This window comes from Pinus tabuliformis, chromosome 1_2 (genome assembly GCF_031772625.1).
Source record: "Pinus tabuliformis cultivar Carrire ecotype Pingquan chromosome 1_2, CPIR1, whole genome shotgun sequence".
NCBI classification, from domain to species: domain Eukaryota; kingdom Viridiplantae; phylum Streptophyta; class Pinopsida; order Pinales; family Pinaceae; genus Pinus; species Pinus tabuliformis.
The window spans coordinates 364,676,218-364,748,306 of NC_142298.1; the positions used below are offsets into that span (position 1 = coordinate 364,676,218).

Genomic DNA, 72,089 nt, shown 5'->3' on the forward strand with positions numbered 1-72,089 from the left:
GAAATACACAACACATTACACCGTTATTTTTGGACAAATGTCCCTGGAAAAACTCAATGTGGGGAAATCGATGCAGCAGCTGAAGGTTTTATTATTATGCAAGAGTTTTTCTAAATACAATCTTTGGATGCCTTGTTGGCTATCCAATACAAAGAATATCACAGTCATAATATTAGTTAGAAATACCTCACACTATCAGTGGCAATCCTGACTGATCCAACAACAAAATGGCTTGTCCCTTGATGCCTATGCGCAGTCACTGCGTCAACCCAGCATCACCCCTTCTGCTAATCGATTTGCCTCTCTAAAGCTTTGATTTTGTCCTCCCGATCTCACACCCCGGTTTATGGCTCCAGAAATCGATATATCCAGCAAAAATATGGATCTCCTCAAGGTTGTGTGCTGCCCATCGTAGCCTCTCAGTTGCTTCTCCCAGATATCTCTTTGCCTCCTCTGATGAATATTCCTGGATCAGGAAAAATCTCCAGCCGAAACTATCACTACCCCTCACTACAAGAAATCACTTTGAATCTCTTTGGCAATTGTTGCGCTACTCTCTTCAAAAATTCGATCTCTGATCTCCCACTCGATGTGTCTTCCAAATGCCCATCGATGTCCTTATAATCCTATAGTTGAGAACCAACACCCCAGATTAGATTCTAATCAATGGCTCGGAGCATTTGGACTCTATCTTCGTCTTCTTCTAGAAGTTTCACCCACAGTTAGATTAATACCCTTTAATTATTTTAATTTTCTAAGCACCCAATAAAAATAATTAATTATTTTAATAAAACTGTCTCCGGGTGGAATTTCCTAAAACGATTTATGGGTATTGTGGAATGCGGTCTAAGCCTCCCTGCAAAATTTGAGACTTAGAGCACATCCGATGCTACCAGAAATCAACACCCCTAGCATGATGAGGCAACTTCTAGGAGGAAGTACAATGTTGGAAACACAGTGTAAGTCTGGCTCCATTTTTAGGCATTTGCTTCGTAGCAACACAACAAGGTTCAATTTGGAGTTTAATATTAGATTTGTGCAAGGTTTTAATGAAATCTCTGTGTATTTGACCACATTAATGGAATTCACTATTACAACGCTACATGTTACAATAGTGTAGACAAGCTCCGCTTCATGTCTATGAATGTCGATAAATCTCGCCTACTAGCATTGTATGTTATGTTTGTCGAGTCTAATGAAATCATTAAAGTACAATCTCCCACCTAATATGATGTTAAGTTGTATTATGGTGGTTGTACGTTCTATATGACAACTCATAATTATGGTTGGTTCACTTACAACCAACCGATGAACTATGTAAATGCAATTGCAGAGCCCCTACAATGGAGTTAACAGTGATGACGGAGGAAAACACCTTAGTGCAGAAGTAGTTGTGCAGACGAGGGGTATGTGCAAGAGAGCATTTACTCCACACACAACCCCACCTTCATACACCTATTGTTCCGCACAACTATTTCCACAATTGGATAATGTTTTACCTATCATGCATTTTGTTCAGGGCCCAATATTTTCAGCGCCCTTCCCCCTCCCTCCCCTTCGCTTACGTAACGAACCTAGCACCCCATCAATTCTGGGATCACTGGGCAGAGCAGTGGCAGTGTCAAACATAACAGTGTCAATGCCAAAGCACTCACCGACGAAATGATCACTCACAAAATTAGCCTTTTTTCATTTTAAAATGATTTGTCAAGCACTGACAAATAGGGGAAAAAGAATGCACTCCACCATGGCTATTATGTCCCATTGAAGTGATCTAGGCCAATCAAAAAATGAGATATGCATTTTTCCAAAAATATAAAGTTGTTTTAACAATTTAAGAAAAATCATAAATAAAAATAAATCTCGAAAAATTTGGTTATGCACCTAAAAATGGTTGAAATTAATAGAAAGGTCAAAGGACTTTGACTACGAGGCAATTGTTATAGTCCTTGGTAGAGGCGGGGACTAATAAAAAATTATAAAACATGTCAAAGAAAATTGATTATGAGTATATGCATGTAGCTATATGTATTATGAGAGTTTTAATAGAATTAAAAATAAGAATATGTTTATATATGGAAATGTAAAATTAATATAAATATAAATAATATTATAAAGTATAGACATAGATCAATCTCAACTCCAAATCTATAAGTGTCGAGAAATATGAAATTTCTCGAGGTGCAAAATTTGAGAACCCATACAAAAGTTTGCATCTTGAGAGATTTATCTCTCTCGGGACTTGGTAGATCTAAAGTTAAGATGAATCTATGTTGGTTGTAAATAAAAATGAATTTCCCTCTCCACATAAAAAAAGAGTTTCTTTCCATTTCATGTGGGAAAAAGAGCATATGGAAAATTGTGAAGAAATAGAGGAAATTGTAGAAGCTTAAAGGTGATGTTCAACTTCTTGTGTATCAATTTGAAGACTAATGAAGCATTGAGGTACTGATCAACTTTATTGTATGGTTATATAAATATTTATTTTGGAATAAGCAATGTGAGAAGATTCTCCCTCACTTATTTGTTGTTTTATTTCTACACTTGTTTTCGAATCTTCTATCAAACTAATTTGCAGATTAGAAAGTGTGTTTCAGCCATTAAACAGCCCCTTTACATTTGCATTGATGAGTGGCACCCTTAGCACTCCAACCCTTGATTCTATAGCTTATTTTCAGCAAACACCCTCGGGAAAATCACATCAAACTAGTTCTTTTTACCTTTAGTGTAACTTATTTTCAGCAAACACCCTAAGGAAAATTGCATCAAACTAGTTCTTTTTACCTTTAGTACACACCCAGATGATTAATATATCAACAAGTTCTTTCACCCCAAAAGGTTGAATGTAGTAAATTAGCCCTTTTTACCATATAACTATACAAAGTAGTTGATTGTGACATGCTAGTTCATTCATGCAATATTTCAACACTCCATTAGCCCATAGATTGATAGGAACAAGTTCCATATCACCCCATTTCCGTGTTCCCTCTTCTTCCTTTCCTTTCATTCCCTTGTCATTTTGTCCATTCCCATTTTTATCTATATGCTACAATTTATGTTTTGTTAATGCTTACTCTTCATACATCACCTAAAGCCTCGACTCCATCGCCTTTGCAATCCTGCTTAGAAATACCTCCTTATGTTAGAGAAGAGTCAATCTAGAGAGAAGAAGAATTACTGAGGTGACGTTTGGTAGCTTTCTTGAGATATACAATGCTAACACCCTGGTGCTTGGGTCTTTACACTTTTGTGGCTGCTAGATTTTGTTATAACACTACCCTTGAAAGCTTCTCTACTATAATCTGTACTGGTTTTGTTGGTCATCTTTCTCCTCTTAATTTGCTTTATCTCAATAGCCTTCTCTATCGTTTATGTTGAATGTTGAAGCTACAGTTTGGTGCAGTTTAGTATTCCAGGACCTAACAAACAAAATTCTATGAATGTCAGTTAGGAAGTTGCTATTTTTACATGAGCTAGAGATGAAAACTTTGCAAGACCTAACACAAAACTGCAAGCATAAGAAAGTTTCTTCATGCACGTTGGTCATGAAATGATGACAAAAATATACAATTATTTACTAATTCCTGAAACCAAAAAGTTTTAGTATTAAAGTTGGCATTCAAGTAATGATGTATGCGGATTCTTGAGAGGCAAGTCATAGAACACCCACTTGGAATATTAGGTCACATACTCAGCAACTTAAACAGCCACTGGACACACTGAATTTATATAATGCACAAGACCTGCAACACATTCATATGCACATCTGGCAAGGAAACAAGCCAAAACAATACAAAATTGCTCACCATAAATTCAGAACCAGAACACCTAGAGGCAATCTTTAAGTGTAATAAAATAAACGATTTGCAGATACACAACGGATTAAAGCAAACAATTTTGGAAAGAACTAATAAAACTGCAAGCAATACATGCATCAGATCTTACACACATTAGTCAGTACAGGCTAAGGAAGGAAACCAAACACAATCAACAACCCAAATACAGATTTTGAACATGGAAGAGAATGAAGGGCTATTACTTTTATGCACTAAAAGGAATGCCGGTCATCAAAAGAAAACTCCAAAAGAATCAGAGCAAGAATTGATGATCTTTGAATCAGAGCCATAACGTAATAGTGGAAATAAAACAAAACTTTTTCATGAACATGATACAGATCTTGCAACACATCCATGCACAATTAAATACACAGATTAATCGATCCAATGTCCACTGCTGGTTGGTAAGTTGGTTTGAACTTTGCAAAGGGTAGTGTGATTACCAATAGCCCATCAAATAGATTCTAATACCATAGGCAGTTTGCAGGTGCACTAAGAACAGGGGATACTAACCCCACAATAAAAAATCTTGAACTTCAATGCATGTGTGTCCATAGTGTGTCTCAGGTATGCTAGCAGGAATGTCATGTTCATGACTTTCATAGAGATAATAATTATAAGATTTATAATGTACACAAATATTAGGTGAGAATGTGTACAGAATCTGGAATAATTATGACTGGAAGGTTAAGAAAGTCCAATGATAAGGAAAACAAATTTAACCCATCATCTAAGAACCCATGCTTCCATGTTGAAGGAACGAGATATCATTTGCGAGGCAAGTCTACCTAATTTGTATGATTAGAATTTTATTGATCGCATCGGAATAAAGTTAGAAACCCTTCTTTCATCCAGATGTTTAAAATGACCGTAGTTCATCATGACAGTTAGGAAAGGAGCCATTAGTAAACAGTTTAAAAGATTGACCATAGAACTTACAAACCTCAAGAAAGCAGTGTAAATAATTTGCAAGCCATCATGTGGCTACAGCTTTCAAATCACTAATGACTGACATTTACAGGCACAAATGATATCAACTTCCCAACCAATAATATGTGGAGGAATATTTGCAAACATGCAGTTATCTTTGTATGTTCCATCAGAAAAACTTGGCACAGCAGCAACCAGTTCTGTGAACCCTTCTTTTTTTCTGGTCAACTTTCCCTCTGACCCTTATGGAAAAGAGGTTAAATGACCATCTTCAAATGTTCCAAACTTCCAGTTCAAGACGATAATCAGCTGACGCAAAACATACATTGCAAATCACCAAAAGGTCTTGGCTGAGTAAAGAAGGTATAGAGCCGGGGGCTAGAACAATGGACATCTTTAGTTATAACAGGTTAGGGTTTATTCATTAAACCCGGAGAAAGCAGCTTCACAACAGGGATTTTATGATGTCTTGGAAATCACTAAAACAACATGGTACAATCTCCCAGGTGCAAAAGGCAAAGCCGTCATTATGCTTCGATAACACAAGCAGTCAATGATCAATATGAAGCTATTTTTTCATCCTGGGTATCATTTCTTCTGGGGATGGTTTGTCCCTCCTATGGTTTGTTAACCAGAGTAAAATCACATCCATGCATGCAAAAGTATATACATATAAATACATATCCAAGTCTCTGCCCCTGTATAGAGGCAGAAAAAGAAATGCAACAGAAGGTAGATTGTTTAAATTACCAATGGAATAATTATAAACTAAACCAGCACAATACCAAATAGTGGATGTTATAATATCGTAAAAAAAACCAGAATTAGAGATCAACAATATTCAAAACAAATATCGCACAAGACTCAACTCTTTAAATAGAAAGTTTCCAATGGCTCAGGTATATGGAGATCTAAAACTTGAAAGATTTAAGCCTTGAGTCTTACAAGAAAATCAAACAACCAGCCAGCCCAATATTCGTACAGATACTGCATACAAAACTGACCGCCTCCAACAGGTCTCAGCTTGCGACAGCCTAGAGCTTAATTGGAAGCCTTCCGAGTGCAAGGAAGTTAGGAACAAACCACAAGGGCTGAAGACACTTCTGCATCCGAAACCACTAGGTAGAAACATCAGAGATAGTCATCACCTGTTAAGTTGAATTAAAGTTCCCCTCGGCCATCCATTAAACTCGGGGCCTTTTGTTGCTACAAGTTGGACATTTATAATGCTTAATGTGTTCAGCTCTCGCAGGAGTAATCTTAACACATTTGCCATGGAACCATTTCTCACACATATCACAACAGATCCAAAACTCATCAGAGGCATAATTGTCACCACAAGCTCCACAAAGTGTGTCACCATGTTCATCGTCTTCCTCTTCATCCAACGTATCATCCTCATCTTTAGGTGGTATTAACTTTGATGGCTTTGTTTGAGATTCAGATGCTCGGGGCTGAACAGAAAAATGTTATTTTTGTTCGAATAAGCAACTCATGAAAAAGATTGAACATAAATTATAAATCACCATTCACATCTCAAGGATAACAAAATCTGAATTGAACAATTAATCTTCATTCTTAGCAGCCTGCTCACAAATTTACTGTTACGCGTTTTATTTATTTTTTGTTTAAGAGAGAGCAAAACAGGGCAACTCCGTGATCAACAAATTCCCCACCTTTATACCACCAGACTTGTTCTTGCTGCTACTGTTGTTGGTTACAGTAGTTTTTTCTTTTGATTGCTTTTTTGCGGCTCCAGTAACAACCTCAAAAATAGTTGGAAGTTCATTGATCATGATAAAAAGTCTTTTCCTGCCATTAGCTCATTTTAGTCAGCTCAAAGCGAAAAACAAATGGTAAGAAATAATGAAGAAAACTTACTTCTTTACAGAACTCAACAGATAAAACAAATCTCTCAAGCTCGATTGATACAACAGACTCCGATACATAAAAACTACATCAATTATGACTACTGATTGAAAGAAAATCTAAATAACATACGTTACAGTACCTATATCTACTGTTTCCAGCTTGGAAGAAACACCAATGCCTTGCTTAACAGCGAAAAAAAAATGAGTTTAAATGCCCTGTTTTGTGTGGTATGTTACACACTAGCAAGCAGTGCACAGGGTGTGCCCACATTAGTAAGTGGAAGAGTACAACAGAGAAAAGACGCTTGGCATATAGGGCAGCCCTTGGAAGGAGTTTCCAAGGGAAACCTAGGCCAAGTTTACATGCTCATCCAAAAGCTGGTGGCCTTGGTCAATGGTGATTAGAGATGATCTGGCAAGCCATTGTATCATGCAATTGGCCATGTCCTCATGTGGTAGGTGAAATTAACCTTATCTCTTGGGTGGAGGTTCTTGGAGTTCTATCCATTCATTGGCCTATATGTTGTGGACACATACTTATGGAGTAACTAAATCACCACTTGGAATAGGGTGGAGGAGAAGCATAAAAGGATGCCTTGGCAATTCGGAAAGATATCCAGAATTGAGTTTTGGTTTCTTGCAGCTAGTTAATAAGAGACTAGACTGGTCCAAAAGCAGCATCCATACTACTAGGATATTCTGGGATGAGTTGGTGAGCTTAACTTCTTAGGAAAGTTGTTTTTCTGTGGTTGGAGATCAAGACTAATTCTGTTATGGCTAAGACTCATTGTAACAGCCCTGGTGAGAATCCCATGTAATAAAAGTAAATAAACGCAAAATAATAACCACGGATGATGGAACACTTATTCCAAGTTGAACGTTGGGCAGAATCCTAGTGATGGGGGATCACTTGTGATGGTTTATGGCTAAGGAAATTGGCAAACGCAATGGCAATGGCTAAGGCTTTGGAAAGGCAAAATGGCACTTTTGGCACATTTATTTATGAAAATAACGGAAATTAGGAGAAAATGGAGGTAAAAGGTCACAGGTTGCATTTGAAGAGGAAAATGAAAAAAAATAGAGGCCTCAATCATAAAAAGGCTTCTGAGGATCAGTTGGTAACCTTTTGTCAATTCAGTTTTGGAGCTCTCATTATTCTCTCTCTCTCATACTCTTGGAGCCTTAGAGTTTTCTTGAAGCACTCTTGGTGGGTGTCGCATACGTGGATTCTTGGAGCAAGAAGGCAAAGGAAGAGCAAGAAAGCGCAAGAAGGCATCGGGACCAGCAGCTACAACAAATTTGCTTGCAAGTACCGAGTTGCATTTATGATTTCTTCACTAGTATTGGCATGCATGGCATATGCATGTGGATTCTTGGTCATGATCTCTCATTGGCATTGGAGGATTGCCTGGATTGACAATGGATTTGCCTAGCCTTGCGATTTCCTGGTTAGCCATGGGGTTTGTGGGTTTATTTTGTTGTTTTGTTTTGGTTGGTTCTCATGTTTCGTTAGCTTGGGTTGCGTTATTAGTTCCTAGAAGCCCTGGTTGGACAAATGCTCTAGAAGCCCTATAGCAGCTTGGATTGAGTTACTAGTCCTCGAAGTCTTGGTTGAACAAACGCTCTGGAAGCCCGGCGGTAGTTGTGGGTTGAGTTACTAGTCCTGGAAGCCTTGGTTGGAAAAAAACGCTTTGCAACGCTTGGATGCAGACCAATCTGATGATGGTTTACTGATGTCCAACCATGAGGTGGAATCACTATTTGATGGGTTGAGGTGGATGGCCTCTGGAAGCCCTCGATGAGTTTTGATTGATGTGTTTTATGAAATCCCACATTCATGCTTGGAATATGGCACGAGGGTGAATGGCTGAAGAGAGATTTGGCTCAGCCATTCTATGGTCGAGTGGAACGTGGAAGTCCCATCTCGGGTTTGGATCTTGCATCATTAATGAAAGGTTATTTCTATAAGTATTATGCTAGATTATATGTGGTTTATATGGCTGTGATTTCATGATAATTTTGTCCCTATTATGTTGGTTATGTATGTGTTTTATGACAGCAACCATGTGTGGCTCTCGTCATGTTTTTACTTGTAATTGAATGATCAATGTATTTATGACCTAATGGATGGAATAGCAGTTGATGTGTTGAGACATCAATGGTTCTTAGCGATTCTCAACTAAGCATGAGACCCCTCTGCTTAGAACTGTTAATCACACCTGTAGATAACACATTTGTAATATGTCTGACGAAATGCCTATCATGGCTAGTAGGGGTCCAGTCAAGGTCTTGAACAAGTATTTGCTTTAGTACTGTCATTTCCATGTTGTTTAACTAATTTGCCAAGAGTTAAATTATGGGCAATGACCTAGGCTCTGGGCCTGAAAATGTGGCTCAAATCCCAGAGTCACTGGCATAGCACTGACAATTTGGGTCTCTGGTCGCTCTGGCAGGCAACCCTGTGGGAGCGACTTTGGGTTTCTAGTCGCCCTCATGCCTATAGCATGGGAGTGAATGAGCCTTAAATTGTCCAAAATCTCAGTGGGACCCCAAGGCAAGTTGTCTAAACTATTGGATTGGTTCCTGAGGGTCTTGTAGTTGATGTTTAATGTCTGTATGGTGTGTTTCCGTCGGTTCCACTTCCTTAACGTGACTTAGGAGGTCGAATCATATCATAATAGTCTCTCGTCACATCTTTACCCCGGCTGGCCAGTTGCTTGGGTAGATGTGGGAAGAGGGTGTTACACTCATTTCTGATGTTCAAATGTTGTTCTAAAGTTTGACAGTGTCGTAATTCAGAATATATATCTATTGTGTTTAATTACTTTTGTTGATTTTCATTATTATACTGGAATCTGCTATGCTACGAATTGTTGAATCTATTGTTGAAGACTTGGCTGCATTTATTCAGTTGTTTTTCAGTAAGATCAATTTGTCATTAGGTAATTTATGTGATCATTGCGCCGAGAGACGCTTTATAGCCCAGTATAGGGTAGATGTGTAGGTGTAATGTGAGTATGTAAACAATTTTAAATGTCGGCTCAATTAAAAAAAAAAGTGATACTGTGGATGAATGTAAACATTTAAATGTTGGCTTAAAGTAATAAAAATAATAAGTTTCAATTTGTTTTACTTTTATAGATGTGTAGGTGTAATGTAAGTATGTAAACAATTTTAAATGTCAGCGCAATTAAAAAAGAAAAAAAAAACAAAAAAAAAAAAAAGTGATACTGTGGATGAGTGTAAACATTTAAATGTTGGCTCACTTAATAATAAAAATTTAAAGTAATAAAAATAATAAGTTTCGATTTGTTATACTTTTATGTTGTTATTAACTTGTGAATAGGTTTTGCTACAATACCATGGCTTATCAATACCTCATGCCAAAAACCATAACTTATTTCACAACCAAATATTTTATAACAATATGACAAGATTATTAACAACAGATATTCACCCCTACTTTACGGTGGACATTATTAACTTGTTAAAAATTTGTTTTGTTACAATACCATGGCTTTTCAATACTACATGCCCAAAAAAACATAACATATTTCACAATCAAAATATTTTATAGCAATATGACAAGATTCTTAACCATGGATATTCACCTCCACTTTGCCATTGATATTATGAACTTGTGAATAGACTTTGTTACAATACCATGGCTTTTACCACATGCCCAAAATTCAAAATTTATTTCACGATCAAAATATTTTATAACAATATGGCAAGATTCTTAACCATGATATTCACCTCCACTTTACCATGGACATTATTAACTTGTAAATAAGCTCTGTTACAATACCATGTTTTATCAATACCGCATGCCCAAAAACCATAATTTTTCACAATAAAATCATTTTATTTTAATTTAATTTTATAATATTTTTTTAATTGAATCTAAAAGGAAAAAGTTTATAATTACTTTTTAGATATATCTAAACCCTCTATTCTCACTACTACTAAAAATATTCCCATAGAAATTAAATTAAGGTTTTAATAAAATTAAAAATGAGAATAATTTTATACATAAAAATGTAAAATGTATATAATATAAATATTATTATTAAAAATCAACATAGATCTAGCTTAACTAAGGATAGCAATAGAGGAAAGATAATGCATTATTCTTTTAATTTTTTCATTATTGTACTTTCTTTCACATGATTAATCCAAAATATAGGTTTAATATTTTATAACTAATTGAGTTTTTTTTAATTTAGATACTTTCTTAAACACAATACAATGGGATCAAATTTAAGAGGGGGGAGATACTGACAAAGCTGGAGGGCGGAGAGAGAAAGAGAGAGGAAAGTGAGATGAAGTTCGAAGGAGTGAGAGAGGGAAGGAGGGAAGAAGAAAGGTGGAGAGAGAGCGGAAGTGACAAGAGAGAGAGGGAGAGAGGGGGAGGGAGAGCAGACAGCTGGAGGGAAGAGAGAGAGAAGGAGGGAGACACGGAGAAAAGGGGGAGAGAGAGAGAAGGGGAAGAGAAAAAGAGGTAGAAGAAGAGCCAGGAAGAGAGAGAGATAGATATGGAGATAAGATAATTATATTTATGTCCAACTAATAACCACAAAGTAGGTCAAAGGGACTCTTGAGTACAATGATGTCCATACAAAGCGAGAGAACCAAACAGTGTCCTATAAAAGATACAATGCATGAAGTAAATCAACATCTTGCCCTAGCAGAGAAGATCCAGGAGCTAATAGGTTTGAGAATCAAACCCATCTCTCCTAACATCTGAGGCTGAATGAATAACACTGAAGAAACTCAACAAAGTTTATTGGCCCGATGAAGAGTCGATGGCAAGTGCAGACTATCCACTAAATCGTTTCCTGGGGGGTTCGCACGCTGTTGAATAATGAAGGACCTAGTATGTCTCCCAGGAACGGATCTAAGACGGATTTGCTGTTGGATCTCGTGTGGCAGGGTGAGGTCCCACAGATCCTCACTGATCTAGAGTTTGGATACGTACTGGTATCAATTGATCTCTTGGTGCCCATGTCTGAAGGTAGTACCCTGAAAAATGTCGGGTTCCTCTATGTGGGGTCGGGTCTGATGGGAGGCTAAAGAATATAAGCTTGGAACCTGAGAGCCTCCTGCATATATAGGGCCAAACATCTCGGATCGGGATACCTAAAAAAAGTCGACGAGGGTTCGAGAATCTTTGAACAAGCAATGAAACCTTCCTCTAATCTCGTACTAGACAGGGCATCCAAGAATGAAGTGCACCCGGTCTCCACTTCTTGTAAATGACATATCTGGCAGAGTCTGTCTAGTCTATTCACATGGTGGTCCGTCTCTACCTGAAGTCTATGAGAACCTACTCTGAACTGACCTAGAGGAATGCGAAGAGCATGCATCCAGTGGTGAAACATATATTGGGGTCAAACAATGAGCCTGTCTCTCAACTCCAAGAAGTGCTCAACGTAGAAGGCCATCTTTGGGCACAACCCTCTCTGAGGATTGACCCAGTTGACCTAAACGAATTGCCTGTAGATGTCCTCCCTGGTGATCTTGTTTAGTTCCTGCCTAGTAGGTAAAACGTGACCAGGAGCATCTAAGGAATATCGAAAGGAGGGAGTCGATCCAACTTAATTCCCACTGACTCTAAGAGATTTGAAACTCTTATAAACCAACAGCTGGCTCGGCATGAGGGAGTGGAATGAGCAATAGTCTCAAAAGAGCAATATGCCAAGAAAGGATATCAGTCCCTACTCTTTATCGACTTTGCAAAGCCCTAAACACAATGCAAGAATGAAACCAATCTGAAGACCGTCTCAAGCCGAAAGGGCTGAGCTCCAAATTCTACAAGGATGATGTGTTGTGGTACTGTCAGTTTGCACCTAATGATGGGACGGAGAAGAAGAATCTAGACTCTCTCAGCTGAAGCCCAATCTGACTCAAGTAAAGATGGTCCCCAAATCTCTGAGCCATATAGAACAGTGGGATTGATCAAGGTGTCCATGAGGTTCATCTTAGGAATATCAGAAAGGAGGGAGACGATCCAACTTAATTCCCACTAACTCGAGATTTGAAACTCTTATAAACCAACAGTTGGATCGGCATGAGGGAGTAGAACGAGAAATAGTCTCAAAAGAGCAATATGCCAAGCAAGGATATCAGTCCCTACTCTATCAACTTTGCAAAGCCCTAAACACGATGCAAGAATGAAACCAATCTGAAGACCGCCTCAAACCGAAAGGGCTGAGCTCCAAACTCTACAAGAATGATGTGTTGTGGTACTGTCAATTTGCACCTAATGATGGGATGGAGAAGAAGAATCTGGACTCTCTCAGTTGAAGCCCAATCTGACTCAAGTAAAGATGGTCCCCAAATCTCTGAGCCATATAGAACAGTGGGATGGATCAAGGTGTCCATGAGGCTCATCTTAGACGAGATGTCCTGGAAGTGATGTCAAAAGCATTGTCTCTCGAGAAGGGCTAAGGATCCATATCCTTTGTTGATCTGAGGCTAAAGCGTTGGTTGCAAACTAAAGCAGGGACCTGAGAATTGCACCCCCAAGTAAGTATACGTGTTGGTGATCTCAATCTCCTCCCCTTTGAATAGAAAGTGAAGGTCTGAGGTTTTCTTCACCCCATTGAACATCATAACCTTGGTTTTACCCAGGTTGACCATCAACTATTGATGATCACAAAACAGAGCTAAAGCATCCAGTTGCCTCTGTAATCCTTCTAGGGATGAGGAGAGGAGGACCACGGCGTCAGCAAAGAGAAGAATAGATATCAGAACCTGGTGAAGAAGGCAGCCATCGGTGTCCTAGATATGCTCGTGTAGAAATGCTTCCAACTCATCACTATAGATCCCAAACAGGGTAGGGGACACTGGACAACCATGTTTAACCCCAATAGGGATTCAGATGAAATCAAACATCCCATGGGCCGCGTGAAGACAACCGAGAACGGACTCATATAGGCGCGTAATAGCGATCAATGCGGTTGCAAAGATGCCAATATCTCTGAGTCTCTGGAGCAAGACCTCCCTCGGAACAGAGTCAAAAGCTTTCCGAAAATCTACGAAATAACAATAGACTTTCGAAGAGCGGTGTCGTGCCTCCTCAATTACGGCGCAAAGGGTTATGATGTGGACAATGGTCTGATAAGTCGGTCGAAAACCTGCATGTCCCCTAGCTCTGAGTTGTCTCTACTCAAGGTCACTGGAGAGCTTCCTATGTAGAACAGTAGCATACAACTTCGAGAACGTGTGGCCCACCATGATCGTTCTGTAGTTATTGGGATTTGAGCTGGAACATTATGTGTGGATCGGATGGATGATGTGGTGTGACCATGTCAGTGGAAAACCTTCACGAACTACATGGTTGAAGAGATCAGCCAAGTAGCTAACCAAACCATGGAAACCATGCTTAAAGAACTCTACTCGGTAGCCTTCCTCATCGGCTGCTTTGTTGTTGTTCATCACCTAAACGACCTCTCTAACTCTTTGGGGGGTGAGATAGAGAGAGGGAATAAGAAAGAGACACATAAATACAAATATTGATATTATATAGAGTATTGTATAACCAGCCTAGATCCATCTTAACCCCTGATCTATCAAGCACAGAGAGGGATCAAATCCCTTGAAGTGCAAACATTTCCTCAAGAAATTATGGACAGAAAATTTGGAGACCAAACATTCACGCAAGCCATTCAAGAATCAAAATAGCGAACAAAAAGCATTGATAATTGCCTTAATGAAAATTATAACAAATTCGAGGCATTGAAGATATGAATATTTAAGTTTTTATCAAGTCTTGCAAATATGCTTTTTATTTTGCAAGTCCTCAATACACTGCAATTGTGCAGTGATACACCATCCAAACCCAATCAAACACGACCTTGCAATTAGGACAATGCATCCCGCATGCACAAGCATTGGTCCTCAACCGGCACCGAGAACTCATTCAGCAGATTGATCAAGCCAACCGTCCAATCAGACATGAAATTATCCAATAATCAACATTTCATCGTGGCGCCGGGCAAGTCTGGAGGCCCAATAGGATTGCAGCTGTTGATTTAAAATTCCACAAACAACCAGATTTTAACATCGGCAATTTTGTTTTGGCAGAGGTCCCCGTCAGGGAGGAGGGCCACAAGGAAGTTTAAGACATCCAACAGCCCACGCTCCATCGGGGGTCGCTTGTCAATTGTTTTGGCCGACGAGTTACCACTATCCGATTTCCCTCCTGTGATCCAATGGCTGACATTTGTTTGGGATAGTCTTCATGCAACAAAGGTGTAAGTCCAATAATTAGGGCCCCTAAACCAACCCTGCTTTTAAAGGGCCATACAAATATTAAATGGTCTTTGATTTGATTAAGAGGTAAGTAGAATAGGGACGTTTGGCAGACTTTTAGTGCCAAGTTTAATTTTATCAATTAAGACTACTACCATTTTGAACTGGGAGACAACCTTTGGTCAGGGGGCGAGGGGCGAGGGGTTTGAAGAATTATTACGATGCCGAGAGAAGGGAGAGAAAGGCAGGAAAATTAAAGGAAAGAAATACAGCAGAGGAGAACAAAGAAATATGAAGAAGAGAAAAAAAAAAATGAAGTAGAAGAAGAAGAAAAGCAGGAAAAAAGAAGGCAATCCAGCTGTGCAGATTAGAAGAGAAAGCTAGTGCAGAGGCTCAGTGAAAGAAGACCCAATTCTAGCCAGCTTTGCTAAATGGGAAAAAGAAGAAAGGAGATAACAAAAGGGAGAAGAGTTGACGAAAATTCTGAGATTGGTAAAAGAAGCCTAAGCAGCAAAAAGGTAACATATCTGTGTGTGTTTAATGTTCATGAGCACTGTAAGCTCCGCTAACCAGTGGGCCTGTAAAAGTTGAGAATTGGAAATCCCACTGTAAATGTAACTTTCACAGATTAAAAAATAAGAAAATCAAAAAAAAAATGTGACTTTCACAAATAAAATTATAAAATTATATCTATATATATATATATATATATATATATATATATACCAAAAAAAAAACTAAAGAGTTCAACTGAAAGGCGTATTAAGCCAGTTTCATGAAGTAAATCTTCTTGTCTGTGTTTTTGATGTTTTAATTGCTGCGCGTTTGATTTTATACACTCTAGAGCTGTTCTCTCTGATGATCTGAGAACCTGTTAGCTCGTGGTTGTGTTGGTGGAGAAAGAAATATGCATGGGACTGAAGTCCCCTTTGCATTAAACCCTATTAACTGCTACTTCATCAGAATACTCTAGTAACCTTCTTCAATCCAATGATTTTACGAACAAGCCAAGTCGAACAAATGTGTGCTGTGAATTAGTCAATGTTTTATCCATAACCGACCCCGCTAAATGTATTTTCACTGTAACTGAAGTTTGCTATATCATATATTTTTGGCTGTCTAACAAAGCAAAAGACAGGCATTAATCTCAATTTCCTTTAGTCAAAACCTCCATAGAACTATAAATAAAGCAACAGATTCCTATTTATATTATCTTTATAACCTGTTTATAGAAGCAATTTACCGAAATATTCAATCCACTGAAAACAATGACCCTATCTTTTCTCTTGTTTTCCCAGCCATACCATGTATGCTCATTGACAGGCCAGAAAGCAGGTTTCTTTCTTGAAAATTGATGGCCCTCTGGGGTACCAAGATTTGTATTGAAAGCTGCATCAGTTTATTTTTAATTTTTTTTGTTATTTGTCAATTTGAAAACCAGAGTCCCACATTTCCTTGAGAAACTAAAAATGGCCCTCTCCAGTACTCACTTCTGCATTATGTCACGTCATCTGAGCCAACGTGACTAGTTCTGGCAACCAAGAACAAAAATTTCCGAACAATGCAATGTCAGTTACAGATATCTGAACTAAATATGGATAGTTGTTTTCAAGACTTAGCTTCTCTGAGCGTCTATTAGCCTTCACGTCAGTTCCCTACAGATCCTAATTATTCCAAGCTATAGCACATTTTGCTCAATTACCTTTTGGGGCAAACCAGCTGAGAGGCAGGCTCCACCTCTATCACTGTGAAATTTTTGCACAATTGCCTTTGGGGGCAAACCAGCTAAGAGGCAGGCTCCACCTCTATCATTGTGAGATTTTTGCACAATAAAGAAGGATAGAGGGGGTTTGGTACTGACCAACACACACAGCCAAGGTACAGAGTTAGCTACTAAAAGGATTGTAAAGCCTTTTCAGAGAAATGTATACTGAGAAGTATTTTTAGACAGATCTAGTCCAGCATCCCACACCCGTGTTTCTCATGACTCAGAACTAGTACTGTATCCTATATATTTAGATTAACGAGCAGACTGTCTTACAGATATGGCTTAAAATACTTCCGACGTTTTGATTCAAGGCTGTTCTATGTTAAAAACTGATCTGGAAATTATGGCAAGTTGTCTCCAGCACCCCTACACTTGGAACTTTGAGAGAATTCAATGGGTTCTCGTAGCTCACTCTTACGAACTGGGAAAAGTGCTTACCAAGAATTTGTAATCTTGGGTTGACCTCCTGGGCCTTATTATAGGAGATCGGTATTCTTTGACAGATCTATCCAGAAAATTGCCACTTCACGGAAAAGAGAGGGTCCTTATCATGGTTATCACTTCTATTTTATATCCAGGAAACAGTTTCAAAGAGGCCTTTGATTGTAGTGAACCAAGTTGGAAGGAGAGAATGAGGACCTATTTAAATTTTCAGATATAACACCTGCACTCTTTATAGGTGCAATAGAGTAATATCTTCAGCGATTGGTAACTTAACGAAAGACAGAAAAGCAGTGATCCAGATGAAGAATGGTTCAAAAGAATTGATGCCTTATGGAGATACCCACGAGCATTCGTGTTCAGAGTAAGTGGTTGGCTCATCCTTTATCAAGGGCTAGCCAAAAGGCACATTTTGCCTAGGGCAGGCCCTACCGATGGCAGAAAAGACATCAAACATATATTTTGGAATTGTGGTTTTGTAAGATCCTTATGAGAAAAATTTCAACACATCTCCCAGTTTTTCCTTCTAAGTCACTGAAGGGTGGCTCTGTTCAAGGATCTCGCTCTGTAATCAATAGTTGCACAACCTTTTTACTCGGTTCTCAGGAAAATGATCCATTCATTGCTAAGGTGAATAAGATGTAATCCACCTTTGAGTGTAACAAATTTACCAACTGTAGGATTGTATTTCACAGAATTTTGGATAAACTGACCAGTGACAATACAAATCTCTCCTAACATCCATATTCCTCGAAACTATATGAGAGATACTGTTATGACGCTGTCATATATGCTTGCCCTCCTGACCTAGGTTGGCAGTGGGAGTAAGTTTCTTTATTGTACTTGATATAGCTTCTTCTAATTTTATATTACAAGACTCATGTTTCCACAGAGAACGAGAAAAAATTGGAAACAACTTAATGTAGTGTTCTATGGTACCTACATCTCTTGGATTGACATGATGTCTATTTTCCCATATACCAAGTATCACTAGTCATGATCGAAGTAACCGGACTAACCAATTACTCAGGAATCTCACCAATTTCACTCATCTCGCTGGAATGCTGTGAAGCTTTTTCCAAACTTGCATGACTTGGTCAAATTCCATCAAACTCACTAGTCTTCTGAAACTTGCCAGACATAGACAAGCTTGCTCAAGAATCAGTAAAACCCGCAGTGACTTTCCTATTTGTAATTTCGATCCTCTTATGTATTATGTAGTTTGTGCTTTGAGCTTATACTGCATAAGGACAATTTAAGAATATGGCTATAATTTCAAAAATTGATAACAAATAAAATACAAAATGAATATTACCAAAATTAAAAGATTTACATAATAGATAAAAATACCAGCACTAAAAATCTTTTGGTGCCATATGTAGGATAAAAATTTCATGCATCGTGAGAAAATACAAACACTGTTGAGCTGGGATATGGCTATAATTTCAAAAATTGATAACAAATAAAATACAAAATGAATATTACCAAAATTAAAAGATTTACATAATAGATAAAAATACCAGCACTAAAAATCTTTTGGTGCCATATGTAGGATAAAAATTTCATGCATCGTGAGAAAATACAAACACTGTTGAGCTGGGATACACAATGAAGATGGAAATTTTATTCTCATGGGATACACAATGAAGATGGAAATTTTATTCTCATGGGATACACCACAAATATGGAAACTTTGCTTCCGTGTGATACATCATGAATATAGAAACTTTAATATAATACAATACACTGACAAGAGGCAAGCTTCTTCCGAAAGCAAAAAAACTAGGGAGGGGGCTGGAGCTTATGTGAATTTGGTCACCATGATTTTCAACGACACTGCTCATGTTATGCATTCAATCCATATTCTCTGATTTATGTGCTCTTCAATTGATCCTTAGATTACTGTAGAGTGCTTTCCATTCCTTTTAACGTTAATTTTTAAGGTTTTGATTTTAAATATCCCTGAGATGGTGGAAACTAACAAGTGAGTTAAGGAGGCAGGATAAATAAATATATCCAAAGTCTTATAATAATAAAAACAATTTTAAAATTACTCACAAGTTGTAGCATAGAGTTGAAGAAGCAATGTTGAGCCAGGAGGAAGCCCTAAAACTGCTTCTGCTTGGCTAAGAGCTCGTCTTCCTCAGACACACAACACAGGTTTATGGCCTGAGACCCAAAGGCATCTGGCAAGAGTGAAAGCCTGCCCCCTTATGGACCACCAGCGGGTAATTACAGGTGGCTTGGTTTTCCTTGAATAACAGTGATGAGTCAACCTGCATTTGCAGATAGCAATCAATGATGGTTATCCCCACTGCTGGTTTGACAACTGAGTTATGATAGGTTCTCCCACCATGCAAAAGAACAGTTGAAGATGTAATGTTCTATTAAGGTACTCCTTGTGTGAAGGTCACCAATTCGGAACCCTGTGGGTACAAAAAATCCAGCCATGTTACAGGTTGGTGTGGCCCGGGCTGGGTATGATTCCTGAGTGATTTTGATGGCTCAGACACCCCTGGGTTGCACTAGCATAAATAGATAAATAAAATTATACCCTGTAGCCCCGCCTACCACATTTAGAAGTAATAATTACAAATTGTCGCAGTGCAATAAATCACAAAGAGGGAAACTTTGTTGCAGTGTGATATACTGCAAATAGAAATTTTGTCACCATGCAATAGACCACAAATATATAAACTTCATCATCATGTGATACACTGCGAAGATAGAAAATTTGTTGTCATGAATACACCACAAAGATAGAAACTCCGTTGCAATGCAATACACTGTCAAGATAGAAACTTTTGTTGATTCGTGACAAAAGTAAGTTTAAGTGCAATACGTTGCAAGGAGCAAGTTTTTTGAAAATGCCAAAGAACTAGGGAGGGAATTGGAGCTTATGTTTTAGACCAAGACACTACCTACACTCCTGTCGTTGAATTTGGTACCAAGATTTCCAATCACACGGCTCATTTTATGAGCTCAATCCACAATTTCTGAATTATGAGCTCTTCAATTGCTCCCTAGATTATGGTAGTCTTTGCCATGCGTGTAATATAAATCTTTAAGGTCTCAATTTTAAATATCCCTAAGATGGTGGAAAATGACAAGTGAGTTAAGGGAAGCTGGACAAGCAAATATGTCCAAAGACATTATAAAATAAAAAACAATTTTAAAAATAATCCACACAATCAGCCACCAACATTTAGTAGTAATAACTGCAAATTATCCCTTTTGCCATAAGTTGCTTTCAAGTTTCAACTCAACTCAATGTAAAGAACATAATTTATGAAATCATTAGATATCCCTAGGATGGTGTAAATTTTTGAAATTATGAAATATCCTTAAGATGTTGTGAATTGAGTTTATGAAATCATGAAATATCCTCAACCATAGTTAAATTTGACAGGTATTTATGGGCTTTTCACTTATTTAACTGTTATTTACTGGCATTTTTAAACTCTACACGTTATTAATGACAAACGTCAACTTGACAAGTATATTTAAAATCTACCCATACATATATATATAACTCCAAATATGGATTAGAAAGTTTATAGTATAAATTTTAAGTTAGCATATTCTTGTATATATAAAAAATTTAACATAAAGTTTTGATTTCTCTACAAGATAATAAGTAGTTTTACAAGATAACATGTATTTTTAATAATGATTTTTCATATATATATGGATTAGAAAGTTTGAAAGTTTAACATATCTTTAAGATAATAAAAAATTCAACATAAAGTTTTGATTTTTCTATAAGATAATTTTAACATAAAATTTTAATTTTTCTATAAGATAACAGGTACTTTTACAAGATAACAAGTAGTTTTAATAATAATTTTTCCATAATTAATAATAGAAAGTTTGTATTTTTCTTAACTAATTATGCATTCAAACTTCTTCATTGAAAATTGTAAATCCCAGTGCTCATCATCCGGTTCATTTTTACTCGTTTATGTATATTAATCTGGTCAAGCACAACACACTGACTTGATGCTAAATATATAAGTTTTAAACTTTTGAGCTGGTTTAGATTTCTTTATTACAATTGTGTTTTCTTAAATTATTTTCATATATTTTTTCAAGGATTCATCTAGTTTGATGAGAATAAACCAATGTTGCGATAACTGCGATTGCGATTAAATCGGCGAGGGTCTGGAAAAAGAAAAAATCAGGGTAAAATCAGTGAAAATAGACAACAACAAAAAAGCAAAAAAAAAACCAAAATTAAGATCGTGATTTAATCGCGATTTTTTCAAAATTAAAAAAATAAATAAAATAAAAATAAAAATAAAAAAATCGCTTAAATCATCGAAGCGAACAAAAAAAAAAAAAAAATATATATATATATATACCAAAATTAAGATCATTATATATATATATATATACCAAAATTAAGATCATGCTTTAATCGCGATTTTTTCAAAATGAAAAAATCGCTTGGGATGATTTAATCGTTTCAGGGGAAAAATCGTGATTTTTTGAATTTTCACAGCACTAGAATAAACTATAGTTACTATGTGCAGAATGTTCATGACTATGGAGCTACCAAGTTATTCAATGGGAGAGTTGTAGCGAGAGGAGAGGAGGAGCATTGTAATTGTGAGCTTTATTTTGAATTTCTTTATTTGTAACAATTGTGTATATAAGACAATCTAGCTATACGAGGTTGAAGTTTGATTTTGATCTCCACCTATTCTTTCCATCTAGAAACCCGCTATCATTGAACAGTGCATGCGTAAGCCTGCTTCATCAATGCCCTCTACAAAACTACACAAGATGAAATGCTACTAATTGGATTGTATTATGCCCTTTCAGATGGCTGGTTGTCCCTGTTGAGAATTCAATAGGACAATGTATATGTTAATTCTCTTAACTTGATAATTGCTTGCGTTTTTTTTACTTATTAGCTTTGATCTTTCTTATTCCAATGTGCAATACATCAAACAGTGACCAAAACAATAAGAACAACGACACAGTATGTAGGCTGCCAACCAGGGCCAAAACCCCTCCTCTTGAGGGGAAAACTCGTAAAATCTCTTCTTATCTTTCAATTGATGAATACCATGACCCAGACTTAGACAAATACCCTCCAAGATCAAGTCTTCCTTAGCCTCCTTCGGAAATATCTTCGACCTCCTAGTAGAACCGAAATTCTGCTTCCCAGCAACTGTTGTTGATTCTCTAAGAGACTTCAATCTCCCTCTAACCGCTCTTCCCTTGACCTCGCTTACCTTTATTTGAGTCCTAGGGCTAGTAGGAAACCCTTAGAGGCCTTCGCTTCACTGCTTGCTCTTCTTGCTTCCAAAATCGAACCTTAGACTTGCCCAATGCAGAAACTCTAACTTCGCACTTCCAGAAGAATGTAGAGAGACCCAAACACTTCGAATTTCCTTGTCCTTCTCTTCTTCACACTTCCTTTTTCGACCTTTTACTACTTCCTTCTTCGTATAAGAGATGAGAGAGTGAATGATCCAAATGGAGGACGAGTTTCTCTTATATATAGGATTCCTTCAAGGGTGGACGTGGCTCTTCATGTAGGCCGACTTGACAGCTTATGTAGGTCGACTTGATCTTGCAGGTAATTTGACATTTTAAAGACAAAATATTTTTCCTTTTACAATTTACAATGTGCCCATAGGGTCTTCCATATATGACAATGACTCTTATATCTAGGACAAACCCTAGAAGCACGCAATGGGTGCTTGACCTATAAAATAAAAGAACTTGAGCATGAAACCCATGCTCCAATAATAACAATGTTTTAAAACTCTGACTCAGCTGAGAGTCGACTCCGACTCCGACTCGATATCGACTCGGCCGGCTCGTTTTCAATGACTCGATCGTTGTAAAAAATACATTAAATATTTATTTTTGTTTATAAAAAAAACATAATTTTAAAGATTTTCATTCATGTTTCCAAACACACAGCCTTAGAATATAGATAGAAGCAGTGTTGCACTAATCGGGAAAAAATCGCGATTAAATCATTTAATCGCGATTTTTTCAAAATAACGATTAAATCAGGCGATATAATCGGAAATTTTTTTTAGCCGATTTTTTCGAAAAAATGTGATTTTTACCGAAAAATTGCGGGCTCGTCTGGCAACGCGTGTTTAAAGGGAAAAACGCGATTTTTTTTGGTCATTTGGACAACAGAAGGCGCGATGGGGTTTGGAGACTTGGAGATTTTGGAGCTAAATCAACTAACTGGAGGAGAAAATCGAAGAGTGAGCTAAGGAGGAGACACATTATCTCCATAAAACCAGTATGGGCACCAACGTTTTGTGTTTTCATTGTTTTGTAACTTTGTTTTTGTTTTTTTTCTATGTTTTTGATTAGGTTTGGAATGGGGTTTTTGACATTTGTCCAACGTAATTTTTTTTTTTAGTTTTTTTGGTTGGGTTTGGAATGGGGTTTTTGACATTTGTCCAATGTATTTTTTTTTTAGTTTTCTTGGTTGGGTTTGGAATGGAGTTTCTTAAATTGTATGTAATTTTTTTTTAGTTTTTATACAATGTAAATAGTAAAATACTAAATTGTAAGTTTGTAACTTGTAAATACTAAACAGTAATCCTTATTTTCCCATAAGTTCACCGAAACACCATTCAAGTTTTCAACTTCAAAGTTCAAAATCAAACATGCCAAGGAAATTGGACCCTTCCTAGGAATTTGGTGCACCTGATGCTCTGAATAATAGAATGAACTTGTCTTGCAAGTTGTGTGGGCACCATATATCCGGGGGGGTGTACAAATTGAAGTATCACCCTGCACAAATCCCTGGATTTGATGTAGGGCCTTGCACAGAGACAAATCCTGAACTCATCCGAAGACCCATGAAAGCATTGGAAACTTTAGACCACAATAGAGAGGCCAAAGCAGAAATGAAGAGGCAACTAAAAAAGTCAGTTGAACAAGGAAGTGGCAGTGGTTCTACTGCAGCATCAACCAACCCAGTAGCTGCCTCATCATTTTTTGTTCCTCGAACCACATCTAGTTCACAGCCATCTATCAGTTCAATGCTAAAAAAAACTGAGAAAGAACAAGCTGACAAGTTACTGGCAAAATTTCTCCTTTGAAGTGATATTCCTTTCAACATTGTAAGGAATAATTCATTTTTCCAGCCTGTTGTTGATGTTATTGCAATTGTTGGCCCAAGGTACAAAATCCCTTCTTATCATGACATGAGAGGCCAGATTCTTCAAAATGAAAAGCTTGACTGCACCAAAAGATTGGAGGATTTTAGGGGATCATGGGCACAAATTGGATGCACTATAATGTCAGATGGTTGGACTGACCAAAAGGGGAGAACCCTTATAAACTTCTTGGTTAGTTGTCCCAAGGGGACTATGTTTATCAAATCTGTTGATGCATCTGCACAAATCAAAGATGCAAGAACTTTATGTGATTTGTTGGATGTGTTTATTTTGGAGGTGGGTGCAGAAAAATGTTATCCAAGTCATAACGGACAATGCTGCAAATTATGTTGTTGCTGGCAGGATGCTTATGGACAGGCATCCTACTTTATTTTGGACACCTTGTGCTGCACACTGTATTGATTTGATGTTGGAGGACATAGGGAAAATTCCCTTTGTCAAAGATATTGTTGAGTCATCCAAAAGCATTACAAAATTTATATATAATCATACATCTGTGCTTAGCTTGATGAGAAGATTCACCAACAACAAAGAGTCGGTACGCCCTGCCATTACACGGTTTGCCATCAGTTTCATATCTCTTCAATCCCTCTTGAATTCTATGTGGGATGTGAAGAGAATGTTTCTTTCAGAGGAGTGGCGTGCTTTCCCAATGAGCCGCAAACCAAAGGGAGAGGCCATATGCAGACTAGTTTCATACCAGGAAAACTTCTGGGCGGGAGTGCAGGAGGTGTGCGCCGTTACTAAACCTTTGGTAAAGGTTCTTCGGTTAGTTGATGGTGAGAAGCCCGCAATGGACTATTTGTATGAGGCCATGGACAGGGCCAAAGAATCCATTCGGGCCTACTATGATGATAAGGGAGATGAGGGGTTTCAGAGACAACTCCTCCTATGGGGAGTGATTGATGAACGATGGAACAACACACTCCATCGTCCCATTTATGCTGCTAGGATTTTCCCGAACCCCGCATTTTCTTATGCATGTGGGTTTGTATTTGATGCTGAGATCATGGATGGATTCTTAACCTGTGTCCAGAGGATGGTGTGGTCTCCAGCAAAACATACAAAAATCTCTAAAGAAATTGAGACATATAGGATGGCAGGTGGCACATTTGGCTTTGACATGGTTGTGACTGATAGGAAGATTAAAATGCTAGGTATTTTTTAGTTTGTTTCAAATTTCATTGTCTCTTCGAATGCCATTTTTTTCTTATGTTTATTTAAAATTTTATTTGTAATTTTGTTGTAGTTGCATGGTGGAGAATGTATGGTGCCAGGGTACCCCTTCTACAAAAGCTTGCCATTCGAATCTTCAGCCAAACATGTAGCTCCTCAAGATGTGAGCGCAACTGGAGTGTATTTGAAAAAATACACAACAAGAAGCACAACAGGTTAACACTTAAAAATTTAAAATATTGCAAATTTCCAAATAAATTTTTGAATTCATTAAACAATATTTTTTTATAATTATTATTTCATGATATAGGTTGTTGTCTCAGTGACTTAATAACATGGTCTACGTCTACTACAATCTTCCATTGTGGGTGAGGCAACTTGAGAGGGCACATGATATGGAGGCCATCTCATGGGATGGGATTGACACCACTGCTGCATGGAGGGTTGAGGCCGAGAGGCCTCTCATGGAGTTTGTTGATGATTGGTTAGTGCAGGATGTAGTGGAGGGGGAGGAGGAGGAGGAGTTGGAGCAACAAGAGGAGGAGGTGACACCACCTGCCCGGGCTACCCCTGCCACCAGTAGAGGACGTGGTCTACCTCCTATAGCTCCTACTCCTAGTTCTTCAGCTTCTAGAGCACAGCAGACTCCACTGCCAACTCCACCAGCACCAACATCTACATCTAGAGGGAAAGGGAAAGCTATGGCATTTTCTCGCAAGAGGGGCAGAGGAAATCAATAGTATTAGACTTTAGTTATTTTGTTCATTTCATTGTATATGACATTATGACTCATGAGATACATTATTATATTTTTTTGTTGATATTTTGAGGCTGAGTTGGGACTCAGGAGTCGGGACTTACTATTCAGGACATGATTCACTGTTATGTGTGATTTTAGCACTATAAATGATATTAAACATCTTATTTATTAGTTCTTTTATCATATTTATGTGTCAATGTATTTATTTTATGTTGTATATGGTTTAGATATTAAAAAAATGAATATTTTGTATCAAACAATTTTTTCCCGATTATTACCAATTTTTTCCCGATTATTACGATTTTTTCCGATTTTTTCCCCGCGCTGAATTAATCCCGATAAAGATTTAGTGCAACAATGGATAGAAGAAAACATATGATCAAAGTAGGCTCATGAATATATCCATTATATCAAAATGGCACCCAATGCATTGTCAAATACATACATGATGATGAGATAGAGATCAAAACAAAAACACATAATCAAGGAGGCTAGAAATGGCCTCTACAACAAAAGTAAACTGTGACTAGTACTACTGGCTACTGCTAGAGGAGCTAAGATCATTTGGCTCAACCTCTGGATCATAGTTAGACAGGCCAACCCATGGCTCCTCCTCATCATCATCTCCAACTACAATTGTAGAAGTGGTAGCACTAGCAGGCTGAGCAACAGCAGCACACTGAGATAGACGAGATATGCGCTTTGGTCATTGCTGAGCAGAGGAAGCGCCTACAATTGGAGGACTTGGGGCTGGCCCTGAGGCTGGTACAAGTGGATCAGGATCTGCATTCAAGTGAACATTATGTTCGAGTGATGTCTCCACCTGTAAATCCAAATCAAGATCCTCATCAGAATCAAACTTTGTTGGATTGCTCTCCACTACCCAATCTGATGTTGGATCAATGTCTTCCAACACAATAGGATCTGAATCAAGTCTTTTGTTCAACAATTGGTTGCGTCTGAGCCGGAGGTTCTATTGGACATAGACTAGATCATTTAAACATTTTTTATCCAAATGGTTTCTCTTCTTCGTGTGAATCCTCTCAAAGACAGACCAATTGTGCTCACACCCAGTAGCACTGCAAGTTTGACTCAAAATACGAATTGCAAACTTCTGCAATTCAGGACAATGGCTACCAAAAGCCTCCCACCATTGTGTTGCAAAAAACATAGGATTGTAATGAGTTAGCTCAACAAAATTACAAATTATATCCAACTTTCAAATTATAAACGATTTAACAAAATACGTATTAAGAATTTGAAAATTGAAATTTTGTTTACCTGGCTCATTTGCTTCCCTTGCAATCTTTGCTAGGTTCTTCCCAAAGGCCTGAGGCATTACTGAAGGTTGTGGTCTGTCAGTGTATCTCCCGCTGATCACACTCCAATGGAATCATGCAATCAATCCATTCAATCAATCCATCTCTAACCTCCCCCTTCAAAGCTCCTGTCGCCTTAGCTTTATAATGATACCGTGGGTTCAAAAGATACCTAGTTGCATGTATAGGGCAATGGAGTTGATTGTTCCATCTTTCATCAATGATTGCCCAAATGGGCCCATACTTAGCCACTTTATCCTTGTATGCCCTCTTTATTTGCTCCTTTGCTTGATCCATAGCCTCATAAATGAAGCCCATAGCCAATCTTTCCCCATCCACCAACTGCAACACCTTAACCAGTGGCTCAGCAAACTTCACAATCTCTATTGCCTTTCTCTAAAATATTTCTTCGTTAACTTTCTTTTTCAATTCTTTGCCTTCTTGTTTGTGAGACAACTGGCTTTGATTCCATTATTCATTGGAAAATATCTTTTGCAAGTTTCTATATTATGAAAGCATAGATTGCAATGTCAAAAAATGAGTAGCAAATCTAGTGATAGCAGGCCTAATAATATCCCTGCCCCCTGTGTGTTTCCTCATCAGGCTCAAAATCCATGAATGATTGTAGATAAATTTTGTTATGCTTTTGGCATGATCTACAATGTTTTTTACCCAATCTAATTTCCCAATATCCTCAAGCATGAGGTCTATGCAATGTGCAGCACATGGGGTCCAAAAGATGGTTTTGTGTTTTTCCTCTAACAGTTTACCAGCAAGAACATAGTTAGAGGCATTATCTGTGTTGACTTGAACAACATTAGCCACCCCCACCTCCTCCACAACCTCATCCAATAGCTGAAACAACAATTGTCCATCTTTTACCTTATCAGATGCATCGACTGATTTTAGAACATGGTTCCCTGTGGGCAGAAGATAAGAAAGTTTATGATGGTATGGTTCCTTTGATCAGTCCATGCATCTGACATGATGGTACATCTTGTTCTTGCCCATGAGTCCTTGAAATCTTTCAAATACTCATTAATGGAGGCAATTTCCTTCTACAAACGATACCCCCTTATCTCATGCATAGTAAGGCCTTTGAAGCCTTTTCCAGCAGCATATATGGCATCAAACATAGGCTCATAATATGGTGAATGAGAAGCATTGAAGGGGATATCAGCATCATACCACCATCTACATATGTAATCACAAGCAGTCTCCCTCAATTCTTTCTTCCAATGGTCATCTAAAGTGGACTGCAAAGTTCTACTAGCTTGAGGACCATGTGCATCTGATGGAGAGGAGGGTGTGATAGTGAAATAACTTTTGATATTCATATCACCCTTCTTTTTCATTTTACCCTTACCCTTTTCTTGAATAGACTTCAAAGAAGGAGGAACATATCGAACGGGGTTGGATGCATCAATACAAGGGATAGAGGAAAAACTCTCGAAATCAAAATGGGGGTTGGTAACCAACATTTTTTGTATACTCCTCTTCCTCCCAATTTCAGCCTCTAACTCTTTTTGCCTAGCCTTTTCTTCTTTAAACTTCTCAAAGTTGCTAACAATTCCTTCCTAATCTCCCTAATTTCCTCTTATTCACATGGAGTAATTTGGCCTCTAATCCCCGCCAAGTGTTGTTTCAGCCTAATGCCCCCAGGATCTTCCTTAATTTTTCTGTAGCAAAATTTGCAATGCATTTGACTACCAACCATTTCAACATATGCCCAAGCAGCATCTTTCAACTTGGAAATGAAAGCAAAAGATCTGAAAATGAAAACAAAAAAATAACATTACTTCAATGTTCATTTCTTTCACAAAAAACACTCTTTTCAATTTCCAGATTCGCACATAAAAATTAATAAGCAAAAACAGATTTTTACAAGTGAAAAAAAATACCTCTAGGCACAAACTGCCTCCTCAAGGTTGCTCCAACAAATAAACTCCTCAATGTTGGCTCCAAATGTGTAATATTCCTAATTAGCCATGGCTAATTGGAATATTCGATTTTCTTCAATTTTTGCCTTCTATAGTTATTTGTAAATAAAAAGTGAGGAAGGCGAACATAACTCACTTTTAGAATAAAAAGTCACTTCCTAGTAGCACAACATTGTGACTTAAAGGGGAGTCAAGGGGGCCAAAGGGGGACACAAAAATGGAGCCCAAGCAAACACATGGAGGGATTGCGCAGGAGGGAAGAAACACGTGGCAAGAGAGGAATCACGCAGGAGAAGGTGAGCCTTGGGATTGAGAGAGGCAAGGGCTATAAAGGAGAGAGGAGCCCCCTCATTTTGATCATTCTGTTATGAGCATTTGTGATAGTCATTTCAACTTAGAGCATGCGTTGTTTAGCTAGTATGCAGCACTGTTTAGTGCATTGAGTGTCTATGTTCGGAGATCTCACCCTTAGCCCCGGGGGACATCGAGTGCCTGCTCAGCAAGGTATTTCCATTGGCATTCCGACAGTAGTTTCATCAGCATTTTAGTAGCAGTTTCATCAGAGTTTTGGAGGACTGCGCAGCACTGAGAGGAGGACGCAGTTTTTTCTGGCAAGAGTCTGGGTTTAGGGTTCACAGGAGTATTTGTGCTGAGAGGTAGAGCAGGGGGATCAGCCCTTGCATATTGGAGAGTTTTGGCAGGGGTTTTAGGCAGATTTATGGAGTGTTTCATTAAGTGGCAACGCAGAGCATTGAGGGACTACGCAGAACCCCAAGGGGGTGATTTTCGGGTGTCGGCCATTTCAGAAAAGCTTTCTGGGCTTTTCTAGGTTTCTTAAGTAGAGTCTGATTCCAGAGTTTCAACCTTTTCTGAGGAGGGGAGCAGCCCCAAATCCTCATTTGATTTCTAGCAGCAACAGCAACATAACAATTCCCCAGCAGCTGGGACGCAGTTCAGAGAGGGGCCATTCCTTTCCTATTCTGAGTGTATTTCTTCACTTGCCTTGTGCAAGTCGAAGTGACATCTTCCTGATCACCTCCTGTACTCATTCTATTACTCGGTATAATAAAATGGCTTAGTTTTCTCTCTGCATTTCTTGAGTATCTGCTTATGGTTTTATTGTTATACGTTGCATCATTGTTATTTGTATCTCTTTGAGCATTCTCAGCTATTATACCACTTGTGTGTTTCTCTTATACTCTTAGACAGAGTCTGGAAAAGGCCAAGTAGCCTCCGGATCTCGTCCTCTTTTTAGAGGCGACATATCTGGTAAACGCCCTCCCAGTCCATCTCTAGTTGGAGTTTGCTTGTGTTTGAGGTATATACCTAATAAGGAATATTACAGTGGTATCAGAGCATAGATCTGGCTTAACCTATGGAGCTAGCAATCTATGACACAGGGGGAAAAACCCTACATCTATTACAGAGGTCGGAGATACAGAGACACTGGGTGTACGTTGGAGAACACTTATGGAGAGGGAGACTATGTCCCAGTGGTGGACACAGAACAAGAGGAGCCTGTGGTGGGCGCAGAACAGGAGGAGCCTTTGGTGGACGCAGAACAAGAGGAGCCTGTGGTGGACACAGAGCAGGAGGCTTCGATGGCAAATGATGACGGGAAGAGATTTGCGGATATGCTCCTTAAATCAATGCAGGATCTGTCAAGGGAGATTGAGGTGATGGGGCAGAGATTCAAGGTAGTAGAGGCCAGACAACGTGAGAGCCCGCAAGTTTTCCAGGTTGGTGAGGGATCGGGCGCATCCCACCATTTGCCAGAGCAGCGTGATACTGCGCAGCAGGTGGCCTCACATGCCCCTACACGCTCTACCACGCCCACTTTCTTGGGACAGACACGGGGGTCGTAGCCCAGCAGGAGGTAGAGCCCAGACATATGGGCGATTATTTTGCAGAGTACCAGGCCTATGGGCAGGAGTTCAAGGAAGCCCTCTCATTCAGAGATTTTGTTCAGCTCCAGCGGGATAGTAGACCCCACGACCATCACAGAGGGTACCGACATTACCATGATAGTGACACCCACCTTGCAGCGAGTAGATTCCACTTGCCTATGTTTGATGGTTCATCAAACAGTTCGGCAAAGTCTTGGGTAGAGAAGCTGGACATTTATTTCCAGCGTAACCAAATGTCGAAGACAGAGGTCATCAAGGTGGCAACATTGCATTTGGATGGTGAGGCCCAGGATTGGTGGTTTCATGGGATGGTTACACTCGGGCACTCTACAGTGACGACATATGCTGAGTTTACCAGGAGATTGATGGAGCGATTGATCGGAGGGATCCAAAGCAACATTTTGTTAAGTTGAGGAGGCTCAAACAAACAGGGAGCCCAGAGAGCTACATTGCAAGTTTCTTGAGGGTCTCCGTGATGGTGCCAGACCTATCCACGACGCGGAGGGTCTATATGTATGTTGAGGGGTTAGCAGTATGTTGAGGGGTTAGCAGAGCCACTTCAGGGTCTAGTCCGATCCACTAGGCCAGCCACACTCCAGGATGCTATCAGCAAGACCCAGGATTTACAAGATGTCTTACCCAGAACCCGGACACCTTACCCCTAGAGACAGACTTTCCAATCTAAGGGGAAGGATGTGAGGATCCCACCTCCAAAGGGGAATCCAGGACGAGTACAAGTTGAAGACGATGTCAGGAGGGAGATGAAGTAGAAGCGATTGTGCTTCACATGTCAGGAGCCATGGGCACCAGGACATAGATGTGCTGCTGGCAAGGCACATTTTATTGAGGTCTTCTCCGAGAGCAGTGGAGAAGAGGATCACAAAGATGATGTGCAGGCAGGAGATAGCCATGTCGTACAGGGACCTTTGCCACCTCCACCGCCAGCAGCAGGTGGTGCATCTTTTGCACCCACCGAAGGGGCCCTTGCAACGTTGCGAGGAGTTCCCAAGAGTATCTGACGCTATGCGTACAAGGGACGGTACGTGGCCAGCGAGTATCAATTTTGGTTGACAGTGGGGCGACCCACAACTTCATCGATGCACAGATGGTTGAGCGGAAAGGTATACAGACAAAGAGCTTCAATGGGTTTTCAGTCTTGGTCCCAGGAGATCAGACCATGACGTGTGCTCGTTATGTTCCAGAGCTTTCAGTGACGATGGGCACCTACACATTGACTGACCACTTTTTTGTGGTCGATATTTCGGACACCAACATGATACTAGGTGTTCAGTGGCTTATCACTCTAAAGAAGGTCACGACGGATTGGAAGACCCTAGAGATGGAGTGGGATGACGAGAAGACAAGGAGGCATAAGAAGATACAGGGACAGCACACATATCCGCCTCATATTGTTTTGGCTCATCGGATGGAGGCAGTCTTCCGGAAGGGAGACATAAAGTGGGTAGTGGAGCTGCGTGCATCAGAGGCAGGGACTACAGGGCAGACGGTACATCTAGAGATATAGTCCATCCTTGATCACTATGCCATAGTGTTTGGGTAGATTCCACCAAGACAGCCACTAGATCGAGGGTTTGAGCACACCATCGAACTTGAGCGAGGCATACAGGCAGTGATCACCACCCCCTATAGGCACCCCAAGGCCTATCAAGATGAGATTGAGCGGGCTATCCAAGAGTTGTTGGCTCTTGGGCACATTCGACCAAGCACAAGTCTATTTGCTTCTTTTGTGGTGTTGGTGAAGAAAAAGGACGGTACATTGAGGATGTGCATTGACTACAGGGCCCTAAACAAGAAGACTCTGAAGAACAGGTACCCCATACCCAGGATCGATGAGTTGATGGACGAGTTGAGAGGAGCACGTTTCTTCTCAAAGATTGATTTGAGATCTGGGTACCATCAGATTCGCATGAGGGAGCAGGGCATTCCCAAGACCGCCTTCAAGTGTCACTATGGGCACTTTGAGTTCTTGGTGATGCCTTTTGGGCTAACCAACGCCCCCGCTACATTTTAGTCCTGCATGAATCACATCTTCCATAGTCACTTGAGGAAGTTTGTGTTGGTATTCTTTGATGATATTCTCATTTACAGCAGGACTTGGGAGGAGCATCTCCAGCACATTGAGACAGTATTGCGTATCTTACAGGAGCAGCAGTTCTATGCCAAACTCTCCAAGTGTGAGTTTGGGTTGACGGAGATGTTGTATTTGGGACACATCATAGGGGTGGACAGAGTGAGAGTCCACGAGGAGAAGATCAGGGCCATCAGAGAATGGCCGGAGCTGAGAAACGTGATGGAACTTCGAGGATTCATTGGCATTTGTACTTACTACCGGAAGTTCGTCAAAGGTTTCTCACAGCGTGCTGCACCGCTGACAGATTTGATGAGGAAGGGCACATTCAGTTGGTCGGATACAGCGCAGCGAGCCTTTGATAGGCTCAAGGAGGTTATGAGTAGCTGCCCAGTGCTTACGTTGCCAAATTTTACGCAACCATTTGTTTTGGAGTGTGATGCGTCGGGAGAGGGGATCGTCACAGTGTTGATGCAGGGAGGTCACCCTATTGCCTTTGAGAGCCGGAAGCTCCTTCCGCACGAAAGGTTGTATTCTATATACGACAAGGAGATGCTGGCCATCATGCATGCATTGGCTATGTACCGGCAGTATTTGGTGGGTAACAGGTTCAGGGTGAGGACTAATCACAACAACCTCAAGTTCTTTTTGAAGCAGAAGCAGCTACAGGAGAGGCAGCAGAAGTGGATCAGTAAGATCCAAGCATGACTTTAACATTGAGTATGTCAAGGGTAAGAACAACGTGGTAGCAGATGCCCTTTCGCGTAGACCAACCACATTGTCTCTTATGAGCTTGGGTACAAACTGGAGGGCTCGACTCTTAGTAGAGTACTCCAAGGACAGGTTTGCATGTGAGGTTCTGGATGGGCAAGTGGCAGATGACAGGTACAGGGTGGTCGATGAGATCATCTACTACAGGGACCGGATCTTCTTGACTGAGGGGTCTCAGCTCAAGAAGAAGATACTCCAGGCATCACATGATTCACCATTGGCAGGACATCAGGGGTTTACCAAAACCTACAGGGCCATTAGAGAGAGGTTCTCATGGAAGGGCCTCAAGGAGGACGTACTCTAGCACATCCGGGAGTGCGATGTTTGCCAAAGGAACAAGGGAGAGATGAGCCATCTCGCGGGTTTATTGCAGCCTCTTCCCATTCCAGAGGGGAAATGGGAGAGTATTTCGATGGACTTCATCACAGGGTTGCCCATGGTACAGGGCAAGGATTGTATCTTTGTCATCGTTGATCGACTGACGAAGTACGCACATTCTTTTGCCATATCCGCACATTATACAACAGCACATGTGGCCGAGTTGTTCTTCAGAGAGATCTTCAGGCTACATGGTCTTCCTAAGACCATCGTGAGTGATAGGGACAGCGGTTTCATGGGCGGGTTTTGGCAGGAGCTTTTCCGGTTGGTGGGGACGGAGTTGACACCGAGTACCAGTTATCACCCACAAACAGATGGGCAGACAAAGATAGTTAACAAGTGGCTTGAGGGCTACTTGCGTAACTATGTCAGTGGGCAGCAGCGAGCATGGCTGAAATGGCTGCATCTGGGGGAGTACTGATACAATACTTCACATCACATGACCATTGGTATGTCACCATTCTATGCCTTATATGGGTATCATCCTTTATCTTTTGCTGACGTGATGTTTGGTGATAGCAAGGCTCCTAGAGCCAAGATCTGGATCCAAGAGAGTCAGGATATCCTCCGAGCTCTCAAGGATAACATGGCTACAACGCAGAGGCAACAGAAGCTATATGCCAACAGGGGTCGGGTGGAGAGATAGTTCGAGGTAGGGTACATGGTCTACCGACGATTACAGCGATACCTACAGTCGTCACTGAAGCAAAAGGGGGTTGAGAAGCTCAAGCCCCACTTTTATGGACCATACAAGGTGATACGCAGGATTGGACAAGTTGCATATGAGTTGGAGTTGCCCCAAGGCAGTAAGATTCATAACATTTTTCATGTATCATGTCTGAAAAAGGCATTAGGGCAGCAGGTGACAGTGACAAATGAGATACCACCATGGATGATGAGGGGCATTTGGTGTTGCAGCCGGAGGCTATCATTGATACCAGGGAGAGGCAGCTACGGAGCAGGACGGTCCGGGAATTCTTGGTGAGGTGGAAGAATTTGTCGGATGAGGATGCCACTTGGGAGAGCGAGAAGATCTTGCAGCATCCATCACTTCAGTTGCTTGAGGACAAGCAACATTTTGCCGGGGAAGACTGTAATATTCCTAATTAGCCATGGCTAATTGGAATATTCGATTTTGTTCAATTTTTGACTTCTATGGTTATTTGTAAATAAAAAGTGAGGAAGGGGAACATAACTCACTTTTAGAATAAAAAGTCACTTCCTAGTAGCACAACGTTGTGACTTAAAGGGGAGTCAAGGGGGCCAAAGGGGGACACAGAAATGGAGCCCACACCGACACATGGAGGGATTGCGCAGGAGGGAAGAAACGCGTGGCAAGAGAGGAATCACGCAGGAGGAGGTGAGCCTTGGGATTGAGAGAGGCAAGGGCTATAAAGGAGAGAGGAGCCCCCTCATTTTGATCATTCTGTTATGAGCATTTGTGATAGTCATTTCGACTTAGAGCACATTGGCTGTTTAGTTAGTCTGCAGCACTGTTTAGTGCATTGAGTGTCTCTATGCGGAGATCTCACCCTTAGCCCCGGGGGACTTCGAGTGCCTTCTCGGGCAAGGTAATTCCATTAGCATTCCAGCAGTAGTTTCATTAACATTTCAGCAGCAGTTTCATCAGCGTTTTGGAGGGTTGCGCAACACTGAGAGGAGGACGCAGTTCTTTCTAGCAGGCGTTTGGGTTGAGGGTTTGCACGAGGATTTGTGCTGAAAGGTAGAGCAGGGGGATCAGCCCTTGCATATTGGAGAGTTTTGGCAAGGGTTTTACGCAGATTTCTGTAGTGTTTCATTCAGTGGCAGTGCAGAGCATTGAGGGACTGTGCAGAACCCCAAGGGGGTGATTTTCAGGGGTCAACCATTTTAGAAAAGCTTTCTGGGCTTTTCTGGGTTTCTTGAGTAGAGTTCGATTCCAGAGTTTCAGCCTTTTCTGAGGAGGGGAGCAGCCCCAAATCCTCATTTGATTTCTAGCAGTAGCAGCAACATAACAGTTCTCCAGCAGCTGGAACGCATTTCAGAGAGGGGCCATTCCTTTGCTATTCTGAGTGTATTTTTTCACTTGCCTTGTGCAAGTCGAGGTGCCATCTTCCTGATCACCTCCTGTACTCATCCTATTACTTAGTATAATAAAATGGCTTAGCATTCTCTCTGCATTTCTTGAGTATCTGCTTATGGTTTTATTGTTATACGTTGCATCATTGTTATTTGTATCTCTTTGAGCATTCTCGGCTATTATACCACTTGTGTGTTTCTCTTATACTCTTAGACAGAGTCTGGAAAAGGCCAAGTAGCCACCAGATCTCGTCCTCTTTTCAGAGGCAACATATTTGGTAAATGCCCTTCCAGTCCATCTCTGGTTGGAGTTTGCTTGTGTTTGAGGTATTTACCTGAAAAGGGATATTACAAAATGGCTTCCCAAGAAGCTCCTCACTCCTGCTACAATGCTTGCCCAAGACTCCTCACTACTGCTCCAAAAACGAACTCCACAACTCCTCACAAACTCTCACTCAAATTCTCACTCAAATGCAATAAGATGGTTGTGAGGAAATGAGAGGGGTTGGGTGGGTTTTATAGGATTTAGGAGAGGGGAATGGACCCCAAATAACCCATAGGCAAATTAGAAATGGGTTTGGGGTCCCCAAAAAGCAAGTTAAAAAAAAATCGATGCTTTAGCATTTTCAGGCCGCTGTCACCAAGCCAGTCGAGTAGGCTCCAACTCGGCCGAGTCGGCTAGGTTATTACCGAGCCGGCCGAGTTGTTAGACAACTCGATCGGCTCAGTAATAACCCGGCCAGCCGAACCAGTTCAAAGGCCAAGTCGACCTGGTGAGGGCATGACTCAGACCAACTCGGCTGAGTCGGTTTCGAGCCAGCTGATTCTTAAAATAGTGAATAATAATAATAATTTATTTTTCATTTTATATATACAAGAAGACTGAAACTAGATACACATTTTTCAACGCTCCCTTTTAACTAGGGAGGTATTCATAGGAGGTACATGGTCATTCTCAATCTGAAAAGATCTCAAAAGAAGAGTCGGATTGGTAACCCATTTTTCTAGCATCATAATGACCAACATTGTCATATAGCAAGGCCTTGACTAACAGCGCTATCTCTCCAGAAGATCAGCGCACAATGTTGGCAAGACCGATGATTTGTAGACACCATCATCATTGTCTCTCCAAGGTACATACCCCACCTAGGTGTTCCCAGAGTATGACCTCTCGTTGGACTATTCTTATCTTGGGTAGCTAATCCTCAAAGAATATTGGTCCACAACTACTCGTCTTGAATGTCCTACCACATTCTCAAAGAGTATTGAATGCCAGATGGTTACCCAATCCTCCATTCTTTCTTCCCAAGTGAAGACAAGAATGTTGTGTCTATCCCTCCCTCTCAATTCGGGAGGACAAATCCACCAAACCAAGCTTGTCCCTTAAGTATACAAGCTTCTTCTTTGGAAGTGATTTTGTCAATATGTTAGCTACCTGCTCATCAGTGGAGATATATTGTAGCTTCACCACACCATTTTGTACTAGCTCTCGTATATAGTGATACTTGTTGTTGATATGCTTTGTCTTCCCATGAAACACTAGGTCCTCAGACAAACGAATACAACTTGTGTTATCACAACGTATCACTGTAGGGTTCATTGGTCCTTCAAATAAGTCAGACAGCAGCTTCCTTAACCAAACTACTTCCCGGCTAACTTCACATGCTGCAACATATTCTGCAATCGGATCCTGCTTTCCTTCTTTCAGCAGCACTACAAAATGCATTCTCCAGTTTCCTTTTCCTGCTCATGGCCTTCACTCAGACTTACGGTTGTTAGTCTTGGTCTAGTGCATGACACATGAAGCAGAGAACCATATCTGTCACTCCCTCTCAACCAGGAAGCACCTCTTTATCCGAACTCCCTCTTAATCTTAGGGAGATCTCTTCTATTCATGCTTCCTCTGGGAGATCAGCTTCTTCTTTTTCGACATAGGAGAATCTTTTCGTGGCTTCCAATCATTTCATCAGAGTTATCATCAACCTCATCATGCTTGTCACATCGAGCATCTTCACCAAGTTGAAGATTGTGTACCTGCACAGCTTAGATAGCAAGTACAACCAAATCTATAGAAGCATGATGTTAGCCATATCAGAATCACAGAAGCATTTCAACTTTATACAAATCAGATACCCAGACTTTTAAACAAGAGACATATACTCTTCAACATCTTGCTAGGGACTTTTGTTACACACCCTAGACTACTTCAAAACACTTTCTCATTCCATCTAGGGTTTCAATGTGTCTTCCAAAGGTATGACATACCTTACTACAACATATAGCAAACCCTACAAACAATTCACAGAATATAGATCTACAAAGTATTTAACAATCTTTCAAAATATATATGTTAGACTTCTCAATAGGGATTCATACAAATCCTAGCGTTCATACAACAGAATCAATCATAGTCAATCACAGCTTAGCCATTAACTTGACCAACTTCTGCTAGGGTTAATTCTGACTCCTAGATTTTCAATCAACCATAAAACAGTCACTAACATGACCAACCATCACTAGGGTTAGTTGCAAACCCTAGATTTCCGATCAATTATAAATCTCAACCAAAGATTCAGAATTTCAACAATCTTTCACATATCTCAAATCATCATATTTCAGAGATTTTACTTTGACTAAGGTTTAACTCCAAAACCCTAGAAATTCATAATCTCAACATAGATCTCGGATTGTTACATTACACATACTAGACAATTTTAACTTCACTAGGGTTTAGCTATAACACCCTAGATTTCCAAACATCAACATCCTAGAATCTCAGACAAGGACTTCTATTAAATCCTAAAACCCATGACCATCAATGACTAGGTCAACACATATCTAGGAAATCATAACCATACATCAGCATATCATATGTCTAATAACATAAATACATTTGACCTAGTCCAACCTAGGACTTCAACCAAAAGAACATATCCATATATATGCCTAGATTTTATCATCATGCAAATATATATCATATCATGTGTTAGTCAAACCCAACTTCACAAATATCAATAAGAGTTAGACACACAATCATCTTGATTACACTAGGGTTTGATCAGACAAACACACTCATACCAAGGAAAACATTTCTAAGACAATATGAGGGTCTTGCTCACACATTCCACCAAACCCTAATGAGCTAGGGTTCCAATGTAGAACACAACAAACCCTACATTACCAAAAACTCAAAGGTTTCGGGATTTTAGACCTTATCATTCCATCCTAACAAGTTAGGATTTCCCGATCATACCAAAATCCCAAACATGACATCATCAATGAAGACTTCAACTGGCATTTCACAATATCCCTAATCAGCTTAGGATTTTAGACATTCACATTAGCATACCCTTTGGTTAGGGTTTTCCAAAACCTATCTAGGGTTCTACATAGTTAATCAAGAATATGAGTGGGTGGATAGATTTATCAAGAGATGAATCACCCAAACAAGAATCACTACGATTCAATACAGCTAGTGATAACAAAGTTAGTAATAGATTATCAAATGAATAATCCTTTCAATCAATGTATTCAAAGCATACCTTTGTTTCTTGACTAACCTTGTTTTGAGAGATCCTCCTTTGCAGATGTTTTTCCTAATCAAGACAACAGAGGGAGAGAGGTAATTAGTATTTAATATAATCAAAACTAAATGAGTAAATGAACCCAAAATTGAAAAGACATGAGATACTTATCTTAGAGAGTTGTTGGGGGCTCCCTCTAAAGCTTGAGGGAAACCTACAAACTAGAACAAACAAAATGTTGTTGAGGTGGATGTTGCTTCCATCTTCTAGCTTTATGGATGATGATCCAATGCCTTTCACAAGATAGCTCTTGTTGTCTCCAAGTTCCACAGAATATGCGGATTTTCCTTTTGATAAGGTCTTCAATTGGTGGGAGTGACTAGTCATGTGCCTTGATGCACTGCTATCAATCACCCAGATGTCTTCATCTTGGAATGTCCCAGAGAGAGCAGAGAAGAGTCCTTCATCCCTTTCTATGAGTGATTCCTTCTTTGAAGAGAATATGAGACTCCATACCTCTTTGATGCCTTTCTTGAGATGGCTTGCAATCCTTTTGATGACCTTCTTCATTGTAGAGGAGATCTTCATGATGCCCTTAGAGAACCAAAGCTCTGATACCATGTTGAAAATTCAATAGGGCGATGTATATGTTAATTCTCGTAACTTGATAACTGCTTGAGTCTTCTTTTTACTTATTAGCTTTGATTTTCCTTATTCCAATGTGCAATACATCAAACAGCTACCAAAACAGTAAGAATGATGACACAGTATGTAGGTTGCAGTTAGTGCCAAGACCCCTCCTCTTGAGGGGAAAACCCGTAAAATATCTTCTTATCTTTCAGAGCTTTCAATTGACGAATACCATGACCTAGACTTAGACAAATACCCTCCAAGATGAAGTCTTCCTCGGCCTCCTTCGGAAATACCTTCAGCCTCCCAGTAGATCAAAATTCTGCTTCCCAACAATTGTTGTTGCTTCTCTAGGAGACTTCGATCTCCCTCTAATTGCTCTTCCCTTGACCTCGCTTGCCTTGATTTGAGTCCTAGGGCTAGTAGGAAACCCTAAGAGACCTTCCTTGCCTTCTTGCTCTTCTTGCTTCCAAAATCGAACCTTAGACTTGCCCAGTGCAAAAACCCTAACTTTGCACTTCCAGAAGAATGTAGAGAGACCCAAACACTTCGACTTTCCTTGTCCTTCTCTTCTTCGCACTTCCTTTTTCGACCTTCTACTGCTTCCTTCTTTGTATAAGAGATGAGTGAGTGAATGATCCAAATGGAGGACGAGTTCCTCTTATATATAGGCTTCCTTCAAGGGTGGACGTGGCTCTTCATGTAGGCTGACTTGACAGCTTATGTAGGCCGACTTGATCTTGGAGGTAATTTGACATTTTCAAGACAAAATAATTTTTCTTTTACAATTTACAATGTGCCCATAGGGTCTTCCATATATGACAATAACTCTTATACCTAGGACAAACCTTAGAAGCACTCAATGGGCACTTGACCTATAAAATAAAAGAACTTGAGCATGAAACCCATGCTCCAATAATAATAATAATTTCTTTTTCATTTTTATATATACAAGAATACATTTCATACTAATGAAGACCGAACCTAGTTACACATTTTTCAACTGTCCCCATCGAAGTCACCAAACTGACTAGGATCACCTCAATTACTTCATTTTAACCTTCATCAAGAGGAAGAGAAGAGTAATCGATCTGGTTAGGTCAGGAAGGGGCCTTATTCACAAACTAGAAATTATAGTAATCCAAGCTTTACCCACTATGTTCCCCTTTGCATTCTTCACCTCCTTAAATTTACCAAGGTTCTTCTTCCCTAGAATATCTAAAATGAAGAATTTATTAAAAAACAATTTGTTCATAAGTATTATATACGAAATAATGGAAAAACTAAATATTAAAGTCGCACAAAGGGTAATTTTAAAAAGAACCCATCATAAAAAAAATTACTTGAAAAGCAAGAGTGCCCATCAAATCCTTTGGGCAAGTAAATATATCCAAAATTCTTACAATAATAAAAACAATTTTAAAATTGGATCACACAGTCTAGCCCACCGTATTTGGTGGTAATAATTACAAATCGTCCTTTTGTCATAAATATAATTTGAACTTAGCTCAACGTAGAAGAACACAATTTATCAAAAGGTACAAAATACAATGACTTTAGTGAACATAATTTATGAAAAAAGTAAAAAAAACAATGACTTTAGTTCACAGAGTCATAATTTTTTTTGCATTTTATAATTTTAAATTTATTTTATTATTTTATAAATAAAAAATAATAAGATGTATTGATGTTATTGACGATATAGTGAAAATTTATTTAGTAAATTTTTACAATGAGAAATAAATCTCAATTTTAATACATTAACTAAAAAAAGAGCTTAAAAGTTTCATGAAGTTTCCAAATAATATCTCATGCAGCACTTTAAAAGCTTTTAAAACCTATTAATTAAATTTGTAATAGACATGTGAAATCGAAAGGGTATGTTAAGAAGTAAATAAAGAAAATATGGGCATATACATGTTATTGATTGAAAACATTCTTAGTCAAGGGATGAGTTTAACTGAGTGATGAAATGGTTTTTTGGTTGGAATTGTGCAATACAATTTCAAGTAAGATACATTAGTTTTCTAGCCATTAGTCTTCTAGCCATCGTTAGCATGTTTTCCAATAGGTGGTCTCGAACTACCCAACGGGAAGCCAGTTATTTTTTACACCTACCTAATTCTAACAGCATTAACAACTTTAGCATAATAAGAGTATCTACTGCCAAATTACAAAACAAAGGGCTACAAGCAAGCATGTCAAAAGTTAAGAGTCTGATGAGGTGACTGGTGTTGGATCTTTGGCACTAGATCCTAGTGGAGCAAAGGTAGCAAAAATACTAAGCATCCATTCGTTCAAGACACACCCGTTGGTTTTGCTGAACCTGTTTAACATCTTCAAGGCTGGAAAGATATTGTATCTTTCTACCTGTTTTTCAGTTAAAACCTTACCCAGCAAAGTTTTCATTTGTCAATATAGAGAAATGGCATTAAAATATTGTTTTTTCCTTCCCCTGGTATGACCAAGGTCAGGAACCCATTGTCCAACTTCATCCATGATATTTGAGTCTGAGAAGGCCTATCTTTCTCTAGTTGTCAGGGTTTCCAATTGACAAATTTCATCATGGGTATTTGAAGGGACAACCGAATGAAAAGTAGTAGCAGCCTCATAGGCTTGCTATTGGGATCGGTTTCGGCCTTGGGGGCCTTTTCCTCCCCCCATGTCGACTTCTCATCCATTGATGCAACATGGTGTCAAATAGGTTTATCCTACTACTTACAACACAAAATTGGATAGTAGCAAGGAATGGACAACAAGATAAAACACAGACAATACCTTCAACAAAATTAGGATGGTGTAGCCCTCAAGGGACAGGACCTGACTCCAAAATAGGAATAACCAACAACAAGAAATAAGGGGAGATTGGTAAATCCAAAGACAATGGATTGGAAAAGAAATACCACCCCAACACTAAGATTGAACCCCACTATTATGAATGCCATGAAGATACAATTTCAATGCCAACACTAGAATCCAACTCCAGAAGTCAACACCAAAAACCAAGCCCATAAGCCAATACCTAAAACCAAGCAGAATACCAACAACAAGATGATAATTACGAGAGGGATTCAGAGTTACTCAGAATGTAGTGAATTCATCGCATCGAGGATGACCAACCGAAGAGGATAGCTACGTGGCAACTACATTGATAGCACCTGAGTTGTTGTGGTCCTCTACCAAAAAGTTTCTAGTTCTCCTAGTAGACTTTCTTTTCCCCATACCCGCAATAACAACATCCAAATCTTTTTCGCACAACCCACACTCATTGTCACTCTGTTTACAGGTTTCTCCACAAGTACTCCCAGGAATGGCAACCAATTATGCCCTCGGCTTGGTTGAGGTCAGTCGCTTGCAGCCACCCCCAAGTTCTTACATGCAACAAGTCAGGCCCCCTTCCTCAAAACCCCAAGCTTTTTCCTTATAGAGCTCCAATTCCACAGTTCTCGCCTCCCTCCTTTCCTTCTTAGGCTTCTATATGCCATGGGTGGTGAGGCATCTATTGCTCGCTTGCTAAAGCATGCATGGGGGTGGCCATGCCACCCCCATCATTTAATGTGTTCCTCTCCGCGGGGTGGAAACCACGACCCCCAAATCCACCATTCACCTTGATTATCACCCCCATCGAGGAATAATATTATTTTAATCTTAATCACAATAAAATAATAATAAACTTAACCCCTGAGGGTTAGCGCAATCGGTTGAGTCCCTGTCATTAAAGCACCTCTACTATTGAGAGGTCACAGGTTCAATTCTCTCGACACTCTTGGGGTCAGCCTCTGTGGTTGAGCCGACAAGAAGTGATCCTTTCGAGTAGTTCTGCTTGATACAAACATTTCGTGGACGTATTTAACTGTTGTAGCCCCAACCCAATTTTAAGTTTTTGCAAGTGGTTTAATGCTCAAATCCAACATAACATGTAACTTATATAAATATTAAACTTACATGCAACTCAAAACATGAAAGACTATTGTACTCGTTTGACATTTTTAGCTTATACAAGAAATAAATGCAAGCATTCATCACACATGACACATTTACTTTTGGTCCAATGACCCTGAAAAAACCCACAAGGGGAAAACCAATCTTCCAAGAGGATTTGATATTAACTTCTCAAGAAATTATTTACAAAGACAATTAACAAGTATACTTATCTCTCCCTTGGGAAGAGTGCCTTTGATAGACCACTTTCTCTCTGATTTTTGAACCACAATCTTAGTTTCTTTCTCCGACTTCCATTCAACCTTCAGAGACTGAAAACTAGGACTTCTGGCAGCTATATTCTTCCTATAAATTCAAGCTTTTGTCCAAACCTTAACTACCCAAAAAAGCGATCTAGTCAACCTTCTTTTCAGTGCACAGATTTGCTTGACCTCTACTCTAATAAGACAACAATTTGATCCTTGAGCTTTGAGTTGCCTGACTCTTGAATGTTGCTCCAAATTTCTCGCTAATCAGCTATAGGTATCCCTTGAAAAGAGTGCAAACTAGTGCATAAAATGTGAGTTTCTTGGAGCATTTACCTTCCATGAAAATCTCTCAACAAGACTTTGATTATACCACGAGCAGAGTGCAGGTATTCTCTGGCTGCCTCCTTGATTTTCAAGCCCCTTTCTTGAGTTTATACTCTACCTCCTAGAAACTCAAGCTTACTCCTAGAAACTCAGGCTTGTTGTGGCATGAATTCTCAGCTATAAAACTTTCTCCCTCGACCTTCTCCTCCTCTTCTCCTTTCTCCCTCTCTTCTCCAAAACTCTCATGTGAAGAATGAATGAGAGACTTTATTTTTCCCTTTTTGTCTTCTCAAATGAAGAAAACCCTAACCCTTGAGATCTAATGGTTGAGGTTAAATATCAGCTCATTAGATCAAGGGTGGAGATCATTTTCTCTTGACCCCTTCTTACATGTCCCCTATTCAATCAATGAAACTCCCAGTCATTTTTTTAATGTTTTTTTACCATGTGCATTTTTTCTCTCATAAAGTCACTTTTAAAACATAAAGTCATTTTAATAATAAAGTGTAGCTTGTATTTTTGTTATAAAGTCACTTTATAACACTAGTGACATTGATATAATAAAGTACATAGTAGATAATCCATAAAAAGTAACTTTCCTCCATAACATTAATATAACTCATAATGTCACATGACAAAAAGGACATTAATGTGTCTTCCTAGGCCAAAAGGATAAATGCACTAGGAAACACCTCCTTGATACACTTATCTTCAACACTCCCTCTTACTGAAAAAGGTGTTTCTCACCACTCCCACCATGTCTCTGAAATATACATGCTTGCCACATGGCCATGACTTTGTGAGAATATGTGCTACCTGTTCATCAATGGATATCTACTGAAGCCTCACAACTCCTCTCTGAACCCAACCCTGATCAAGTGGTACTTGATCTCTATGTGCTTTGACCAGTCATGAAATACTAGATTCTCCATGAGTTTAATACAACTCTGATTATCACAGTATATCGTAGTTGGTCTCAGCCTTTGACCAAATAAGCCACATATCATCTTGCGAAGCCAAATAGCCTCACAGTTGGCATGACTAGCTGCAATATACTCAACTTTTGTTGAGCTTAGTTCCATTGATCTCTGCTTCCTGCTGAAACAAGACACAATTGTCGAACCCAACATGAAACAACATCCGGAAGTACTCTTCCAGGCACTAGCACTGCCTTCCCAGTTTGAATTTGTACAAATTGTCAACCTAACTCCATCTCCTCGAATATATTCCAAACCATAGTCCATTGTGCCCTATAGGTACCTCAACACATGTTTCGCAGCCATGCAATGCACTCTCCTAGGCTCCATCATAAACTGACTCAATGTGTTGACTGTTATACAGATATTCAGTCTAGTGTTGATTAAATATATCAAAGTACCAATCCACTAACGATACAAAATGGGGTTCACCAACTTGAAATCTGAAGCATGCAACTTCTTCCAGTTGGTGATCATAGGAGTAGCCATAGGCCTACAACCCTCCATACAAAATCTCCTCAATATGTCCCTTACATACCTGCCCTAGCCCACGATGATATGCCCATGCTACTACCAAACCTCCAACCACAAAAAGGAATACATCAATCCCAGATCAGTCATATCAAACTTTGAAAAGGTCTCTCTTGAAGTGTTGGATGAATCTACTCTCCTGTAATACACAAGCCACCCACATACAAAACTAGAATGACTGGATCGTCACCAACCATGATAACGTGTAGGTTCGTATTTACATCACTCTTCTGGAAACTCATTTGTTGCAAGTAGGCATCTATCCTCTTGTACCATGCTCTCGATGCCTACTTCATTCCATATAAGGCTTTCTTAGGCCTACACACATGAGAATCCCTCCCATGCACCTCAAAGCCCCGTGATTGCTCAATGTACACCTCCTGTATAACCCCATTGAGAAAGGCGGTCATCACATCGATCTAGTGAATCCTCCAACCTATCTCAGTTGTTATAGAGGTCATTGTTCTAACAGAGGTATAACGAGCAACTCGTGCGAAGGTCTCCTCATAGTCAACTCCCTCTACGTGTGAGAACCCCCGCACCACAAAACGAGCTTTGAAATTCTCCACGCTGCCATCCGCAGCATGTTTAATCTTGTAGAGCCACCTAGAAGTCACCACCGACTTCCCCTTAGGTCTCGGCACTATCTCCCACACATCATTCTTCATGGTGGAGGCATACTCCACCATGGCATCCCTCCAGATCTACTGACTAGAAGTCTCCTCGTAGCTACCTGGCTTAGTCTCCACAATAGCTGCCACATAGCTACCCAACCTCTCTGGTGGTCTGTTCTCCCTAAATAACCACTTGGGTCTCCCCATTGTCTCTCGGGCTTCCTTTAAGGTCTCATGAAGCCATTTTGGCTTCCTCTTCCCTATAATAGCCTCCTTAACTGATATGGGAAAATCCTCAACTAGAGCCTTTCCTCTTGACGAGGAAGACCCTCCTATGGTCTGTGGTAAACCTATACTCTGAGATCTTCCGCCCAATGATACTTAACTTTGTGAACCTGTCACCCCTGAAGTAGGTGATCCTCTTGACTCTCATGTACCACCTAAAGATCCTAATACCTATGGTGTGGCCCCCTGCTGAAGAGCATGCTGATCTACTCGATCAACCTCCCGAGACCTCCTCAAGGCCCTCTCCTCCTCAAATCTCACATCTTGCCTTAGGATAACTTTCCTCAGTGTAAGAATGTATATACAGTAGGCCCTATTGGTCTCACTACAACCCACAAAGATACCCTTCTCTGCAATGGGTTCTAGCTTCATCCTCTTCTCCTCAAGGACGTGTAAATATGTAAGTCACCCAAAGATCCTGATGTGCCCAATCTCAGGCTTCTTCCCAAAAAAATCCTCCTTAGGAGTCTTAGTACCCAAGACTCTATGCAGGCTCCTATTCTGTAGATACACTGCAATGTTACACACCTTAGCCCACAAAAAAAAAAGTAGCCTTTGATCATGCAACATAGCTCTAGCGACACCCACTATGGCCTTGTTCTTCTCTCTACCACCCCATTCTATTGGGGGTTATAAAGCACCATGTACTCCCTCCTGTTGCACGCACTACTACCGAACTCCATCTCCTTAGAGGTATACTCATCCCCATTGTCTGATCTCAAAACCTTGATCTTCTTCCCCACCTGGTTCTCCACAAGATCGTTAAACTCTTGGAACCTATTGAAAACCTCATCCTTGGCTTTAGCAAAAAAATCCAAGTCTTCCTAAAGTAGTCATCAATGAAGGTCACATAGTACTCGCATCTGCTCAATGATACACGAGAAATAGGACCACAAACATCAGAGTGTACCAAGACTAGGATACCTATTGCTCTGTTGTCACTGCTCGAGAAAGGTGTCTTGGTGTACTTTCCCAAAGCACACCCCCTACACACATCATGATGCTTAGTGTTGAACTAAGGTAATCCTGTAACCATCTCCCTCAACATCCTAAATGCTCCAAGGTGCAAGTGGGCCATCCCCCTGTGCCAAATCTCACACAAATCACTACTACAAGTTTGTGCCACTAAGGCTCTAGTAGGCTAAAATATAAACCTGTAGAGTCTCCAACTGTAGACTCCAATTACTCTAGCAGACTTGATACTAGATCCTCTGGGATATATGCGCACATGTCCTCCTCGAAACACCACTACATACCCATGTTCTCAATACTGGAGACTGAAATCAAGTTCTTCAGCCTAGGAACATAAAGAACATTTGTCACTTTCAGAGGAGATGAAGACTGCCTCTGAAAGGATATTGTCCCCACTCCTGCCACTATGACCTTGGAGTTATCTCCAACCACAACCTCCAAATCAATATAATCCTCTATGAGACTCGTGAAGTGCTCTCTCACTCCAATCATATGGCAAGATGCTCCATTGTCTACAAACCACGCACGAGAAGATGTGACATGAATGGCTACACTAACCACTAAGGCAAACTCTATGTCAAATATGGAGGTGAACTCATCCACCTCTGTTGAAGCTACTATGCCCTTCTTCTTGTTCTTCTTGTTGGGACACTAAACAACACAGTGACCTAACTTCCCACAAGCAAAGCATTTCGCTTTGCTTATGTCCTCCTTCGCCTTCTGCTTTCCCTGCTTGGCCTTCTTCTTTTCCTTAGCTATGAGGGCAACATTCTCCTCCTCACCTCCCCCCCCACGCTCGCTGCCGCTCTTGGCACTCCTCCTGAATGAAGTCATTCCACATCCTCCTCCAATGTGGAAAATGCACTTTGGCCACAATGTCATCCATGAATCCATCCCACTATTTGGGAAAACCATCTAGTGTCATCTTGACCAATGGATCCTCAAGGATAGTCTCTCCCACCGCAGCCAACTCATCTCTCACCTAAGTGATCTTGGTGAGGTATGAGGTCACCATGTCGGTCTTGGTCATCTTGGTGTTTTTTAGCTTCTACCTCGACACCATCTTCCTATTCTCATTGGAACTCTAGTGTAGTGTGACAAGGGACTCCCACATCTTGTAGGCAAAATTCTTCTCTGTCACATGAGGGAATAGGTGGTCTTTGATGGCATCAAGAATGATTCTCTTTGCTTCTACAATCCACTTGTTGAAGTCAACCAACTGAGCGGAATATGTAGGAGGTTGCATGACATTCTCTACAATGTCCCATACCTCCAACTCCTCAAGCAACAACATCATCCTTTCCTTCCAGGGGCTAAAGTTTTATGCTTCGCTCAGCCTATCTTCCAGCCTTAAACCAGTCACCATGACTCACACTACCAACACCAAAAAACAGATAAATCACAGATCTGTCACTAGGCAGCATTCCTCCCTCTCAACCAATAGTGCTTTGGGTTTCTACAGAGGTTTTAGGCTGACTAATCACTGTAATAGCAAAAGGTGCTTGTTTGTCTCTTCTATCAGCTGATGGAAAAATTCACTATAGGTTCATAAGCTCTGATACCATGTAAAAATTTTCACTGTTGTAGCCCCAACCCAGTTTTAAGTTTTTGCACGCGGTTTCATGCCCAAACCCAACATAACTCGTAGCTTATATAAATATTAAACTTTCATTCAACTACTCTTTTGACAATTTTCCACTGATACAAGAAATAAATGCAAGAACTCATCACACGTGACATTTATTTTTGGTCCAATGACCTTGGAAAAACCCACAAGGGGAAAACTAGTCTACAAAGAGGATTTAATATTAGCTTCTCAGGAAATTATTTACAGAGATAATTAACAAGTATACTTATCTCTCCCTTAAAATGCCTTTGGCAGTCCACTTTCTCTCTGATCTCTGAACCATAGTCTTAGTTTTTTTCTCTGACTCCTGTTCAGCCTTTAGAGACTGAAAACTTGAACTTTTGGCAGTTGTACTCTTCCTAGAAATTCGGGCTTTTGTCCAGACCTTGACTGCCCAGAAATGTGAGCTAGTCAACCTTTTATCAATGCATAGATATGCTTGATCTCTGCTATGATAAGATAGCAACCTGATCCTTGAGTTTCGAGTTGCCTGACTCTTGAATGTTGCTCCGAATTTCTCGTTGATCAGCTACAGGTATCCCTTAAAAAGAGTATAGACTAGTGCATAAAATATGAGTTGCTTGGAGCATTTACCTTCCACGGAAATCTCTCAACCAGACTCTAATTATACCTCGAATTGAGTGCAGGTATTCTCTGGCTGCCTCCTTGATTTTCTTGAGCTTATACTCTGCCTCCTAGAAAATCTGGCCTGATCCTATAAACCTGGGCCTGCTGTAGCATGAATTCTCAGTTGTAAAACCTTCTCCTCCTCTTCTCTTTGTTCCCTCTCTTCTCCAAAACTCTCATGTGAAGAATGAATGAAAGAAACTTCATTTTTCCCTTTTTTCCTTCTCAAATGAAGAGAACCCTAACCCTTGAAATCTGATGGATGAGATTAAATCTCAGGTCATTAGATCAAAGTTGGAAATCATTTTCTCTCTTGACCTGTCCCCTTCAATTAATGAGATGCTTAGTCACTTTTTAATGTTTTTGTACCATATGCACTTTTCTCTCATGAAGTCATTTTTAAAACATATAAGTCACTTTCATAATAAAGTGTACCTTGTACTTTTCTCTTAAAGTCACTTTAATAATAAAGTGTACCTTGTACTTTTCTCTTAAAGTCACTTTATAAACTAAGTGACTTTAATATATTGAAGTACATAGTACATAACCCATAAGAAGTAACTTTCCTCCATGACATTACTATAACTTATAATGTCACATGACAAAAAGAACATTATGTGTCTTCCTAGACCAAAAGGATATATGCACTAAGAAACACCTCCTTAGTACCCTTATCTTCAATAATCTTCAAAGACAATGAACCACATAGAAGAAAAATTAATAATAATAATAATAAACTTAATTTCAATAACTACTTTAAGCAATTATAGATTAAATGTGAGACTTCCTTTTTCTTTGAACAAAGAAATAATGAATTCGATGCTCTGAAAGTTATTAAACCAACAAAAAAACTAAAACTTCACCATATGATAAGTTTATTAGCAAAACAATATCAAATCTCTTACCATACAGAATTTAAAGTAAAATTTTATATCAATAATTAAAAATAAAGATCTTTTAATATCTCAATGCTTTTATATAAGATAAATTCGGGGGATTTTTCGATTTTATAAAGCCAAACTATAAAAGGGGAAGATTCAACGAGTTGACTAATTAGACGAGCAATAACATGAAAAATATATCTAATAATAAAAAATAAAAATAAAAATATGTATGGATTATGTGATTAGGGCTCTCCTTAGGACTGAAGATAGAGTTTTAAGATTAACTATGATAAAAATCAATAATTTTGAATTTTGATTTATTACTGATCAGTAAGGGACTCTAATACCTAAGTTCAAAATTCATATGTGTACAGTCACAGAACCTCGCAAGTTTGACAAAATGTAAAAAATAATAATATAGTAATTATAAGGTAAAGATTCGAAGTTTACAATAAATAAAATCATTGCAATCATATTGCTTCGTAAACCAAAACGATCTTATGTCACGGAAATACCCGGTGAGTACCATTGAAATCGAAAGAGTCAGATACACCATAGCGAGGTATGCGAAGGACCAATTCCGAGACCTGATGTACGTTGAGTACGTTTCTCATTAAATTGAAGCAAAAACAGAGTCAGCAAAAATCATAGATAAATGTTTAACGCAAAGGGCGATTACTTTGTAACTTAAAAGAATTTTATTTGATATTATTATTAACTTTTTACGATAAATGTAAAATAAAAAAATTAAAAATATATATATTTTTATTTTATTTTATTTTATTTTATTAATAATTTTTTATACTGATGTAATTTAAAATTTTTAACTTTTATTTGATTTTCTTATTAATTTTTTACAATAAATGTGACATCCAAACAAGGTTATTTAATTAAAACAACCTTTCAACCACTTAAAAAAGCGGTTATATATATATATATATATATATTCAATTTTGCCTAAATGATTTATTAAAAACAAAACCAGCAAAATCATCGAAATCATAAAAACTATTTAATGCAAATTGTGATTTGAAATGTTCAATTTTTCTAATTTTTATTATAATTTTTAAAATAAATATTACATTCCAAACAGTTATTTCATCAAATCAAACCAAACCCTGTAACCACTTGGAAAATGATTTGCCAATTTTTTTTAAAATGGACAAAAAAAATTAAATTAAAAGGAAAAATTAAAAGCCCCAGCAGCTTAATTGGTAATGACCAGGTAGCTTAGGTAGCTTAATTGGTAATGACCATGCAAATGAAATGTACGAAACCAGCCTAATTGCTAATTCCTCTAGATACCATTAAAAATAATAATAATAATTAAACCAAAACAATTTTATTTGATCGTAAAAACGAAAGCTATATTTTCTGCTATGAAGGGACTAATAATACTGCAAAGAATAAATGGTTGATGAGATAACCAGCATCAAAATGATCATCAAGAACACAATAATAATGATCAACAGAGATGAAATAATCAAGGTGCAGTATCCCTCACTTCACATGGAAATATCACTCAACCATTAGGCCTGTCCAACCACATATCATAGAATATAACTCGAGTATAAACAAAAGGTTACATCCTTCTATTCTAATCAGTTCCTCCGAGAAATGCTGTTAGGATTTTAGCGCTAATCCCCAAAGGTCACGTCAAAAGGCCTTGCAGATTAGAGTTTTCCCATCCACCGTGTCATTTAGGAGATTTTCTATTGCCATTTTGATTTCTTTTATGGGAGCTTTGACCATTTGATTTCATTAGGATTGGGAGATTAGACTTCTCTGTAATTACAGACTTTTTTTCAAGAAAATCAATTTAATTGTTCGTTTTCACTTGGAGAGAAAAGAAACATCAAAAGAAATGAAATGAATAATATTAAAAAGAGATATAATGTATCTTCCAAGTTTTTGATGTAATCTCCTCCCGGAAATATCTAATAAAAAATGGAGTTTTTTGCATTAATTATTATCTGCAATTTTGTAGTTTTGAATTACATTTTCGTTTATTTCTTGGCAAGCAAATTATGATGTAATTTGCAATTAATTTCTGGGAAATTTTAGTTCAATAATTAGAAGGAACATTACATTCTCCCATCCACCATGTCGTTTAGGAGTTTTTTTATTGCCATTTTGATTTCTCTTATGAGAGCTTTGACCTTTTAACTGCATTCCTCTTCCCGAATATTCCTCTTGCTCTTGGTTTTATTTCAACTTATCATAACTGCCAGAATTTGTAAAGGCTGTTCAAGCTAGGTATGGGAAACCGTGTTCCAGTTAATGGTGTTAAAACTTACTACAATTAAATTTGCTCTTTTACAAGACTTGTGCTCCCAAACTCCTCGTCCTGACTTTCATATATCCTAATCACTAATTGTAATTCTGGTTTACGCTTCTGACATCTTGTTGCTAAATATTGACCCCAATTGCAATTCCTACATTCCATATCACCTCATAAAGTTTTACGATTAATCGCAATGCTTATTAAATTACACTGATCCATGTTTATCACTCCATGTTTAATGTTGGAACAGCATTGAATCTACAGCCTAAGTAAAGCCTATTTAAGTAGAATTTACAATTCCTGATAGAGTAGAAAACTTAGACAACTTCAAATGATTCTCGTCTAAGTTACTATGATACAGTGGACAACTTCAAATGATGCTCGTCTAAGCTACTAGGATACAGATATTAATATTAATATGGATGCATCATATTTTCAAATATATGAATAAATAAATTAATCACCGACTGATGTATAAAGCCCCATGGTTCTTATTGATGCTGATCCTGCGGCAACTGGGGGGTGCAAGGCCCCAGACAACCATCGACTGAATCCTGCAGCTGGTTGGGTCGTAGAGTAGTTATCTGCAATGGGCATAGGCCCTATCTTTTATGTTTCTATGGCTATGACCAAGAGCTTAAGCCAACCCCAGATTTTGACTTTGCTGGTGGAGGTTGACGATGGCAACTCACCAACTTTTGTATCAAAGCATGTACATGCTTTTGCCGATTATGCCAATTAGTAGAGATTAAACAAGCATTATACCCACAAACAAACAAACTAAGCCAACCCCAGATTTTGACTTTGCTGGTGGAGGTTGATGATGGCAACTCGCCAACTTTTGTATCAAAGCATGTACATGCTTTTGCCGATTATGCCAATTAGTAGAGATCATGTAGGGATCCATCCCATTTCCATGACTCCAGGATTTATCCATATTCAGTATGGATCAGGACAGATCCAAGGTCCTGGGGAACTGAATCCAGTAACATATACTATTGTATAATACATTTCATTGTGCAGACTGACACCCTCACATAGCTGGAACTACAATATCAATAGCCTGCAATTACTCACCTCAATCGTGGACTCTACACATTACATTTTCTACACGATCAATAAATACTGCTAGAAATCCATTTAACTAGCTCATTTGAGTTTTAAACTTGTCACAACCGTAGATTATTTGCTTCCTCCTATCTTCATTCCTGCTAGATCACAATTCTATATCTGTCATATGTAAAAATATCCCAGTTCCTTTAATTGATCAGGTATAAAGCTAGCCCGTTTTACAAATTAGTTAATCAGAACAAAAATCATGGAGTGAAATGCACGAATACCAAAACACTCTACATCAAACGAGAATATGATATTCAGAAGTAATCATGACTATGTAAACATCAATGATCTACAAGGGATGAGACTAAAACAAAAATATAACCAGAGTGCTTAACCATTCATTTCAAGGTAAGGCCATCAAAAATACATCCTTTAAATGTTGATGAACAAGACGTTAAAAGATACCCTAAATATCAGACCTGACTTACAAATTATACCTATTGACATAACTTAAATCCTCTACAGTTCAAAGTATATGCTCCAAATTCAGGGTTATAGTAATCGATCAGTTGAACTCGACAAAATTAAAGGTCAAGCATGAACAAGACTGTTGAAGGCTTACGGCCATATGTTAACTACGTTCATGCTCTAACTGATCCAATAGCAGGTAACCTCCCTAAAATAGTCGAGGTTGAAATTACCACTAATATAAAGATCTAATAACAATAGATGATCTTGGGAATCCCCATTATCAAAATTGCTGCTATAAGTTAAACCTCTCCGAGGCTTCAAGTTGGAGGATTAATCACCGAATTAATGTAACAGTCAATCACAACCATAATTTTGAAAAACAAAACATATGATCCAATTTGCTTGACAACGAAATTGGGATAGTCTATCAAAGCTCTTTTAAAGCATATCACCAAACCAAACACCCATTATAAACAAATATTTATATTATATGTAAATAGCGAATAGATGAATATTACAAACAATAAATAGGAACAAAACACAAAATCAGGTAATAGGTTGATAATGCAAAGACAGGGCAATGATACCTAATGACTTCTAAAAACAGTAGAGCTTTTAGGTCTTTAAAATCCTTACAAAAAGATAACCCACCTGTCAAAATCAGTAAGAACTCCTAGTCAAGAATCTTGTTTAGCCAGAATTTAGAATTAGTCAATCAGACATTTTGGCCGTCAAACCAGGTTGCGTGCATATTAAATCTAAGTTATAACAATAGATCATTTTTTCTTTCTGCATATACCAATCATATAATGCAGTAATTCATTTTTCTAAATTTTAGTATGAGTACCTTTCATTCTTGTCGAACCCAAATCTTGCACCAAAGTAGAACGAAACAGCCAGCAGCCACGCATCACTATGAACAGCAACCAAAGATAACCAATCTTTTTCTTGCATTCCGTCCCGCGCAAAGTTAATTCCCAGAGCTGGCTCCGGAAGCTCTGGTGGTACCTCTTCAGCTGGAAGATTAACTTCCCATGACTCATTTGGCAACCCATAAAGACACAAGTTCTCTTTCTCTACAAAGCATAACAAATTCTTTGATTCTTAATTTTACTCACAAAAAAGGAATACATTGATCTAACTTAGAACAAACAAACACAACTTACTGAACATGAAAGGGGTATTCTAGGACTTTATTTCCTTTCAATATAACTGCAAACGCGACAGGAGCACAATGAAAATAACCATGCAACTATAACTGTGTTTTTGTACATATAGCTAAACCAATGAAGATGCAGAAGAAGAATTATGTGTTGTGAAAGCTTTGCTATTAAACTCTACATCATTCATCAACCATGTGAACTATATAATATCGAATAACAGTGTGATCTCTATAATGACTATTGATAAACAACTGAATTGTCTCTCTTCCAAATCAAATAAAAGAGATAACTCTGACAGCTACGGCTTGGTTAGATGGTAAAGCAAGGCTATTTTATAACCCGACCAAGGTTCAGATCCCCAGGCATGTTTTGTCCATCCTGGGCCCTCTCACCTATGCCAAGGTTCACGTCCCCCAGGCAAGTTTTGTCCATCCGGGGCCCTCTCACCTACGCAAGGGGCCCTTTTCAGGCAATTGAGACCAGATGCAAGTCTGAGGTGACTTTGGCTCAGATCCCCAGGTATCTTTTGTCGATCCTGGGTCCTCTCACCGGTGTAAGGGGCCTTTTTCAGGCATTGAAGCCAGATACAAGCCTTGGGTGACTTTGGTAGAATAGAAAATCCCACCTATAACTTTTCAGCAGAAGGGATTTTTTGAAAGTGTTCTAAGCAAGCTTACTTTACATTGTAATATTCACAGATTGGTAAGGGCATGCTTGCCATGGATTATAATAGAAAGCATCTTGTACAAAACAAAAAGAGAGAACTCATACTTTAAACACTTTTAACCAGTACAAAACCATCCTGTGCCCTCTCACTATGTAAGGGGCCCTTTTCAGGTCATTTAGGCCAGATACAAGTCTTGGGTGACTTTGGCAGAATAAAAAAACCCCACCCATGACTTTTTAGCGGAAGGGATCTTTCAAAATGTTGTGAGCGAGCTTATTTTACACTGTAATATTCACAAATTGGTAAGGGCACGCTTGCCATGGAATTATAATAGAAAGCGTCTTGTCCAAAATGAAAAGAGAGAAATAGTTTAAACACTTTTAACAAGCACCTTTGTGTTGTCAATTCTTCAAACTACAGATGGTAAGCTCAAGCTTCTCCTTGTGGCAAAAGCCTAGCTCCCCAATTGTGCACCTTGAAGAAAAGGCCCAAATATGCAAGCGAAATGGCTCAATGAAAATCAGTTTGTGAATATAGATTTTTAATACTGTCCACTAGCCCACTAAGGACTGAACTGAATCCATAATTCTACTAACATAACTGTCTTAAGAGTTTCTATCCATGAATTAAAAAACCATTCTATCAAACCGATATGAACAAGCGCAAGGCAGTCTTTTTTATTTTTAAAACAAAAAGTGAGGGGAAAGAGAATTTTAATGTAGAATGAAATTCCAACATAGAAATATGCCTTTGTATGAGATAGCTTGCAACAACACATAAATCACCAGCACATGTCAGAAACAACACATAGATAAAAAGCGCATGTCAGAAAGGTAGGATGCTATCACATCCTACCTGGAACTTACAACCCAATGCCAAGCCAGCTTTTGATGTGGTAATCCTTTGTAAACCCTCTGTCTCCTATAATCGTTAGGATTGACTGCCCCTATAACCTGATGCTATTATTTAAGTCTAACCAGTCCAAAACTCATAGTCTCGACTCTCAATGCAATAATCAACGTTGACCAAGTAATCTCGCTTATACTCATCTGTAAGCATTACTGAATTACCATGTAAAAGGTCACCCACGAACTTCGATCTTGGCCAAGATAATCACAATTTCTGCCTACATTATTCATCCAGGGGCTAGAGGCCACAACTAGGACGGACGAGGAGGCCCTAATTAAACGAAATGGATGTAATGTATAAGTAAAGGAAAAAAAAATTCACTTTGGAATTATGAAAGCCCATAACCAGGTTGTATTTTCTAAGTCCAAACAGATCCAATTATGAGACCACCAGTTTCATTAATAACACTTACAGAAGCAAAATGACGGGTAACACCTCAACCCATAAGGATTTCGTTCCCAATAACCAGCGTTTACTCCACAACCCAATTTCATACCATAGAAAAAAACTTATAACAGTTTTCAACTTACATACAAAATTTACGTAAAAATCACGCATTATCTGTAAAATTATTCACAATAAACCTAAAAAAATAGATAAAATAAATCATGCCCACTCGCAAGTGACATAAAACACAGATTTTCTTTCTCGTTTTTCTTTTACTGCTTAAGATAAGTTTGTGGAATCGAACACTCACCCGGATCACATTGTTGGTAAAACTCTTCCACATCTGCACAACAATCAAATGAATTACCAATCCCGCTGACATACCCATGGGTGATTAAATCAATCGGAACAAAAGAATAAATGAGGTCAAAACAAAACCAGAAACTTAAATACCATTGGTGAGGGCCTTAATCATTCCGGCTCTTCGGCCCTTGAAATCCTTGAAGACTTCTTCCACCGTGCGCGGATTGTAAGGCCCCGACCCTCCTTCCATTGATTTGATATACCCTCCTTCCATGGATATGATGTCTCTGTATATATTTTATTTGCCTACACTGGCTGTGAAATGCAGAAAAAGAAATAGAGCTGGTTATGAGTCCTCCGGCTCCTGGGCTTGTAATCTATTTGTTCAGATTGGTTGACGATACATAGCTAGAGCGAACGAATGAAAAGCAATGGACAATTCCCAAAAACAAATCCAAATGTATTCCCTTCAGCCTGTTGCCTTGAGATCTATAGGAAGTGCTGTTCCATTTATAGAAGTTGCCATGGTCCCTGCCCAAGGGCTTTAGGGCTTTTTTATCCGAAATGCCCTCTAATGTCCTTGAAAGTCAAGGATCAGCAGCATTACAATCTTTGTTAATTTGGAGATTAGTTATGTCTCTGCATGGGAAGCAATTTTTAATTTATAGTTAATTTTTGTATGATTTTAGAGATTAAGAGTTGTACAGCCTTTTCTCCTAACTGCTCCCGAGTCTTTTGAAGTTAAATCATGGCAAACTTTGTTTTTTTAGATATTATTTGTGGCATTTTTTTCATAAGTATATTAATTTTCGCATGTGTTTTAATAAATTGTATTTTTTAATTATTTTATGTTTTAGAGTGTTTGGTTAAAATTTCTGAAATAATTTTTTTGGTTAGATTGTGAGTTTTTATTTTATTGTTATATGTATTTTTGAATGTATAAATGGATTTATTTTTAAAAAGTTGGTAAAAAAATATGATTATGCAAAGTTTATAGTTCAAACTTGTACCCAAAAAAATTCCAAAACTCAGAGCAATTAAACCATTATCGTTACATTTATAATTTTAGAAATTAGATTATAATAATAATATATTTTTATTAGATTTATTTTTGTCTTTTAATTTTTAATTTTTATTTGATATTTAAAACTAAAAAATACCATCATACATATTTAATAAAAAATAAAGTTGATTTTATAAATAGTATTTAATAAAAAATAAAGTTGATTTTATAAATAGTATTGTGATAATAAGTATTCAAAAATATTTTGAATAAAATTAAATAGGTGACATTGAAATTCTATATATTCATTTTTAATAAAAGAAAATAAGAAATTAGTGATTGTTAGTGTCAGAAATTTAGGTGTATAAGTTGAACTATCCTTGCATGAAATGTCAAGTAAATCACAAACAACAATGCATCATAAACAACAATGCAGAGGCTTAGGCTCTACCTCAATCTATCTAGTTCAATCTCCCAAATCTCATCATAGTAGGGGACTTCTAAATTATAATTTGGCACTTTCAACTTGGTTTCTCTCTAGCAAATTTCAAGTTCCATATCCTATTTAGAAGAATTTGATCCTTTTTGAAAATTTTAAATGAGTTCATAATGATCTATGCTCTCTTACTTAACAACTCTATGGCAAAGCAATTAGCAAACAAGACACCATCTTTAAAAATTCTAACTCTTCTTATCAATTAGAGGGTGAGTCAACTACCAATTATATCATATCATAACTCATGAAATTGAATGTTGAAGTTGGAGTTATTTGTGTATATATATGTAGACAACTCCATCATGGAGTTAATAAATCTCAAATATAAAAAATAACAATAAACCTAATAAATTTCAAACACAGAATCATTAAAAATTCTAACTCTTCTTATGAATTAGAGGGTGAGTCAACTACCAATTATGTCATATCATAACTCATGAAATTGAATGTTGAAGTTGGAGTTATTTGTGTATATATATGTAGACAACTCCATCAATGGAGTCAATAAATCTCAAATATAAAAAATAACAATAAACCTAATAAATTTCAAAGACAGCATCATTAAAAATTCTAACTCTTCTTATGAATTAGAGGGTGAGTCAACTACCAATTATGTCATATCATAACTCATGAAATTGAATGTTGAAGTTGGAGTTATTTGTGTGTATATATGTAGACAACTCCATCACTGGAGTCAATAAATCTCAAATATAAAAAATAACAATAAACCTAATAAATTTCAAATATAAAAAAATACAGAAATATTAAAACTTAATATTGTTTAAAGTTTATTTTATATAAAAATTGTATTGCAATTTTTCACTCTTAAAATTTAAAATAGAAGTCTTGATATTATATTCAAAGTGTCATACCCTAATTTTTATAACTATAAGTTAATAATGTATAATTTTTTATTTTTGTATTTTTTAATTTTTTAATTTTTCTATCTCTAAAATAATATTACATTTCTAAACATAGTTAACATAATAATTTATTATTTAAAAAAAAAATCCATATTTATTATAACTATATATATTCTCATGTAAGTAAAATGTTTGTGAAATAGTGTATATTTGATTATCATTAGTTTAATAAATAATTATAATGAGTAAAAATAAAAGTTTATTAATATAATAGGAGTGAAATGAATATAATAGGAGTGAAAATTAAATTTTATGATTAATTAATAAAAAAACATTTTATTATTAATTAATAAAATTGTAGTTTTTTATTTAATTTTAGTTTTTATTTATTATTTATTATTTATTATTTATTATTTAATTAAAATAAATATTTTAAATGAAAATAAATAAAATTTAAAAATTCTATTTCAAGGGGTGAGAATCGAGGTGGAATCAAGGAGATCAGTGAAGAGTAAATAACCTCTCATACTGCAATGGTATTGACACAATGTGGTAGGCATTGGACGTTAGGAAACAGTCTGACGAACCTTCTCGAGGCAATGTATAGTATAATTGGGATGGTGCAAGTTTGTTGGACCTATGGTTTTCACAAGGAAATGAGACAGAGAGATATAGTAGGTGATATCGACTCCTCCTCTGCATATAGACTCCTCAGTAGCCTGAGTTGTTCATTAGGTGTATGGAGGGAGCCCTCACAGTGGCGAACGATTTGGGTTTTGGTTGCAACGAAGTGCATTGTATGAGATCTTGGCTCGTTTCTCTCTGGACGTTCATGCTCGAAGGACCTCCAACTATGAGCATACCATTTCTCTCTAGCGGGTTGCGATAGGGAGGTAAGTGCTCTCATTGGTAGTAAGATTGAATTTATTTGCTTAATTATTGTGCTTAGAACTTTATGCATTGCACCTCTACCTGGTGCTCTATTTGGGAATTACTTCGAGGTGAGGGTGGGGCTTATTAGCCGATTGAAGAATTAGATTCAGAGTTGAGGGTTTCAAAGTGGTATTGAAGTCCATAAGTCTTTGGTTCAAGTCTGTTTGGTTGTGGACTGTATTATTCTCCTGGCTTGTTCAGACACTCGTCTAGTTTGTAGAACCAAAGCCCAATGGCCCTTGGTTCCCAACGTCAATTATCGATTGGCATCACACACCTGGCCAAACTGGACTTTAGGGGAAATAATTCAGTGGAAGTCTTATTGTGTCTGCCTAAAAGGCAAGCATCATTGGTCTGAGGGGCCTACCTCAGACAAGCTTCATCCACAATGCTTCCTTTCTATTGACCAAACCCAAGTCATTATGAATAGACCCATGTTGCATCAGAGAGGTTGCCCTCGTCGTGGGGGAGGTCAAAGGGGAAGGGGAGAGGGACGGTAGGCGGATCAACCTTTGGAGGAAGGAGAAGTGGACCTAGCCCAAGGAGGTTCATTGGGTAATGTAGACCTGCCACCCCCGTTTGACTCCATTGAAGCCCAGATTTGGGTAATGAAGACATCACTTGATCAGCTTGCCCAAACTATCAAAATGACCATAATGATATTATCAGTTTCTTCTCTGACATCTTGCACAATCAAGGTCGCATCTTGGACCACCAAGCTTCATTACGTCGGAACCAGCAACGTTTACAGGACCGGATAGATGGTTTTGAGGGGCAATTGCCCCACATGGAATCTCACATACATGAAGCCTTTCATTGCCCGACAGATGGTGGGAATGTTGATAATGTTGCTCATGCCAAATGAAAATGATCTGTAATAAGGAAAATGGGATATATTTTGGGTTTTGTTAGATTTTGTTCATGTTAGGCTACTAATAGGAACTCTTCTAGTTTTGTGGGCATGTTTTCAATTATCTTTTGCTTGTATTTAAAGGCCAACAAATTTGGTTGGAGTGAGGCCTGATATCCAAGAAAACTGCTCTTCTCACAATGTATTACCATTTTGAATTAATAGCAAAAAGTCGATTTCCAAAAAAAAAATACATATAATTTTAGCATCTATTTAAAAATTATTAAAATATATTATTGTAAATTCTTACATATATTTAAATCATTAAAATATATTATGTAAATTCTTACATATATTTAAATCATTAAAATATATTAATATAAATTCTTAATTATTAATTTACCTTGATGGGATGAATCATTCCCAAGATCGACATCAAGAAGGGTTCTCTCAAGACACAAGGGAGCATCAACTATCAACCAATCCCATCGCTCACAACACAAGGACAGAAGGGAAGGCCAACTAGCAGTTGCAGATCACGACATGTCCATTTGTACTCTAGACAACGAGGGGAGAGAAAGTAGCAATGAAGTCTCCATGTGTGAAAAGCATGCCGAGACATTCATTCTGTCATGCAAATTCACTCTATAGAGCCAAAATTGGAGGCTCGCCTTCAATGTGATGAGCATTCCAAAATTATGTGACTTTCAAGCAGTCTGAGATTGGCAAGGTTGCCACTTCTAGATTGCTTTTATAAGATTCAACAAGATAGTCGAAGGGCAAGTGAAGGAAACAACAACGTGGTCATTGTTGTAATTGCTTTGCAAACTGAAGAACCAAGCCCTCCTCGCCTGGTCGCTTTGATCACATTTACTCTCAACTCCTCTCAAAGCCCTAGTCCCCGCCATTCTCCAAGCGAAGGGTGTCTCACTCTCTTCTATTTTGGTTATTCCATTCATGACACTACCTATGTATATGATAGCTCATCCATTAGCTATTTGGTTTAAATTCCTTGTTATAAAAGTAAAATGTTAGTGAAATAGTATATAATTCTAATAAATAAATGAATATGATGGGAGTAAAAATAAAAGTTTATCAATATAATATGAGGGAAAATAAAATTGCTTTATATAAAGATTTTTTATGATTAATTAATACAAAATATTTTATTATTAATTAATAAAATTTTAGTTTTAATTTAATTTTAGTCTTTATTTTAAAATAGATATTTCAAATGAAAACGTACAAAATTATATTAATTAATAATAAAACATTTATATACACAAAATTATATATTGAGCAAATTCATAAGCGTTTTATAACGAATAACCTCAAAATTAAAAGCAACACTCCCTATCCTATTCTCCTTATAGAAGTGGGTCTTTCCCCTATCGAGAGCCTAGCTATGACTAGGCTTCTGTTGTACAAGCACAAACTCAATAAGATAGGAGACCATAGACGTCCTAAGCTAGCTTTAAATTCCAGCCAAAACCACCTAAGGCTCAAACGAGGTTGGTATAAAGACACCGGGGCCTGGCTAAACCATTGGGAGATCGACGAGAATGTTGCATTGCAAAACATTAATAACATATAAAATATTGTTACTTCTAAGTTCAAAGAAAAAATGTGGTGTGAGAAAGATTTAGCAGCTAAGAGAAAATTAAGATATTATAAGGAGGTCATCAACCCCACCATAGAAGATCAAAAGTATCTCTCTGTTTTAACTAGCTCAAAGAATAAAATTAATAAAGCCAAGATTAGAACGAACTCTCATGAGCTCCATAGTGAAACGGGTCGTTGGGCAGTTCCTATAACACCATGGATGGAAAGGTTCTGCCATCTCTATGAGAATACGAACATCGAGGATGAAAATCACTTCCTCTTAGAGTGCCCCGCGTACAACCACATTAGATCTCAGTTTCAAAATCTTTGTTGCAATACTAACCTTCCTAGCCTTTTACGTTGTCAAAATTACAGTGAGCTCGGGAAGCTTCTCTCCAAGCTTTTTGAGCATAGGAATAAAATCTTAAATCAAACTAAATAATTTGTTTATTTAGGTCCAATAGACCAAAGTTTGGTCTCAGTGGACATTAACCATCATCATCATCATCATCATATATATATATATATATATATATATTGATATTGAATTATTAAGACATATTATTTAAAAATTTTACATATATTTAAATCATTAAAATATATCAATGTAAATTTTTCCGTATCTTTAAATCGTTAAAATATATTAATATAAAGTTTTGGTTATTAATTTATTTTGATGGGGTGAAGCATTTCTAAGATCGACATCAAGAAGAGTGTTTTCAAGACACAAGGGAACATCAACTATTAACCAACCCCTCGCCCACAACATAAGGACGGAAGGGAAAGCCAACTAGCAGTTACAGATCATGGCATGTTTATCTGTACACTACGCAACGAGGGGAGAGAAAGAAATAATGAAGTCTCAATTCATGAAAGGCATGCCGAGACATTCATTCCATTGTGCGAATTTACTCTGTAGAGCCAAAGCTGGAGGTTTGCCTTTAATGTCTTGGGCATTCCAAAATTATGCGACTTTTGAGTAGTATGAGATTGGCAAGATTGCCATTTCCGCATTTCTTTTATAAGATTTAGCAAGATAGTCGAAGGGCAAGTGAAGGAAACAACATTGTATTCCTTGTTGTAATTATTTTGCAAACTAAAGGACCAGACCCTCCTCGCTTGGTCCCTTTGATCAAAATCAATGTCAGCGCCTCTCAAAGCCCTGGTCCCTGCCATTCTCCAAGTGAAGGGCATCTCACTCTCTTCTATTTTGGTCATTCCATTCGTGACACTACCCAGGTATATCATAGCTCATCCCATTAGCTATTTGATTTAAATTCTTTGTTAGTTTTTCATAGGGCCATGCAAAGAAATCCAAGGCCAATATTTTCATGTCCCTACCTCTATCATTTTACTCATTATCCTCCACTAGGTTTGTGTCACCTTAGTACCTCATTTGCTTTTATTCTTGCACCTGTTTACGTCTCCCTTCTGCTCTTTTTGTTCCAAGCTATGTCTTCCTCTTGAGCTATCACTATGCTCTTTCCTCATGCTGAGGTAGAGAACCTGAGCCCAAGCATGAGTCTCGATAGAATGCTATCATGAAACACCATGCTCTTTCCTAATGCCGAGGGAGAGAACCTGAGCCCAAGCATGAGCCTCAATAGAATGTTATCGTGAGAATGCCCTAGTGGTTGTGCAACATAAATGATCAAATATTAAACGGGAGCTAGTGGATGAACAAGTAGAATTATCAGATTCAAATGTCTTGGTCGAGGTGGAGGATTGGGTCCCCGATTTGGGAGCACCACGAGCTAGACCAAAACTAGTACCTCCACACGATATACTTGTACTGACAACTTAAGCATTCGTTGGAAGAGTATTGTTCGACCACAATTAGAGTAGATACGAGCTCCTCCTTCACATGGATGAGCTTCATCTGCTTTATCCATGTTTTGTTGCATAACAACTATATTAGGTCAATTAGCAAACAAAGACATTATTTGAAATTCAAACTCTTCTTATAAACTAGAGGGTGAGAGAGGATGAGTTACTACCAATTTTGTCATATCACGACCCATGGAGGTGAATGTTGAAGTTGGAGTCATTTGTGTATATATGTGGACAACTCCTTCAATAGAGCCAATGAATCTCAAGTATAAAAAAATACCAAAATATATTGTAACTTTACACTCTTAGAATTTATAATATAAAAGTCTTGGTATTATATTTATTCGAAATTCAAACTCTTCCTATAAACTAGAGGGCGATAGAGGGTGAGTTAGCTACCAATTTTGTAATATCATGACCCATAGAGGTGAATGTTGAAATTGGAGTCATTTATGTATATGTATGGACAACTCCTTCAATAAAGCCAAAAAATCTTAAAAAATAAATAAATAAATACCAAAATATATTACAAATTTAAATTTTTAAACTTTATAATATAAAAATCTTGTTATTATATTCAAAGTGTCATACCATAATTTTTAAATAACTAAAAATTAATAATATACCTGTTTTATTTTTTTACCTTTAAAATTTTTAATTCCTATATCTCCAAAATAATATTACATTTTCAAATATAAAGTTTTGATATAATATTTAATATTTAAAATAAAACAAAAAAATTATTAATATAAGATAAAATTTCAATTATAAAATACTAGTTAATAAACTTCTCATATACATGATATTATATTAATAATAATTATTAATTACAAATTAAATATAGATAACCTAGTAACTTATTATTAAAGTAAAAATTAATTAATTAATTATATAATATGTTAGTGAAATAGTATATATTTGATAATGATTATTTTAATAAATGAATAAAATAGGTGGTTTTGCGGCCTGGAGTATGCCGTAAAACTGCTTCTGCTTGGCTAAGAGCTCGTCTTCCTCGGACGTAAGGAAACAGGTTAACGGCCCAAGACCCAGAGGCATCTGGCAGGAGTGAGAGCCTGCTCCCGATTACGGACCACCAGCAGGGTTATGCCAGGTGGCGTGGTTTTCCTATTTAACAGTGATGAGTCAACCCAGCATTCGCGGATAGCAGCCAGAGATGGCTGTCCTCACTGTTGGTTTGACACCTGAGTTGATAGGTTTTACCACCTTCGGAAAAAAAAATAAAAATAAATAAATGAATAAAATAGGAGTGAAAATAAAGTTTATTAATATACTATGGGCGAAAATAAAATTACGATTAATTTATAATTAATTATACAAAATATTTCATTATTAATTAATAAAGTTTTAGTTTTAATTTTAGTCTTTATTTTAAAATAATTATTAGTCCCTGCCGGGGTATCGATCGCTGACTTTGGGTTGACCGCGGTGATATTTGGAAATATTTCGCATTTTTCCTAAGTCGAATTAAGGTTTACGGGGCGGAAAGGGTTGGGGGTCTTATTACGCGCTTCGCATGGTTCGAGGCGAATGGCACGTGGCGCGCGTGAGGGGCACGTGGTTGCATGCGGTCTGGTGGTGTGATCGGCGGCCAGGTGTCCGTCCTCGAGATGCTGGAACGTTCGGCTTCTGTTTTACTGTCTTCGCGGCATTTGGGTTGGTATTGTTACTTGCTTGTGTAGCTCTGCAGTCTGTGCGATGTTTGGTCTGCGGTAGAGTTCCTGCCTGCCCGGGTATTGTTACTTGCAGTCTGTGCGATTTTTCGTCTGCGGTGGAGTTCCTGCCTGCTCGGTGTGGCTTTGGTGAGTTCGGCTACTGTGTGGCCTGCATGCAAGAGTCGATGGTTAGTTGAGCATTATAAGTTAATGGGATTCTGGTTGAATACTGAGGGTTTGTCTTCTGGTTAGATACTGAGGGTTTCTCTTATGTGCATGCAAGAGTCCATGGTTAGTTGAACATTATAAGTTAATGGCATTCTGGTTGAATACTGAGGGTTTGTCTTAACTGTGGTCGGCATGCGCTATGGTGGTCTCATCGGCGGCCAGCTGTTCCTGCTCGACATGCTGGAAAGTTCGGCTTGGGTTTTACTGTCTTCGCGGCCTTTGGGTTTTACTGTCTTCGCGGCCTTTGGGTTGGTATTGTTACTTGCTTGTTTAGCTCTGTAGTCTGTGCGGTTTTTCGTCTGCGGTGGAGTTCTTGCCTGCTCGGGTATTGTTAGTTGCTTGTTTAGCTCTGCAGTCTGTGCGATTTTTCGTCTGCGGTGGGGTTCCTGTCTGCTCGGTGTGACTTTGGTAAGTTCGGCTACTGTATGGCATTCTGGTTAAATACTGAGGGTTTCTGTTACCTGCATGCAAGAGTCCATTGCTATTTGGGTTTTACCCTGTTCGCGGCCTTTGGGTTATTATGGTTACTTGGTTGTTTAGCTGCGCGGTCTGTGCGATTTTTCCTTTCTATTTGTTCTATTGTCTGCGGTGAAAACACAATGCGGTTCCTGCCTGCTGTGTTAGCTGCATGCAAGAGTCCATGGTTATTTGAGCATTATAAGTTAATGGCATTCTGGTTGAATACTGAGGGTTTGTCTTAGCTGCATGGGTTTTATGCAAATTTGGGTAAATGTCTGCGTGAAGCTATGATTCTTAGTTGTATTGTTTAGAGGTTAAGTTCGGCTACTGCATTATAAGTTAATGGCATTTGGATTATTATTGTGAATACTGAGGGTTTGTCTTCTGGTTGAATACTGAGGTTTTGTCTTACGTGCATGCAAGTGTCCATGGTTATTTGAGCATTATAAGTTAATGGCATTCTGGTTGAATACTGAGGGTTTGTCCATGGGTTGACGGACGCGATTTTTGCAAATATTTGGCATATTTTCCTAAGTCGAACTAAGGTTTACGGGGCGGAAAGGGTTGGGGGTCTTATTACGCGCTTCGCATGGTTCGAGGCGAATGGCACGTGGCGCGCGTGAGGGGCACGTGGTTGCATGCGGTCTGGTGGTCTGATCGGCGGCCAGGTGTCCGTCCTCGAGATGCTGGTATGTTCGGCTTGTGTTTTACTGTCTTCGCGGCATTTGGGTTGGTATTGTTACTTGCTTGTTTAGCTCTGCAGTCTGTGCGATGTTTGGTCTGCGGTAGAGTTCCTGCGGTAAATGTCTGCGTGAAGCTATGATTCTTAGTTGTATTGTTTAGAGGTTAAGTTCGGCTACTACATTATAAGTTAATGGCATTTGGATTATTATTATGAATACTGAGGGTTTGTCTTCTGGTTGAATACTGAGGTTTTGTCTTACGTGCATGCAAGTGTCCATGGTTATTTGAACATTATAAGTTAATGGCATTCTGGTTGAATACTGAGGGTTTGTCTTAGCTGTGGTCGGCATGCGCTTTGGTGCTCTCATCGGCGGCCAGCTGTTGCTCCTCGAGATGCTGGAAAGTTCGGCTTGGGTTTTAGTGTCTTCGCGGCCTTTGGGTTTTATTGTCTTCGTGGCCTTTGGATTGGCATTGTTAGTTGCTTGTTTAGCTTTGCAGTATGTGCGATTTTTCGTCTACGGTGGAGTTCCTGCCTGCTCGGATATTGTTCCTTGCTTGTTTAGCTCTGCAGTCTGTGCGATTTTTCGTCTGCACTGGGGTTCCTGCCTGCTGGGTGTGGCTTTCGTAAGTTCGGCTACTGTATGGCATTCTGGTTAAATACTGAGGATTTCTGTTACCTGCATGCAAGAGTTCATGCTTATTTGGCTTTTACCCTGTTCGCGGCCTTTGGGTTGTTATTGTTACTTGGTTCTTTAGCTCTGCGGTCTGTGCGATTTTTCTTTTCTATTTGTTGTATTGTCTGCGCTGAAAACACAATGCGGTTCCTGCCTGCTCTGAGGATTGCTGTTACCTGCATGCAAGAGTCCATGGTTATTTGAGCATTATAAGTTAATGGCATTCTGGTTGAATACTGAGGGCTTGTCTTAGCTGCATGGGTTTTATGGAAATTTCGGTAAATGTCTGCGTGAAGCTGTGATTCTTAGTTGTATTGTTTACAGGTTAAGTTCGGCTACTGCATTATAAGTTAATGGCATTTGGATTATTATTGTTGCTTGGTTGTTTAGCTCTGCGGTCTCTGCGATTTTTCCTTTGTATTTGTTGTATTGTCTGCGGTGAAAACACAATGCGGTTCCTGGCTGCTCGGTTAACTCTATCGCAAACGTTTGGTTGCGGTTCTGTTGTTCCAGGTGCAGCTTGTATCGCTCGACTGTGTGCTGTCGCTTTGGTAAGTTCAGCTACTGCATTATAAGTTAATGGCATTCTGGTTAAATACTGAGGGTTTCTGTTACTTGGATGCAAGAGTCCATGGTTATTTCAGCATTATAAGTTAATGGCATTCTGGTTGAATACTGAGGGTTTGTCTTAGTTGCATGGGTTTTATGGAAATTTGGGTAAATGTCTGCGTGAAGCTGTGATTCTTGGTTGTATTGTTTAGAGGTTAAGTTCGGCTACTGCATTATAAGTTAATGGCATTCTGGTTAAATAGTGAGGGTTTCTGTTACCTGCATGCAACAGTCCATGGTTATTTGAGCATTATAAGTTAATGGCATTCTGGTTGAATACTGAGGGTTTTGTGTGCAGACTTCGTTAACCAATTTCGTCATTTGCACATTTTCTCATGGTACTGGCATAGGCTGCGTTGTGCATGCATATGGTCTAGACGAGAAGGAATTCGAACGCTCGGCTTCGTTGTAGGTACGGTGTTATTCTACTAATTGCTTTTTGTCAATTTTTGTATTACTTGCTTTTTGTCAATTTGTTAGGGTTTTAATTTTTGCATTGTGTAGGTTTATGGTCCAGTTACTCTAGGTTTATAGTCCAGTTACTCCGTGATCCCTGTTGGGGACTATATGCGATTGATAGATCGCTGACTTTGGGTTGACCGATGCGGTTGCTGGCTGCCGTGATACTCTGGGTTTCTGTTACCTGCATAGGTTTTATGGAAAATTCTGTAAATGTGGGTTTCAGCCACGATGTGACTTCGTTATCATTTGAGCCGAGTGGACCTGGGCGAAGCTATGGTTCTTGGTGCAGATTGAGTTGCAGTCTTTTGTAGTTTGAACTGTTTTTGCACATGAAGATCTAAATAAATTGGGGATTTTGAACTGTTTGAAATGTTAAAATATTGAAGATTGCAGTCTGTTTTGTAACTGCACGGTTTCCTATCTTAGGCGTGTATTCAACGTTTTTCGCTCGTATAATTTATGTATATGTTTACTTTGGTCCATAATGTTTGTTCAAGTTTGTAATTCTGTTATGGATGTATGAATATTCGACTCTGATATTACTCCTAGAACGGAAGGTTGCTTTGTTAACAACTTTGTTAAGTTCATTTGCTTTGTTAAGAAGTGCTGAATTGAAGGTTTGCTATATT

General features: G+C 38.5%; 1 protein-coding gene across 1 annotated transcript; it reads right to left on the minus strand.

Moving 5' to 3' along the window:
* Positions 1–5,619: 5,619 nt before the first annotated feature.
* Positions 5,620–59,689, minus strand: LOC149205884 (PHD finger protein ALFIN-LIKE 3-like). The gene is made up of 5 exons (XM_089395200.1): positions 59,242–59,689; positions 59,099–59,131; positions 56,510–56,738; positions 6,443–6,578; positions 5,620–6,220 (listed from the first exon to the last, which is right to left on the minus strand). Exons 1-5 carry the CDS (start codon positions 59,363–59,365, stop codon positions 5,951–5,953), a joined length of 792 nt encoding a protein of 263 aa, XP_089251326.1. The 5' UTR covers positions 59,366–59,689; the 3' UTR covers positions 5,620–5,950.
* Positions 59,690–72,089: the final 12,400 nt, after the last annotated feature.

What these genes read in the sequence shown, in the direction of transcription:
- LOC149205884 (XM_089395200.1), bottom strand. Translation starts at nt 59,365, where the DNA reads ATGGAAGGAGGGTATATCAAATCAATGGAAGGAGGGTCGGGGCCTTAC. An exon ending in GGGTTCGACAAGAATGAAAG is followed by an intron (nt 6,579 to 56,509) that starts GTACTCATACTA and finishes AGCTAATGGCAG; the next exon opens with GAAAAGACTTTTTATCATGA. An exon ending in ACAAGTCTGGTGGTATAAAG is followed by an intron (nt 6,221 to 6,442) that starts GTGGGGAATTTG and finishes TTTTCTGTTCAG; the next exon opens with CCCCGAGCATCTGAATCTCA.